Consider the following 72089-nt stretch of genomic DNA (forward strand, 5'->3'; position numbering starts at 1 on the left):
AATGGAGGAGAGAGAGGTGAGCTTTGGTCTGTTCAGTTTTGAACTGAACCATTGAAGAAGATGGCTCTCTATTGTGGGCCAGCCCAAATAGTATTTATAGCTCTTAGGTCCCAACGGTCGTTTATGGGCAGCACTGCCGCCCTCATAGGGCGGCACTGCTGCCCTAGCCAAAACAGGTAGAATCTGGAGATTTTTTTGCTAGCTACTTTGGCTGGGTAAGAGGATATAGATCTGTAGTTTTGAGCATCTGGTTGCACAGTTGACCAACTGTACTAGAATCCCTCTTTATAGTACGGCTTTTCCTAAACTCAAATTCAAAGCATAAAATAATATAAATGCCTTTGAGCTAGTTGCCACTTCATTTGGCAATTGAAAACTTCTATTATTGAATATGTTTTCCTCATTCTCATTATACCTTGATTATGTGACTTGAACCATTTCCATACATATGAGTTCGCCTTCATGGCTTCAAGTCACTTCCACTAATGATTTGATCCTCAACACAATATGACTCCTTATAGCTTGATTAGTACCTTGACTCAATGCAAGTACTCTCTTCTTCACCTTAGCCATGGTACCTCGATCGCCAAGCTGTCGCTTGCCCTTCACCTTTGCTTAGTACCTCGAAGCCCTTTCCTTGCTATCTTCACCCTATCAAGCCATACTTAAGTCACATTATATTAAGCATCCATTGAAAAACATTTCTTCAATATTTTGATCCTTGCTTGAATATTTTCTAGATATGAATGTTGAGATCAATCAAGCTTCAGTTTGTCTCACATAGAGACATACATGGATCAACATCAATATGGTCAAGCTAATTCACGACTCCTTATCCCCTTCTCATTTTGGCTTGACATTCCAATTGATCTTTCATATATTCATCCATGTAAGCAAACCAATGTAGAGACCGACTTATATCCACTATACATTGTCATTTACCAAGTATGTTTGCTTTCATATGATGCTATGATATCCCACAACATAGAAGCCATTTCATTGATTCCATTTGCATTATTGTCTTTTGCTTGAACTAGACTGCTTCCATAAACTTCCAATACAACAATACATAGTTTGACATTCACTTTAACATAATGTGGCATATCATTAAGTTTGCCTACTAGTTGAACCTTGTATATACTTGTTAATACACAACCCACAAGTATATGCAATAGACTCAATTTCCTATTCAACACTTGGCAAACTTATTAGACCTTTAATTGTGTTGTCATTCAATTTACCAAAATCCACTAAAGGGCTAGATGCACTTATAAGATGTCGGTGCCTATCATACTGTTTGTGTCATGGTGGCTGCATAGTACTGTTTCGTGCAGGGTATGGTCCCTAGTACAGTAGTTTTGACTTGTGAGCCTTGCCTTGCCTTTCTCCACACGTCTTCTGGTTCCTACCGAATAGGGCACCCCCAGTCGGATGGCTCCAGTCAGCTCTGAGTGCGCCAGCCAGAGAAGAGCGGTGAGCAGGGTTCCCATGAGCCCCGGTCGTGGGGTTAGAGTCGGAAGTCAGGCTAGGGGCAGGCCTTCCGATCGGAGGCCGGCTGGAGCCCAAATCGAGCGATCCGGTCGGATAGATGGGCCAAAGTAGCCGACGAGTGGGCGTTGCTCTTCTTGGGCCTGGCCTTCCGATTGGTTGCTAGACCGCCCCCTTGCCCTGTTGTTTTTAGACTTTTGGGTCGAGCCTTGGCGCAGAAGCCCGGTGACCCTCGGCATGTGCTCCGTCTGCTACAAGAAGCATTGTTGCACCATGATGGATGGTCCAAGCGCCTCCTTCAGTGCCGCCATGGCGTTCAATCCAGTCATGCGATCCACCGCTACCATGGTGACCCCCGGGCCCGGCACCGCCGCCGGTTGTTCTGCCGTGGTGGCGGTGGCGCCCACGCCCACCACCAGCGTCTATTTGTTGGCTCCTGCTGCTAAGGGCACCATAGCAGAAGCCACCGTCATGTCGCCGCCCCCTGCGCCCGAGGCGATGGTGAAGAAGAAGGCGCCATTGGGCCGGTGCACGACGTGCTGCAAGAAGGTGGGGCTCATGGCGTTCATGTGCTGATGCAGGAACATGCTCTGTGGCAGCCACCGATATGCGGAGGAGCACTGCTGCAGCTTCGACTTCAAGGGCACCAACCGTGATGCCATCATGCGCGCCAACCTGGTCATCAAGGCGGAGAAGCTGGCTAGCAAGATCTGATCGGCGGCTCAGCGCCCACGTACGCATCTTCCTTCACAGAGTTCGTCGTCATAGGTTTTGTAGCTAGGTCGTCATGGCTTCTGCATCTCTCTATCTCTGTGTAGGCTAGCCTCATGCATGCATGTTTACTCAACTCAAGGCTTGGTTCCCTTTCAAACCTTTATGGTAGGCACTGTTCAGATGTCATCCATGTAACCTATTCGATCGTCGTCATCGAGAACATGAGTATGCATATGAATTTATTTTGGCATCCAGCACCTCTATTCCCTAAGGTACTATTCGGTTGTATTGTAATAATTCCTAGCCGCACGTATCTTTCATAAATTTGTACTAGCGTGGAAGATTTCCGGCCTAGAACAGCCAGTTCTGAGAGAACCGAACGGGGCCTAAGGCTATCTTCAACAACAACACCCAAAATACAAGACACATTCGTCCTTTGAGTAGCGCTACAGGCAAAAGGTTTAATACCTATTTGGCATCTTCTCTAAGACCCAAAAGAGAATCCTTTCTGTAAATGGGTTTTCAAGAGAGATGGTGCCCATACTTAGGTTGTGCCTTTCAGGCAATTCAAAATGGGTCTCCTGTATAGGTACTCTATTGGAGGCTGATTTTAGGTTCTTTGTTGGAGATGGTATAAGGCATCTTGTCATGGAGACCATTTGTGGTGGTGTGACCATTCAGGGAGTGGAGGAAGCTATCAAGAGTGCAGCTGATCTCCTTCCAAACCGCCCCACAGTTGAAGTTTGAATGAGGTAAAACTATACTGCTAAACACATGCTTCACTAGTATTTTATTGGACTGCAGCGAGACAAAAAGCGGTGAAGTTGCACCTGGCACTGGCAGTGCCCAGTTGTGTTCTTGTAGACTGTCAGGTCTTCAATAGCAGTAGCTTTCGCATCCTGCTAGCTCTCTGTTTGTTCTCTATTTTTGTGCTCTGGTTTGCTGGTTGAACTGTGCTCTACGGAGTAGTTTGTGATAGAAGCCAGTGTACCTCTTAAACGGAGATCAGGGGTTAAACATCTCACTTAGATATAGAAACTAGTTCCTCTACATCATATTGGCGCAGTTGCACCGTAGCCACGTGGACGCCGGTGTCGTGGGAGCTTGGCGCGGTGGAGTCCAGCGTGGTGGTGGTGATGCAGAGGCGATGGTGACGCGTGGTGCCGTTGTTCGGTGGTGACGGTGAAGTCAGTGGGTCTTTCCATCACTGGCAGCACTCTCTTTAGATCAGGTTAGGTTTAGCTATTGGTAGGTCATGGCGGCTCTGGTCAACCTCGCAGTTAGAGCCCTGATCCACACCTCTCTTTATAGTGATGTGCGACAGGGGCCCACCAACCATATTAGGGTTGGGCACCCCCGATCAGGGCATAGATCTAAGGGCCCAATAGGCCGTTAGGCCTATTGATGGAGATCAACTAACATTCTCCCCCTTATCTCACTACCATCTTTCAATTTCATATTATTTACTTTTGTTCATTCCATTACAGATTAGCGTATAGAGCATGTTTCATCGTCACGGTCAATTGCCGATAGATTTAACAGCTACAACACACTACTCTGTTCTGAAATAGATACTTAACTTTGGGCCTTCTTTTGTTCAGAAATTATAGGCTTTCACTTAAACCCATGCCAGCTATATGTTCTATGAACACGTTGGGTGGTAAGCCTTTTGTAAACGAATCCGCGAGCATCTTTTTGGTACTTATATGCTCAAGACTTATGATATGATCCCAGACTTTATCTTTCACAATATAATACTTTATGTCAATGTATTTGGCAGCACCACTTGACTTATTATTATGAGCATACTGTACTGCCAGATTATTATCGCAGTATAACTTAAGTGGTCTATAGATGTTGTCAACCACCTTCAAACTGGGTATGAACTTTTTTAGCTAGTTCACCTGCCCCGTTGCCTCATAACACGCTACAACTCGGCAAACATTGTGGACAATGTAGTGACAGTTTGCTTTGAGCTTTTCCATGAAATAGCTCCTCTTATGAGAGTAAATACATATCTAGACGTGGATTTTCTATCATCTCCCGTATAATCAGAATCTGAATATCCCACTATATAGAGTGAATCTGATCTTCTATACGTCATCATGAGGCTTTTTCATTTCTTGCACATAACACAAGATTTTTTTTACTAATTTCCAGTGTTCTGTTCCAGGATTGCTCTGGAATCTACCAAGTAACCCAGTAACAAATGCCAAGTCAGGGCACATACATACTTGAGCATATTGCAAGCATCCGACAGCTGAAGCATATGGAACCATTTTTATTTGATCGATCTCATACTGATTCCTAGGGCATTGAAAATCCCCATATCTGTCGCCCTTGACTATAGGAGCAGGTGAGGGACTACATTTGTGCATATTGAATTTTTTTAAGATCTTTTCTATGTATGCCTTTTGTGACAGTCCTAATACCCCTTTACTTCTATCTCGGTGAATCTCGATCCCTAGAACGAACGAAGCTTCACCAAGATGTTTCATATCAAATTTTAAGGATAAAAACTTTTTTGTCTCCAGTAGTAGACTGACATCACAACTAGCAAATAAGATATCTTCCACATACAGGACAAGGAAGATAAACTTCCCATTCTTAAACTTTGCATAGACACAATTGTTCACTACATTCTCTTTAAACCCAAAATTCCTTATTGTCTGATCAAACTTCAAGTACCACTGTCTTGAAGCTTGTTTTAATCTATAAATGTATTTCTTTAAGCGGCATCCCATTCGTTCTTTTCATTCCATGACAAAACCTTTCGGTTGTGCTATGTAAACATTTTCCTCCAAGTCCCCGTTGAGAAATACCGTCTTTACATCCATCTGATGTAATTCTAAATCATAATGTGTCACTAATGCCATTATGATTTTGAAGGAATCCTTACATGAGGCTGGAGAAAAGGTCTCATTGTAATCAATCACTTCTCTTTGCGTAAAGCCTTTTGCCATAAGTCGTACTTTATATCTCTCTATATTCCCTTGAGAGTCAAGTTTTGTTTTGTAGACCCATTTACAACCAACTGTTTTGGCTCATTTAGGAATTATTTTCAAGTCTCAAACTTTATTAGCATTCATAGATTTCATTTCATCTTCCATGGCCTCAAGCCACTTTGATGAATGATCACTTCTCATGGCTTCTTCAAATGAGGTGGGATCATCCTCTATTTGAAATTCCTCAGTGTTGTTGTAGGGTCGAGATGGCGGACTAGAGGGGGGTGAATAGTCCTTTCTAAAATTAATCGTATCGGCTAACCGAAACAAGTGCGGAATTAAAACTATCGGTCTAGCCAAAACTACACCCCTCTATCTATGTTCTCTAGCACCTTCCAAAGATACTAATTAAGCAACAAAGGTGCTGGGCTAGCTAGAGCTTACCTAACCAATTCTAGAAGCAAGGTTACATAAACCTATGCCGCTAGTACTTTAAGCAACAAGGGAGCTTCTACAAATGCTAGTAAGCAAAAGCACAAAGCCAACTAAGCTCACTAGCAATGCTCAATAACAAGGCAACCAATGCCAAATTAGAGAGCGCAATTACTTAGCTACACAAACTAAGCAAAGTGACTAACAAGGTTATATAAACCTAATTAGCCAAGCAAGGGAGCTACTTCTATGCTACACAAGCAAGAAGGTAACTAGTAAGCTACACAAGCTAACTAATTACAAGAGCAACTACACAAGCACAATGTAAATAAAAATAATTACAAGCTTGTGTAACGAGGATGTAAACCAACGGGAAGAACAAGGTTGACATGGTGATTTTTCTCCTGAGGTTCATGTGTTTGCCAACACGCTAGTTCCTGTTGTGTTGACCGCTCACTTGGTGGTTCGGTGGCTAATTGGCATCACCCGCCAAGCCCGCACATTGGGCACCGCAAGAACCTACCCTGAAAGTAAGGGTAGCTCAATGACACGCTCAACTAGAGTTGCTCTTCGTGGCTCCCACGGGGCAAGCACAATGTCCCTCATAAAGCTCTTCTCTGGAGCACCGCACAAGCTTCTTGCGAGCTTCGATGGAGACCACCACCAAGCCATCTAGGAGGTGGCAACCTACAAGATAACAAGCACCACTGGCTTGCAACTCAATCACCTAGTGCCACTCGATGCAACCTCACGATACAATCGCACTAGAATTGCTCTCCCACACAATCGGATGATCACTATCAAGCATATGTGAGATGGAGGGCTCTCAAGCACTACTACACAAGCCACCAAGGCTCTAGTGTGCTCAGCTACCAGCCCAAGGCCGACCATGGCTTCTATTTATAACCCTACGAACAAATAGAGTCGTTACCCCTTCACTGGGCAAAAGTCAGGACGACCGGACGCTCCAGTCCGATCGACCGGACACTAGACCTCAGCGTCTGGTCATGCGATGCACGCCACGTGTCCCCTTCTTCAAACATTGTTCGCCCGATCTAACGGTCATCGGTCGACCGGACGCGGTAGCTTGAACTAACTGGACTCAGCAACCCCAGCGTCCGGTCATTTCTAGTAAGGTACCAAACATGACCAGACGTGTCCGGTCGGTCATGATCAGACGCATCACCAGTGTCCGGTCACCTCCAGCAACACTGCTCTGCATACGTCACCACACATCACCTTGATTGGATGCATACGACTAGTGTTCGGTCACTTCCAGCGCCATCGTCCGATCAAAGACCGACGCCAGCCCGCTGACAGACACTACTGACCGGACGCTGGAACCCAGCGTCCAATCACTGCGTGACTAGAGTCCGGTCCACTCTATGGGACCTTTCTCACCTCCGTTTCATCGCCGAGTTGATCCACATCAACTCCAACTCCATCTCTTTTGTAAATGTGACAACACCATCAAGTGTACACCACCATGTGTATGTGTGTTAGCATTTTCACAATCATTTTTCAAAGGATTAGCCACTCAACTTGCCACGCCACTCAATCCTAGCAATGATGCAAAGTTAGATCACTTGAGTGGCACTTAGATGATCGATATGCAAATAAGTTTGCCCCTCTTGATAGTACGGCCATCTATCCTAAATCTGGTCATCAACTTCTCTACACATCTATGACTGATGAAATAAAATGCCCTAGGTTATACCTTTGCCTTGCGCATTCCATTTCATCTCCTCCAATGTTGATGCAACACATTGAAGGGTCGAGATGGCGACTAGAGGGGGGGTGAATAGTCTTTTCTAAAACTTAATCGTGTCGGCTAACCGATACAAATGCGGAATTTAAACTAACGGTCTAGCCAAGACTACACCCCACTATATATGTTCACTAGCACCTTGCAAAGATAACAATTAAGCAACAAAGGTGTCGGGCTAGCTAGAGCTCTCCTAAACAATTCTAGGAGCAAGGTTACACAAACCTATGCCACTAGTACTTTAAGCGACAAGGGAGCTCCTACACATGCTAGTAAGCAAAAGCACAAAGCTAACTAAGCTCACTAGCAATGCTCAATAACAAGGTAACCAATGCCTAATTAGAGAGCGCAAATACTTAGCTACACAAACTAAGCAATGTGACTAACAAGGTTACTAAAACCAAATTAGCCATGCAAGGGAGCTACTTCTATGCTACACAAGCAAGAAGGTAATTAGCAAGCTACGCAAGCTATCTAATTACAAGAGCAACAACACAAGCTTAATGTATATGAAAGTAAACGCAAGCTTGTGTAACGGGGATGCAAACCAACGGGAAGAACAAGGTTGACACGATGATTTTTCTCCCGAGGTTCACGTGTTTGCCAACACGCTAGTCCCCGTTGTGTCGACCGCTCACTTGGTGGTTCGGCGGCTAATTAGCATCACTCGCTAAGCCCGCACGTCGGGCGCCGCAAGAACCTACCCCTTGAGTGAGGGTAGCTCAATGACATGCTTTACTAGAGTTGCTCTTCGCGGCTCCCACGGGGCGAGCACAATGCCCCTCACAAGCACTTCTCCGGAGCGCCGCACAAGCTTCTTGCGCGCTTCGACGGAGACCACCACCAAGCCGTCTAGGAGGTGGCAACCTCCAAGAGTAACAAGCACCACCGGCTTGCAACTCGATCACCTAGTGCCACTCGATGCAACCTCACGATACAATCGCACTAGAATCGCTCACTCACACAATCGAATGATCACTATCAAGTATATGTGTGATGGAGGGCTCCCAAGCACTCACAAGCATGGACACTAAGTCCCTTGAGGTGCTCCACACCAGCCATGGCCGAGGGCCACTTCTATTTATAGCCCCAAGGGCTAAACTAGCTGTTACCCCTTCACTGGGCAATGGTCGGGCCGACTGGACGCTCCGGTCGTGTTGACCGGACGCTGGACCTCAGCGTCCGGTCGCTCACAGACGACCACGTGTCCCGGTTCCAACGGTCACTTGACCTGACCGGACGCTCCAGCTTCAACTGACCAGACGCTGGACCCTCAGCATCCGGTCGTTTCCAGTAAGCTCCCGAGCATGACCGGACGCGTCCAGTCGAACGCGATCGGACGCAGCCAGCGTCCGGTCACTCTCCAGCTACTGCGTCATCGTACGTCAGCCTGATCGGACACAGCCTTCCAGCATCCGGTGCATTCAGATCCAGCGTCCGGTCAGTTGACCGATGCTAGCATCTTCTCCATTCTCTTCACCCTTGCTCAAGTGTGCTAACCACAAGAATTTGCATCCAGCGCAATAGAAAATAGGCATTCCATTTTCCCGAAAGCGCCAAATCCCGCCTCACAAGCTCGGCGGGAGGGAGAGAGGGACCCAAACCCATCTCACCCCTGCAAACACCATCTCCTTTGTAAATGTGCCAACACCACCAAGTGTACACCAATATGTGTATGTGTGTTAGCAATTTCACAATCATTTCCCAAAGGATGTTAGCCACTCAACTTGCCACGCCACTCGATCCTAGCGACAATGCAAAGTTAGATCACTCGAGTGGCACTAGATGACCGATATGCAAACAAGTTTGCCCCTCTTGATAGTACGGCCATCTATCCTAAACCCGGTCATAAACTTCTCTACACACCTATGACCGGTGAAATGAAATGCCCTAGGTTATACCTTTGCCTTGCGCATTCCATTCCATCTCCTTTAATGTCAATGCAACACATGCACCAACACGATCAACAATGATATGATCCACTTCATATCATCACATGATCATATTGGTTCATCGATCTTGACTTTACTTGCTCTTCACCGTTGCCATCGTCCATCGGCGCCAAGTCTTGCTCAAGCTTCACCGCCACGTGGTCCATCACTCCAAAGCCTTCGACTTGCCCTTCACGCTTGCAACCGGTCCATCAAGCCAAGTCTTGTCTTGATCTTCTCCACCTTGATCACATGACTCAATGTCATGTCTCATGTGCATTTAAGCTCCTTCATCATCACATGTGTGAGCTTTGCAACATCTCCAAGCCATTTTCACCTCCATGGCATATGTTGCTCACACACATGTACCTGTGGACTAATCACATGTGTATCTCACATAAACACAATTAGTCCACCTAAGTTGTTACTCAATTACCAAAACCAAACAAGGACCTTTTACACATGCACCAACATGATCAACAATGATATGATCCACTTCATACCATCATGTGATCATATTAGTTCATCGATCTTGACTTCACTTGCTTTTCACCGTTGCCTTCGTCCATCAGCACCAAGTCTTGCTCAAGCTTCACCGTCACGCGGTCCATCGCTCCAAAGCCTCCGACTTGCCCTTCACGCTTGCAACCGGTCCATCAAGCCAAGTCATGTCTTGATCTTCTCCACCTTGATCACATGACTCAATGTCATGTCTCATATGTAATGAGCTCTTTTATCATCACATGTGTGAGCTTTGCAACATCTCCAAGCCATTTTCATCTTCATGGCATATGTTGCTCACACACATGTACCTGTGGACTAATCACCTGTGTATCTCTCATAAACACAATTAATCCACCTAGGTTGTCACTCAATTACCAAAACTACACAAGGACCTTTCAATCTCCCCCTTTTTGGTAATTGATGACAACTCTACAAAGATATAGAAATTAAGCTCTTTTAGATTCATGTTGCTTGCCCAAGCAATTTTACCATGTGAAAATGATTTTAGACAAGTACTACAAACCTGAGATGGTAGTATTAGCTCCCCCTACATATGTGCTAGAGTGTTTGGTTTGAAGTTCGCACATATGCATAGATTGGAAATGTGGGAGAGTAATTACTACTAAATGATGCTAAGGTGTATAGAATAAACCTTTGAAGCGTGTACCAATCGGAGTTGCATCTTTAAGTTAATCCTTAGCACCATGGTTAGCTAGATATCACTTGGAAATAAAAAGCACGAGATACCTTGTGAGATCAACATTAAAAGTAAGGTACTAGCATTACTTGAAAATCATACCAAGTGTCTAGCTATCATCCTATGCATGCTAGTTATCAAATCATCATTCAAGTTCTACTACTAGCATACACCACACAAGCATGCATATTGAATTTGAAAGATTATGCAATGCAAGCAAGCACATGAATATGCACATATAAAATGCAATCAATCAAAGTTCATGAGCTTGCTCCCCCTACTTGTGTGCTTCTCTTGTCCAAGAATTTTGATCCATCTCTTTTCTTCAATGTTGCTCCCTCTTTGTCCATATCCATGTCCAACCTCGACTTCTTTGAGCTTTTATGTCCTATCTCTCCCCCTTGTATAATCTCAATCTTAAAGCTTTCATATCTTTATACAATCTCTCCCCCTTTGTCATCAATTTCCCTAAAATGTGAGTTTCTCATTAATGCAAAGGTATATGATTGGGGTAGATAGTTGAGGCTTGAATCTTGCATTTTTTATGGACATTATTTGATTGGTGGAATAACACCACTTGAAGATACCACTTGTATCTTGTGTAGGGCTTCTTGAGATACCACACATAGGATCTTTGATCTTGATATCAATTTGTGGTACACCTCCCCCTATGTGATAGCATGGGTCATCCATTTGATACACTTGAGCTCTTGTAGGTGAGGGATGCATTCTTCATTTGATGATCACTTAAAGTTGAGGATCACTTGTGGAACTATCGTCTTGCATGATTGATACCATGTGTAGATGTGATATCACTTGAAAGAATCTTCTAGTATGGAACCACTTGTTGGATTTATCAATAAAAACCATTTCTTGTACATTTGCTATCTTTATGAGTATCACTTATAGGATATCACTTGTGAGTTGATCTAGACATCATTTGTAGATTCTTGATGAAATACTTGAGTCTAGATACCACTTGAAATAAACAAACTAGATATCCATATTCATTGTTGTCTTGTGCTTGTACTCTTATCACTATCATGAGCTTCTATGGTTGACTTGAACTAAATTGATTTGCATAAGCTTTCAAGTCCGGTTTGAACCAATGACAAGCTTCTTCACACCTCTTGTAAGGGTTATCTTGCTAATGTTGTACTTGTCACTTATTAGTGATCCAAATTAGATCAAGTACTTGGGATCACTAGCTCATGAATAAATTCATATACTAACCACTAGATCAAATAATAATTCAAGCAATAGTGGTAGGTTATGAATTTAAACATTTTATTTGTTATGCATGATCTTATGAAGTATGTACTATATGCACTAATCGCATACTAGTAAGAGATGAAATGATCATTCACATTACAATGGTACCTTTGCTATGTTGGAGTAGAGGATAGTCATATAGATTCCAATTCATTACTCCAATAGCAATGTGAAGTCTAATTATAAGCTTGGTGAAGACCAATGGATACCATTTTGAATTCTATTCTTCACCCATATGAAATGAATACCACTTATGATCAAGTGCACTTTCTTGTTGTGGTTGGCTTGCTTTATCTTTTGATCTTTGCTTGCACGAGAGCATCAATTTAAGAATACTACTTGAAATATCATGACTAGCTCTCTTTTTTAGTGTTGCTTGCTTTTCTTAATCAACCCTTTTGATTGCTTCAACTAAGCATCTCAAATGTTCCTTGGATCACCACTTCCATGTTAGCCTTTACCACACTTGGTTTACCTACACATAGGCGGTAAGCCCCTACACTAGGGAGAAGTGACCTCTCTGTAAGAACCATTCTTGACACTCACTTGAAATAACTTGATTTATTAATCCAAGTGATGGACTTAACTTGATGAGTAACCTTGATTCCTTCTTTAAGTCCTTTTTTTCTACTTGTTTAAGTCCTTTTATTTCTACCAAATGATCTCCAACCATCACTTGAACTTAAACTTCATCTTCAACTCGAGTTTGATCTTAATTTTCATCTTGAGTACCAAAGGTGTGCAAAGTACACTCCGCAATCAAATAGCCTTGTACTCATATCTTGTCATGCTTTTAGATCATCTCAAAACCAAACTTAGGTGCCTCAATCATTTGTAAACATATTTCCAACTTGAGGACCTTTCAATCAAAGTGACTCTAGATCAATCCAATATTTATCACTTTTCTGATAGATTCTGTACCCTTCAAAGGAATGAGCATATCTTAAAAAGTACAAATCTAAATACCACTAAATTTGGTGGAGGTGTGCAATACTAAATTATCTAGCAGCTGTAAAAAATTGAGCTTCATTTGACTTCTAGATTGCTATCAGATTTCAATTCTTCCACCACTGCTATATGCTGAAAACAACTGCACTATAGCTGACAAGATCCACTCCAAAACCGAAGTATTTCTTATCCAATTCTCATAAAAATTGTACAGAATCTTATAAAATAAGTCTAGAGCATGTACACCAATTTTTATACCAATTTAATAAGTATTGATTACTCAAACATGGCTAAGATCACAGCTAGCTTAGATTCTCAATTATAGGACAAATTTCAATAATTGAGCTATACTTCATTAAGTATGAATCAAACTTGAAACCAACTTGTTTGAATATTTTCACAAGACATAAATCCATTCAAACCACTTACTAAATATTATTTCATGAATTTATCCAACACAAATCAATCCAAATTTGACTACTAATCAATTATCCATTCAATCATCTTATAGCAAGCAACATTGCATATTTATCCAATTCAATCAACTCATATGCTCCCAAATGAAATGATCAACAAGAGATATACCTTGGTTAGCTCATGATCATCCAACTAGCAAGCTTCAACTCAAATATTTGCAAGCCACCAAATAATCCAATAAATCATCAACAACTTGAATTGTAGCACTTGTATGATGTAGCACATTTGGACTTCACTCAATTTTCACTTGGCATTGGGTTTGGATGTGCACTAGGTTTCATATCTTGACTCAACATATGATGATCAATATGAAATCAATTGAATCAAGTCTCCAATGCCAATGGTACCTACAATCAATCATCCACTTTTTGATGGTACCCAAATAAGTTTGGGTCCTCTCAAGTTATGAGCAACATACTTAGGCATAGCTTTAGTATGAGTAGCGGGATGTTTTGTAATTGCAACCAATGAGGTACCATTGCCATCCTTCCTAAGCATAGAATCATCATCAATTGAAATAGGCTTAGGAGTGTTACCTAGGGGACATGAATGTGCCATGTGTCCCCTTTCCCGGCATGAGTAGAACTTTCTCTTTGATTGAGCCTTCTCTTCCTTGCTCATATGGTGCTTTTCATTGCCTTGCCTCTCATGGATTGCTTGAGCCTTCTTCTCAAGCTTGGTAGGACACTTAGAGGCAAAGTGTCCCGTATTTCCACATTTGAAGCACTTGATGTGAGCATAATCTTTCTTCTCATCTTCATTCTTGCTCTTCATCTTAGCATCTTTGAGTTTGCATTGGATGCCTTGCCTTTCCACCCCTTCTTGTTTTCTTCTTCTTTATCATCAAATCACCACCATCTTCATGATTGATCTTGATTTGCTCTTGGGGTGTCTTCTCTTTCTCAACTTGTGGCTTTGGTTGAGGCTTTACTTGTTGCTTCACCAATTGCTTGGTTGGGCACATTGAGGTAAGATGACCCCAAGTGTGGCACTTGAAGCACTTCATATGCCTTAGCCTCTCTTCTTCTATCTTCAACTTGAGCTTTTCTTCATTGGGGCAACCATTTGCAAGATGTCCCACTTCATGGCACTTGAAGCACATGAAATAAGAGAGCTTCTCTTATTCTTGCTTCTTCATTTCTCTTTCATATCTTCTCTTGCCCCATCTTTTCCTTTGATCTTGCTCTTGTTGAAGCCAATGCCACTCATGTCATTATGGATTTCTTGATGATTGACTTTGCTAGTCTTGAAGCCGACGCCACTCTTGTCACCAAAGTTTCTTTGAGTCTTCAACATATGCTCAAAGGTGACTTGAGAGTTGTAGCACCACTCTAACTTGTTGCTCAATTTCTTTACTTGTTCATTGAGCTCATTGTTCTCCTTCAAAAGATTAGTCTCACAAGACATAGAAGTAGAACAAGCATCTATATGTAAAGAGCATAGCATGTCTAATAAATCATCACAAGAGGTGGATACATGCTTTTTGCCTACATCACAATGGTTAGCAACATTTTGTAATTTATCATTTGATTCATGTGATGAGCTCTTATTATTTTTAAGTTTCTTTGTAAACATTTTAATGAGAGAAGCATGTTGTTCTAATAATTCATCATGAGATGCAAGTAGTGTCTCATGATTCAAGTTTAGCTCATCAAGTGAAGATTTATAAGCATCAAGTAATTTCTTATGTTCTTCACAAGAGTTCTTTAGAAATGAGTTTTCATTTTCTAATTTCATTATTTTAGCTTTCTCATTTTCTAAAGACATGGTCATGCTAGCAAGTCTACTAACAAGCTCATCATATGAATCAACATGATTAACCACATTATCATTTGATACCTTGGTGTCACCTTGTGACATGAAGCAATGTGGTGATATAGGAGAGCTTGTAGTAGCAATGTCATCTGGGCATGATCCATCATCATAACCATCAAGTGTGCATAGGGTAGCATCATCATTTGCAACACTTGTGGCATCATCAATCTTGTTAAGTGAACTTATAGTAGATCAATCATCATCATCACTTGACCATGAGGTGGAGCAATCTTCCACAATCACCAAGTTGTGGTCATGCTCAACATCCTCATGTGCCACCTTCTTGGGCTCATCCTCCTTGAACTTGCCATCATCTCATGTGGAGGAATCACCGAAGGTGCGCTTGATGGACTCCCATATCTCATGAGCGGTTCCCGTGTAGTTTACTTGCTTCATTAAATCAAAACTCAATGCATCTATTAGAAAACAACAAGCATGTGCATCAAGTTCATAGAAAATTCTTTGAGCTTTGGTGAGATTTCTATGGTCCAAGACATGGGTGAGACCACTAGTGACAATCCACCAAAACTTAGGTCTCTTTACACGAAAATGATCAAACATGTGATTTTTCCAAAGTGCAAAGTTTGTGCTATAAAAAATGTGTCTCATAAACATCTAGCCCACTAGACGCCGTCCTCTTAGGTCAGTGAAGACCACAAATTAGAAACCTAGCTCTGATACCACTTGTAGGGTCAAGATGGCGGACTAGAGGGGGGTAAATAGTCCTTTCTAAAATTAATCACGTTTTCTAACTAAAACAAGTGTAGAATTAAAACTATCGGTCTAGCTAAAACTACACCCCTCTATTTATGTTCTCTAGCACCTTCCAAATATGCTAATTAAGCAATAAAGGTGTCGGGCTAGCTAGAGCTCACCTAACCAATTCTAGAAGTAAGGTCACACAAACATATGCCACTAGTACTTTAAGCAACAAGGAAGCTCCTACAAATGCTAGTAAGCAAAAGCACAAAGCCAACTAAGCTCACTAGCAATGCTCAATAACAAGGCAACCAATGCCAAATTAGAGAGCACAATCACTTAGCTATACAAACTAAGCAAAGTGACTAATAAGGTTACACAAATCTAATTAGCCAAGCAAGGGAGCTACTTCTATGCTACACAAGCAAGAAGGTAACTAGTAAGCTACATAAGTTAACTAATTACAAGAGCAACTACACAAGCACAATGTAAATAAAAATAATTACAAGCTTGTGTAACGAGGATGCAAACTAATGGGAAGAACAAGGTTGATACGGTGATTTTTCTCCCGAGGTTCACATGTTTGCCAACACGCTAGTCCCCATTGTGTCGACCGCTCACTTGGTGGTTCAGCGGCTAATTGGCATCACCCGCCAAGCCCGTACGTTAGGCATCGCAAGAACCTACCCCGAAAGTGAGGGTAGCTCAATGACACGCTCAACTAGAGTTGCTCTTCGCGGCTCCCGCGGGGCGAGCACAATGCCTCTCACAAAGCTCTTCTCCGGAGCACCGCACAAGCTTCTTATGGGCTTCGACGGAGACCACCACCAAGCCATCTAGGAGGTAGCAACCTCCAAGAGTAACAAGCACCCCCGGCTTGCAACTCGATCACCTAGTGCCACTCGATGCAACCTCACGATGCAATCGCACTAGAATTACTCTCCCACACAATCGGATAATCACTATCAAGCATATGTGAGATGGAGGGCTCCCAAGCACTACTACACAAAGCCACCAAGGCTCTAGTGTGCTCAGCTACCGGCCCAAGGCCGACCATGGCTTCTATTTATAACCCTATGAACAAATAGAGCCGTTACCCCTTCGCTGGGCAAAAGTCGGGACGACCGGACGCACCGATCCGATCGACCAGATGCTGGACCTCAGCGTCCGGTCGTGCGATGCATGCCACGTGTCCCCTTCTTCAAACGCTATTTGCCCGATCTCAATGGTCATCTATCGACCGGACGTAGCAGCTTGAACTGACTAGACTCAGCAACCCCAGCGTCCGGTCATTTCTAGTAAGGTACCAGACATGACCAGACGCGTCTGGTCGATCGCGATTGGACGCATCACCAGCATTTGGTCACCTCCAGCAACACTGCTCTGCCTACATCACCACACGTCACCTTGACCGGACGCATACGGCCAACGTCCGATCACTTCCTGCGCCAGTGTCCGGTCGAAGACCGACGCCAGCTCGCTGATAGCCACTACTATTCGGATGGTGGAACCCAGCGTCCGGTCACTGCGTGACCAGAGTTCGGTCCACTCTGTGGGACCTTTCTCACCTCCGTTTCATCGCTGAGTTGATCCACATCAACTCCAACTCTATCTCTTTTGTAAATGTGCCAACACCACCAAGTGTACACCACCATGTGTATGTGTGTTAGCATTTTCACAATCATTTTTCAAATGATTAGCCACTCAACTTGCCACGCCACTCAATCCTAGCAACGATGCAAAGTTAGATCACTCGAGTGGCACTTAGATGACCGATATGCAAACAAGTTTGCCCCTCTTGATAGTACGGCCATCTATCCTAAATCTGGTCATCAACTTCTCTACACATCTATGACCGGTGAAATAAAATACCCTAGGTTATACCTTTGCCTTGCGCATTCCATTTCATCTCCTCCAATGTCGATGCAACACATGCACCAACATGATCAACAATGATATGATCCACTTCATATCATCATGTGATCATATTGGTTCATCGATCTTGACTTCACTTGCTTTTCACCGTTGCCTTCATCCATCGGCGCCAAGTCTTGCTTAAGCTTCACCGCCACGCGGTTCATCGCTCCAAAGCCTCCGACTTGTCCTTTACGCTTGCAACCAGTCCATCAAGCCAAGTCATATCTTGATCTTCTCCACCTTGATCACATAACTCAATGTCATGTCTCATGTGCAATGAGCTCCTTCATCATCATATGTGTGAGCTTTGCAACATCTCTAAGCCATTTTCTCCTTTATGGCATATGTTGCTCACACACATGTACCTGTGGACTAATCACCTATGTATCTCTCATAAACATAATTAATCCACCTAGGTTGTCACTCAATTACCAAAACCACACAAGGACCTTTCAGTTGTATACTTCATAGTCAGCAGAAATAACTGATTTTCTAACTCTTTGAGACCTTCTAGGGACCTCTATATTTGGCACATCTTCTATTTGAGACTGTTATTGCTCCCCCTTATTGTGGCAATAGGTTCTACAGGATCCTGAAGAACATGTTCCTCATTGTCATTTATTGTTGCCACAGGCGGAATAACAAAAGATGCTGGTACCACAGTATCTTGCACTATCGGTGCAGCGACAACAGGTAGTGAGAAAAATGGCTCATGAATCATCGGAGTGGGCGTATATATCCGCTTCTCTTCAAGGTCAATTTCTCGAGCTACCATGCTCCCCCTCATCATTTCATCCTCTAGGAAGACAGCGTGTCTCATTTCCACAAACTTTGTATGCCTGTCTGGACAGTAGAAATAAAAACCTTTTGACTTTTCTGGGTAGCCAATGAAATGACAACTTACTATTTTGTGATCTAGCTTTCTAATATTTGGGTTAAATACTTTAGCCTCAGTAGGACTCTCCTACACACGTAAGTGGTTTCGTGAGGGTACTCTTCCTATCCACAACTCATACGGTATTTTGGGCACCAACTTACTTAGTACTCTATTAAAAATATGAATGGTGGTTTTTAACGTCTTCATCCACAGGCTCAATGGTAAGGTGGAGTAACTTATCATACTACGCACCATATCTATCAGGGTATGATTGCGTCTTTTAGCTACTCCATTCTGCTGAGGTTCGCCCGGTGTAGAATACTAGGCTACTATGTCATTCTCCTGTAAGAACCTTGCAAAAGGTCCAGGAACTTAGCCATATGAGTATACCGACCATAGTACTCCCCCCACGGTCGGACATGACTATCTTAATCTTTAAATTGTCTTGATTTTTAACTTCTGCCTTAAATATCTTAAATTTATCCAATGCTTCTATTATTTCTTTGATTGGATAAATGTAGCCATAACGGGAGTAATCATCTATGAATGCTATGAACGAATCATGACTATCCACACCCTTTATAGGAAACGGACCACAAATGTCTGTGTGAATAATCTATACAATTCATGCGCTTTGTTTGACATCTTTCTTAATTTTTTTTACATACTTTTCTTTTATGCATTCTCTACGTTGTTCTAAATCTGAGAACTCTAATGGAGGAAAAAATATCATTCTTAACTAGTCTTTCTATTCCCTCCCTCGAAATATGGCATAAACGACAGTGCTATAATTTCGACGACGTATCGTGAGCTCTCTTTTATTTTCTGTTTGCATCCGTAGACGAGGATACATTCTCGTTGCCGCACGCAACGTTCCCATCATCACATACAATATTCACATTATCACGTAGTGATAACAAATAGCATGTGCTCTCTTATGCCACCATTGGTAGCATATGTCTTTGAAGACCAGTGAAGTGACTCTTTATTCTATCGAGACACTCGATGACCGTGTCACACTCTGGGATTAAGCTCATAATTGCAGGCTCAATCGTGTTCTTTATCACAGTCAAATATTTCTGGTTGGCAGTGACCCACTTCCTATGCTCAAGGTCATAGGACATCTTTTAGGATTCAAAATCCCTCTCTTTAGTAGCCCAAGCGACATCAGCCTCGTTTGTCTTCCTCACCGGTGCCACCCAAAACCACCCAAAACCCCATTTTAAAATGATCGTTGGGGGTATTTTACTTGATTTTGAAAATTAATATGTGTCTGTTATCTGGTATTAGAGTTCGAGGACAGAGAGATAAATCAAACTTTACTCAGCGTGTTCGGCTCGGCTCGGCTTAGCTTGTTCTCTCTCACATAACACTATTGAATCAGCCAAAACCAGACGAATACCCTTCACAGACTGGATCAGCCGAACGAGCCCACTCTTGTTTTATTGTTTATTAGTCTCTCGGTCTCTCTGATTTGAAATATATGTGCTTTCGATCGAATTGTTTCATTTCCAACTTTCATTATTTCCGTTTTCGTTTCACCGATCGGATTCCCCGATTCCGAGGCGATTACCATAGCGTTGTGGACACGGCGTGCAATCGTCATGACACGCACCAAACCATGGCGGTTCCTTTGGTTGCAGGCTTCCAGCTCGCGAGCTTCTTTGCACGCGTTCGCGATCCAAAACCCCGGCCGGCTCCGATCGGAGCAGCGGCATCCTGGAAACCGCGTCGGAGACGCTCTCGCCGGCCGGTCTCGGTGCTGCCCGGGTGATAAATACGGCGTCCATCTCGCCGATCCAGCCATCGATCCATCCATCCGCCCACCACCTGTCTCTCTTCCTTTCCCTGCTTTCGATCGCCATGTGCACCATCGCTCCTCGCGCCGCCGCTCCAGGCTTCGGCGCCACCGCGTTCCTCGACCGGCAGCGGGGCGTCGTCGCCGCGGTGGCTCCGACCGCGACTTCGGGCCACAACGCTGGGGAGCCGACACGCCTTATTGCCCGCGCCTCCGAGGTGTCTACCGCAACCGCTCGGAAGCGTGGCCGCCACGACGGCTTCGAGCACGTCGTCGTCGACCCTGCAGCCTCGTCAGCGCTGCGGATCCGGATGGACGCGGAGCTCGTCGCCCTCCAAGGTCTGCTCAAGAGAGCCAAGCTCTTGCCTCGCTCTGCTCCCCCCGCCGAGAACAAGTGCGCACCGCCGCCACGACTATCGGAGGCGCCTGTGGTGTCGTCGGAAGCAAAGAGGACGACGTCGTCGCAACCCAAGGCAGCAACGGAGGCGGCGTATCATCAGACTCAGATCACGGCACCAGCAGCGAATTCAAAGCAGCAACAGCACCCAGCGGCCAAGAACCCGATCGTTCTGGAAGTTCCCAGCAAGCAGCAGCGACCAGCAGAGACACCAGCAGCAGCGAAGCAGCAGCAGCACCCGGTCCAGCGTGCAGCGGCGGCCAAGACCGAAGTTCCGAAGAAGCGGCGACCGGAGGAGGAGAAGGAGCTTGCGCGCGCAGCCGCAAGGGAGCAGTTCCGGCAGATGCTGCTGGAGATGGAGAAGTCGGTGCTGCCCGATGAGACGATATACCCGGAGGACCTACAGGAGCTCGGCATACCATTCGAGTTTGTCGTGACTCGGACGTGGAAGCAGGCGCTGGAAGATCACGCCAAGAAAGTGGAGTTCGTAGGCGTCTAGATCCCACGGATGCATATGCATCATAGCATAATCTTATGCGTAGCTTAATCTTGCATGTACCCTAATTCTTCCGTGGTTAACTAATTGACTGTTTGTATGCTGTCTTCAAGTAACTACTGATCCTGTAAAATTCAGATTGTGAATTTATTCTATAGATGTGTTTGCATGTTCAGGCTTTCAGTACTCCTCTTATGACGCAGAACTTTCAGGATATCATTCTCTGTACGTTCAACAAACAAGCATCTTTTCATGTAAACTCGTTCAGGCTGTGTATAACTGAAGAAGCACATCAGGTAATTGAAGAACAGAACAGAAACAAAGTTTCCTCACCTTCTGCGTGAAGGGTTGTCGCACAGTATGTTTTGAGGGTTTTAGCCTTCTGTATGTAAGCAAATCTCTGCATCTCTCCAATAGGAAAGACTTCTCACTTTGTGGCGGAGCTCGCAGTCAATCCAAGGAGGGGCCAATGGCTACAGTATACAGGCAGTTAGGCTTTATCATGTCGTGGCATCACTGGTGATCGACGGAGCATAAGGGCCAGTGACCTGTTGCCATAAGATCAAGAGTTCAAGACCGTGCAAGCTTTTGTTTTTTTTTTTGACGGTCAAGGGGGGAGGCGTTCCCCACCTAATTTATTTGATTATAATGGCTCCCAACGGCCTCATAATGTACAGATATTGCTTATAGAAACACCGAGGTGGTTACAATTTTCCTAAGCGATTAAAGCAGCCTATGGTCCAATGTTTCAGCCTGGCCTGTTCTAGCCATTTCTAAGATATGGCACCATACGTCGGCGACTTGCTTTTTCTTTCTTGGAAGTCTGAACCTCCATTGTTCTGCAGCAATCTTGCAGTTTATTAGCACCTGATCAACAGAAGTGGATTCTTGTCTGAAGATTTTTCCATTCCTGGCCTTCCACAGGTGCCAACAACCTAGCGCTATGAAGGCAAAGAACTCATCATTGGGTATGCCTCCAGTCGTTGAGATGGTATGTAAGGATTCAGTTGTGAGTTGCATCATTTCTGGTAGATGAAGCCTCTGCCAGAACAGAGTCGCAATGGGGCAGCCGTTGATTATGTGCGCCGGTGTTTCGTCGGCCTCGTTACATACCTCACAGGTTTTATCATCCAGTATTCTCATGGTGTGTAGCACCGATCGTGCATGGATTTTTCCTTGAACTAGAAGCCACATGAAAAGCTGCACTCTAGGCGGTGCATGGTTGTCCCAGACGAACTTAGCCCTGGGGTCATCCGGTTGGCCCTTGGCTTTTAGTAGTTTATAAATAGCACCACTGTCCATCCCTGAATCTCCCTTGCTGAATAAAGATGTCCGTTGGTTCGGTGTTTGCGACAGTGTGGTTGCATGGACGATCTGTAGTAGGTGATGCAGGTCCAAGCATGCCCTTTGAGACAGGCGCGGTACCAGAGTCAGTTGCAGGCCGGTGTGTAACATCTGGGATACCGTAGCCTCCTTGAATGTACAATGGCTGAAGAGTGCCGGGTAGGTGTCAGCAAGGGCCTCATCTCCAGTCCAAACATCAGACCAAAAGGATGCAAGCTTGAGTTTGATTCTAGTTCTAGACTTCTAAATGGATCACTAATACTGAAATTGCTGCATGTTCGAACATCTGAATCAGTCAGAGTGAGGTGAACTTCTCATAATTTTTTGTTGGGCAAGGGGAGGGGGGGTGCCCAGGTTGGCCGATGGGTAGCTCCACCAGTGCTCTGTGTTCTTTTTATTATTATTTTCATTGCCAAATTTTAATCTTGAACGATTAGTTCTTTTTTTTTTCTTTGCGAATATGAATGATTAGTTCTCGATTGCCTGTGAGCATGCCTTGCGAGTGCTTAATACGGACCTTTAAAAAAGTGCTTAATACTTGAGGAGGGCTTGTGTAACATGGCCCTCTGAGGTGTAGCAGCGCCCGGCTGTGAGCAAGAGCAATGCAAGCCGCCCGGGCTGCCCGGCCGGTCGAGTAGGCCGAGCAAAGTCAATAAGTCATCATCAATCAGGTGAGTATAATCAAGTGTCCCCTCAATGGTTGCAACGTCAAACGCACGCACACAGACACAGCTGTAGGCGTCTCACATTTTTTTCCATCTGTTACAAGTACTCCCACTCCACACTTCACACACTAATGAAACGATTCTGATGGCTGAAAAAGGTTACAATTCTTGTTTTTATTCTGTACTACTAGTAGTTTCCTATCAAACAGGTGCGGCAATGTCCCTACTAGTCTCCTACAGTATCAAATAGGTGCGGCAATGTTTTCACTTGGTCTCGTTTCTTGAGTCTGTGGCAGCTCGACGTTTCCTCCCCACACCCGTATTCTCTCTTCTGCTAGCATAGCCTGCACAAAATGTTCCAGAACATGGGAACAAGAGCAGAAAAAATTGTTTCAGAATACAGGAACAAGAGCAGAAAAAAGAAGAAGATGATGAAGAGGTAGGTTCTAGACAGTACTGTACCTCTTTCTGCCATTTGGTTCTGCTGAGGATTACAAACAGAATCACAGTCTGTAATACCGTTCCGATCAACACGCCGACCCAAATCCCCTGCAGCACATACAGAATCAACAGATTGCCTTTGAGGAAGGAAGGCCAACAAATACGCAGCAACGTCACATCTTCCAGGCATGTCATGTCTTACTGTTGCATTGAGCTTCAGCTTGAACCCAAACACAGCTGCGAGGGGCAGTCCGACGAGGTAGTAGCTGCCGATGTTGACGAACGCGACTAAGGACTGCCACCCGGCACCGATCGCCACGCCTGCAGCAAACATGCATCAACGGATTTGAGCATGATCATGCATGAAACAATCGTCCCCGTCCGTGCTTTCTCTGAAAAATCAAGAGCGGTGGATGCAGATTCTAGTACCTGACAGCACCGGCTGGATGCTGTTGAGGAATATGGTGGCGGCCAGGAGGTACCCCAGCTTGGCAGTCGCCCTGACGACCACGTCGTCGCCCGTGAAAAGCCGAGGCATCTGCTTCCTCGCCGCCAGAGCAACGGCCGTGAAGATCACCCCGATGGCGGCCGATGTGGCGGTGGCAACGACGACGGAGAATTTGGCCGCCTTTGGATGGTTGGCGCCAAGCTCGTTCGACACGCGAACACTGACGTACGGGGAACGAAACGGAAAGGAAGAGCTACGTATGTCAGTGGCTAGTACTGCCAACAATTGAGAGCTCAAAGATCCCTTTTTTTCAGAAATATATATATACATGAAAGGTGCCGAAAAGCAAAACAGTATTGGACGTTACCTTACTGCAGCATTGAATCCAACAGCAACCATCAGTGTCCAAAGCTGATAGTTCATGCTGTTACAGCAACAAAAAAAATATTATTGATTCATCACGATTTCAGGGACCACACAGGCCTGCCAACGTGTTCTCTGTGAAATGCAGAGGCAGATGCTGTTAGAAAGATAATCGAACTGAAACAAATGGCACTTACCATATGGAGATCGCATCAACTTGAATCTCTGGGTTCTTCAGGCATCCCACCAGAATAAGCACTGCCGTATAATACCACATCTCTAGGCTGTGCCATATTATATATGTCAATCAATAATATATATTCCCTGATGCAGTGATTAGTGAACTCAATCAAGAAGGAAAAAGAAGACGGCGTGTATACGAACCACAGCATGACAGCCGAGGCGATGGAGAGCCTGACGAAGCCGCCGAGGCTGGCGAACGCCTTGCGCGAGAACCCTGTCCATGCCCCCGGGAAGGAGCCGCCGACGAGGTACACGAACTGCGCCACGTTGACGAGCCACCAGGAGACGTCGCCCACGACGGCGGCGCCGACCAGCCCGCGGCCGAGCCTGGACACGACGAGCCAGTTGAGCAGCGCGTGCACGGCCAGCACGGCGCCCGAGATGGCCGTCATGACCCACACCCTGCTCTGCGCCTGGTAGAACTTCTGCATGGGGAAGTTGACGGCGTACGCGAACAGCTGCGGCACGCACCAGCGCGCGTACCGCCCCGACACCGCCGAGATGTCCGCGGACTGCCGGAGCAGGCGGAGGATCGGGGACGTGAAGATGTAGAGCGGGAGCAGGACGAGGGAGGTGGCGAGGCAGATGATCCAGGACCGCTGCAAGTAGACGCCCAGCATCTGGAGCTGCCCGGCGCCCACCGCCTGCCCGCACAGCGTCTCCAGGGCGCTCCCCATGCCAAGCTGCATGCGATCGATGGGCACGTTGCACGTAGAGAGAAAGCAAAAGATCAGTCAGATAGGGGGCGATACGCTACGCCGTAAGACTTCAGACGACGACGAGATTATATTAGTGGTGGTTGAATTGATTACCAGGAGGCCGAAGGCGAGGCCCTCGACGACGCCGTTGACGATGGAGACAGCGGCGAGCTCGACCTTGCCGATGTGGCCGACGAAGGCCGTGGTGACGAAGCCGAGCAGGAACTGGAAGATCCCGGTGAGGATCACCGGCCCCGCGACGCGCCACAGGTTCCTGCACTCGTCCGTCCAGTTCTTGCGCCTGCTGCCGGCCACCGCCCCCGAAAACGGCGCCATCTGCTCGGACGGCACTTCGATGTGTTCGTACACGCCGCGAGTCGCTGGACTCCCTGCACAAGACGAGCTGCCATAGCGCCACCTTTTGTAGGTACAGGTCAAGGTTGGAGTCCAAGTTCGCAGCTGAGTTGACCGAAGGTGTTGCGGACGCCATCAAGCAGAGCTGAGCTAGAGCTGCTAGCTTGCTGCGACAAACTAGACGGAAGGGGTTGGTGGGCGCAGCCATTGTGGATAGAGGCCGCGAGGCTCCAAACTCGAGCCAGATGCCAGAGCCAGCTCTTATCCGATGAGGTGTCAGGTGATGACATGCACATCCGGTGAAGAGGGAAGCGGCGGCTGCGGTAGGCCGCTGTGAAGTCTGAAGAGTATAGCGGTCCGGCGGTTGTTGCTGTGGCCCGGGTGCGACTCAGGTGTACGGTCTGTGAGCGTGACGGTGCGAGTCAAAATGCGTCGGCGGAAGCAGAAAGTCTGCCCAGAAACTCCCCTCTGCTTGAAGAGGTTTGGTTTCACTTTGGTTGCAGACTTTGAGACTTTGGAGTCCATTCAGCCAGTGGGACCGGCGCCAACCAAACATAGGTGCTTTTGAGTGTCCAACACCTGGGTAGATTAAACCCACTTATTAGCGTCATAACAGCCATATTAACCAATAACAAGAGGATCGGAGACTATACCTATCTTGCGTGCTCACACCCTCAGAGCACATTAGCGATGGCTTGGTGGGGCCAGAAGGCCCACTCTAGGAAAAGGGCTTGGTGCTTGGAGAAAGAAGCAAGAAGCTAAGCCCTGTTTGGGTCGCCTACGCCCGAGGCCTCTGCCAGGCTAAAGAAGCTCCCAACCTCGGGGATGGCTACCGAGCAAGTGCCACCATGCTCGCCCAACCTTGGCTCGAGCCATACTCCAACCCCGACCAACACCAGAAATATGCCCTAGAATCTATCAGGTATCCAACCTAACAGGTGGCCAAAGCTTAGCCAACCCGTCCCAACAATGCGAAAGACAACGGTGAGGATGAAGAGGCAAAGGAGGCCACAGTGCCCCCTCAATGTTAAGAGGGGGAGAGAAGGGTGGAGCCAGAATGAGAAAGATGATCGCACGAGTAATATGGTATATTCACGGGTCTTTCTATCCCCATGGAAGTATATATTTTAACGATAATGATCTAACACTTGCGTCCGTCCGTGACTTATCTGGATGCGGCTCCACAGGACAGGAGCGGGCTCCATCTCTCTTATAGAACCAAAAAAACAAATCCCCACTCCCTCATATGGTTCCGCCTCGCCCCGAAGCAGCGTGGCCGCTCATCCGTCCGATCCCTTCCCCCACTACGCGCCCTCGCTCCCTGTGCCGCTCACCTGCGTCCCAGTCACCTACGTCGCTCGCTTCCTCACCGTCCGACCGTCGCCAGTCGCCGTCAGGCGCGCCGTTAACCCCGCCCTGGCCACTGGGGCGTATGTGACGTGGCGCCTTAGGTCTTCCCCGACCGAGCCAAGGGCACCCTCGAGCGTGGCCGGTGCTGGTGGTGCTCGCGCGCTGCCGCTCGCCGCCAGATCCCACTCCCTACAACGAGAATCGACCGGCCCCGGCCTTCGCCTCCCCTATGTTGCAAATGTATGTTTGAAGTGTCTCAGATGTTTCGGAGATATATTGTAATTGTTACATATAAATGTTACAAAAATAGATCGGGTGTTGCACATGTTGCATATTTTTGCAAGTGTTTTTAGTGGTATGTTGCAAGCGTTTTGAAAAATATTTCATTAATTTCAGATGTATGTTGCAGCAAGTGTTTTATCTGGATGTTGCATACGTTTGATATATGTTGCAAGTATTTTATCTAGATGTTGCATATGTTCAATACACATGTTACAAGTGTTTTATTTGGATGTTGCATATGTTTCGCACATATGTTGCAACAATATGTTTTAAATGTTTCATCTGTGACCGTCGTATGTTGCACCCTAGTGTTTCATGTTGCAGGTGTTTTCACGGGGGGCATGGTGAGTGATGGGCTCACAGCCCGGGTGCGTGGGGGATGAGGCACGACAGAGCTGGGGACCAGCGCACCGGGGCGCAGCAAGCTAGGGGTCGGCTATCAGGTCCCGCCCACGCGGAGAAAGAGGAAAGGGTAGGGGGAGGAGCGGGGCGCAGCAAGGGGCAGGGTTGCGTGTGCAAGGCAAGGGCGGGCTTCGTCCATCCTCCAAACACGAGGAGCGACAGGCGCAGCGTCGAGGCGGGGTGCATGTGTGGTCGAAATGAGGCAAACGGAGGCGAGCTGCCCGGGCATTCGGACGCGAGCGTCTTTCCGGACGTCCAGGCGCTAGCCAGACCGATATTTTAATACATGCAGTTTCTAGTGGCGAAGAAACATAATTTTCTAATGGTACTAAGCAAATTTCTAGGTTACCGGTGTGCATCAGCAAATACCACGTATGAACGGTGTCCTTCAGCAAAATTTGACAGCCCTAAACCTTATTAATTTGCACCCGCTGCAAGTGTCTACTTTCACAAGTTCAACTGTAAGTGAAAATTCTATACGCGCTTTCAGGATTGGTGATGGCAATTACGACCCTCAACAATGTAATATGTACAATCAAAGCTACACATTTCATATGCCTCGGCACATTTTGGGTTGGGTTTTCACTTCACCAGAACACAAAAATGACTTATATTGTACAGATGCTAAATAAAAATAAAATAAAATAAAATAAGAGGACAATTCAGAGAAGCTATAAGCCTACTGAAGTGCCACTGTGCCAGCCTCATGCCGTGGCTGCAGAAAATCTTTAAAGGGTTGTTTCATAAACCCAATCCCCGTGTTGATTTGAATGGATTAGGAGTGATTGGAAAAAAATTAGCTCATTTATCTATCCAAATCCACATGTATTGGAAGGGAAAGGGTTTATGTAGACAAGCCTGGATTGTGAAGCTCCATGCCTCAATGCTACGGACATGATTGCTTTATGGCTCATGATTCTACTCCAGTGTGACTAACATGCAACATGCAGACAGAAATCGCCATATCTCAAACCATCCAAAGGTCCCTACAGAATTTTGTTTCACAATTACCCGTTCCTTCCCGATGTCCACTACCAATGCCGAGATCTGGAGGTGGAGGGGAGGCCGTGAGAGGGACGGATGGCGTGGAGGAATAAACAGATCTGACTCACTATCCAAGTCGATCGCAGATTACCAGATGTAGAAGTTTATAATTTGTAGCACCTGCAATCCTGCATCAACAAATGCAGTACTAGATGAGATGTTATTGCAAAATGGCATTGAATAAAAAAAGTAATAGAATACCTTGGGCACAATGGCATTGAATGGATGAATAAAAAGAAGTAATAAAATACCTTGGAAATGCAGGATGCTACAAATCATCCATCAGCATGTGGTGAAAAGATTCGAAGATTCTGTGTGCATGGCATACACTCTACTTGTATCTTTAAGTCGCTCATTGCAATCACGGAAACGTGGAAACGTTCGGTTATACTTTGCAGATGATGTAGACAAAGGTCAACTAGTTACATATTCTGAAAAACACAGAGCAATACAGTATGGTTCTTCATCCTGTAATCACTAGACTTTAGCATTAACATCAAGGCAAGTTCACAACATAGATCAAACATCAAATACCATACATGTCCATCATACACACTACTAGAAAATTTAACATAGAATGAAGTAATCATTAGGAATCCATTCATCATTTATTTTTTAGCATTGGAAGCTCACAAAGTAAACTATGTATGCCAATCACTCCATTAGATAATGCTAAAGCTATTAGAGCAAATGTTAGGGAACCATTCTTTGATTATTCAAAGTTCAGGCAATAGAAATTTATGCCTATTCATCAGTTGAACCAGTAATAGTATTACACATCCAGGACACATTACAGCTGGCCTAAGTGGAGTATATGATTATATAAATCTGAAGTCCTATAACAGATCTCTGAAATCTGAAATAAGTCAAAGCAAATAAAATGTTAGGACCTATTAGGTTCCCCAGATTCAATACTACTATGAACCAGGCAGGAGGTTCATGTTTTCATATTGGACTTCATATGCACTATTTATAGGAAAAAAAAGAAGCTAATATAAAAAAGGGCGTACCCAGTGCAGAGAGCTCCCGCTCTGTGCGGGGTCTGGGGAAGGGTGTCAGTGGCAAGCCTTACCCTCGCCTGTGCAATGCGAGGAGACCGCGACTCGAACCCGGGACCTTCCGGTCACAGGCGGTAAGACTCTACCGCTTGCACCAGGCCCGCCCTTCGAAAAAAGAAGCTAATATGGATGAAGTAAAAATAGTATGATTCAGAATTGTGGACAAATTCAAAGGCATAGAGAATAAGCTCAGCAGTTATGTTTTTTGTCAGTGCCATCTTTTAATTCAGTAACAGGTTGAACTGCAAACTGAACACTTAAAGATGTACTTCTCCATGAATAAGGATTTATATATGACCTAGACGATTGCAGAAAAAAATTAAGTCTCGCAATGGCCAGACAGCATAGTCTGGCAATGCATTACCCAAGCAGTAAATAGCAATGAAAAACAGAACATTGCAGGCAAATTTTATTGAAGAAATATGAACATGGCCAAATTTCAAGGCAAGAACACAACAAATGCACCTATAATTTTCGATAGCAAGCTCCAATGAACACCAGCTGCCACCAATTATCACAAGTACTACTACCAGCCGAGGCACCACTCTACTTCTCTCCACACTGACATCAAACTTTGGGAGCTATCTAAGATGCAACGATGCTAGAACTATGGTACACACCAACAAGGATGAGCAATATCTCCAGCCATACATAATCTAAAATGCGATCAGGCTGGCAATTACAAGCACACCAACTAACAGCAGCAACACCTTCAAGTACACATCAACCTGCTGGGCTTGCGGCACCCGGCGTGGGGCCGGGATGCCATGCCCATAACCATGGAAAGAATGGCCATATCCATAAGGAAACCCTGCAGCAGGCCCATAGGCAGTCGCCTGGGGGAATCCATGCACCTGAAAGCTCAGCAACGGGAACAGCCCTCCAATGGCGGCCGAGAAAGTGTAGTTCCCCCACCGACCACCAGCCACAGGGGGAGCACCAGCACCCATGAACCAGGGGTTCTGGTGCGGGTAATGGTTGTTGTGGTCAGGCTGCGGGGCGGTGGAGGGCCGCTGACCGGTCGGCCTGCTCGGGATTTCCACACCGGCCACCGACCTTGCACGGGGTGCGGTGGAGTTGCCGCCACGGCCGTAGAGGGGGACGAGCTTCCCCTCCTCAACGAGGGCCTTGCAGACGGGGCACTCCTGGGAGTGCGCATGGACGTGGAGCCACTCGTAGAGGCAGGGCCAGCAGAAGAGGTGGCCGCAGAGAGTGACCACGGGATCCTGAGCCAGGTCCAGGCAGATGTTGCACTCGAAGCTGCCCGAGTCCTTGCTGCCGCCGCCGCCACCGCCGCCGCTGTTGGTCCTCGCCACAGGCTCGCCGCCGCGGCCCGCCATGCCGCTGGACTCCGCCGATCTGCGGGAGACCAATCAGGCCAAGCCACGATCCGACACGAGCGAAAAAAAATATAGGGCAAGCAGGAGTCGTCGCTACCACAACCTAAATCAGGAATCCTAAGGAAAAGTGAGAAACCGACACCGATCCAGCATTTCAATTGTACTGCCCTTTTTTGGGAAAAAAAGAAAAAACTTAATCCCAAAACGACACTAAATAAAAATAAAAATCCTCCAAAGTTATCTAATCTAGGATATTTCTAGATGCAATTCGTTCAACACCTGATGCGTGGATCAAAGAGACGAACCGGATCTGAACAGGCAATGGAACAACCATCGCACAAACAACTGCTTGAGAAAACGTACCCAAGTCCGTGCGAAGGGAGTGGCGACCACGCGTTACCGCCAGACATCACAAGGGGGTGGCAGAGGGGAATGCGGCGGCGCCCGGCGGCGAGGTTGGGGCGAGCAAGGAACGGTACGAAGGGGATGCGACTGCCGGGAAGGGATTGGCCCCGACCCCTGAGCCGCCAACTTGGTGCGGGAGGTCAGTACGCCTCTCCGTCTGCGAGACAACACTGCAGCGAGTTGGAAACGCCGTGCGCCGTCGTTTTAGCCTAGGCTGTGTGTGTGTGGTGGTGGGGTGGGGGGGGGGGGGGGGGGGGGGGGGGGGGGGGGGAGCAAGGGTTGCAGGTTTGTCCGATCGAGAACGGACGGACGGATGAGCGTGAGGGGTTGCCGCTTAGGGCGGTGGATCGCATGTAGCGTGTCTGTGTTTGCTTCACCAGTCTCCAAAGCGTGGAATTCAATTTTGTGACAGCAGACAGCACCGCTGGGCTTGTTCCAGGCCAATGCACAGTTAGTTCATCGAAACGTCGCGTTCCTTTATCTCGGTTGACACATACTCCCTCCGTCCCTTATTATTTATCGTTTAGGGTTTCGTGTCACAACTTTAATTAATAAAAAATACGTGTAATATTTATATCTATAAAAAATTTATTAAAAAAACTAGATTCAAAGATTTATCTAATAATATCAATTATGCATTCTAAATATTAATATTTATATATATATATATATAATTAATCAAAGTTATTTATTGAAAAACGAGAAAGACAAATTTCTAGGGATAGAGCAAGTATGCTTCCCTTGAGAGAGAAAGGGAGTTGGGTGAGATTTCATAGGTACTGTAACAAGTTGATAAAATAGTAATGGCGTTGCATCATGCCTGTCACAATAAATGCCAAGAAATATTGCTACTACAGGCTTGGTTAGCATGCTGCCGGGTCACCCAAACAGGGTTTGCATGTTCTCAGACCCAAGTCCTAACGACTAGACATGAGAAGGGAAGAAAATCGTTTTTACTTTCTTTGCTCGACTCTCTTTCCTCTAATCCGAAAACTAAGGGCTTGTTTGGCAGGGCTCTGACTTCTTTGAAAATAGCTCCGGCTCTGGCTTTTTTGGAGAAGCTGAAGCCGTTCTAGAAAACGTTTGACAAAATGGCTCCTTCGCACTAGACGACGTGAACCCACAGCAAGGAGCCGCGCGAAGCTCGTTTTTTTATGCTTCTCCTACGCAGAAAAAATGGCTCTGGCTCTTAACCGGCTCCCCATGCGGAGCCTTTTCTAAAACAGACGTTTAGCACAGCTCCTGCAGGAGCCGAAGCTGAAGCCCCCTGCAGAAGCCCTACGAAAGAGACTCTAAATTGTTTTACATCTTCAACTTTGAAAGTGCCAAAATTCTTTTTTTTAAACGGAATCGATGGTGATTATATTTAGGCTCCGTTTGATAGAGTTTCACCTCACTAGCGAAGCCGTTCTTTTTTTTCTTCAGCTCTACGATCAACTTTACCAGTAGAGCTAAAGCTGTTTTATTAGACCGTTTGGCATCACATGATAGGGGAAAAAATAAAAGGACTTTATTACACTTTTTCTCCTATTATTTTTTTCCACCTCGCGCAGTCTTCTTCCCCCATCCGTTGTGCTCTGTCTTCGGTGGCCTACGCGCCCTCCATCGGCGGCCCGCAACCTCTACAGGCAGCCCACGCCCTCCCTAGCGGCCTGTCAGGGACCTAATACTGGGGTACCCAATGAGGTGGAACTAATAACCATCGAACGTTGACGCTTCCGGTCAGACAAGAATGTTACTACGCTTCTTGCCCGAACGACGGAAGATTGGTTCCGCCTCGCCCGACCCCCGAGGGCTAGACTCCGCCTCGCTCGATGGCTGAGGGCTGGCTCCGCCTCGCCCGACGTCTGAGGGCTAGCTTCGCCTCGCCCGACGACTGCACCCCGCTCCTTCATGATGACGAGCAAAAGGTAAGATAGGACACTCAGGTCAACCGCAGTACCGAGGACCATGCCCTGCGCACCTGTGAGAAGGTACCATCAGGATACGACGGGACGGGCGCTTTAAGCCCTCCCAGGCATGGCAGAGCCCGAATAGTGTTGTAGACACCGACTTTTGTCCTACAGTGTTGTAGGCGCCGCCATCAGCCCTCGAGCGTGAATCTTGACACAAGCATACGGCAACCACTACAATCCAAGGAAGAACTCACATCTTCTACAGTAAAAGCGTATAGCCATTTCCCCGCCTACTCCCCGTAGAGTCATGGCTCGGCGCCCTGACACACCGCACCATCCACCGGGGGAGAATGGGACATGACCACTCGCTGAAATGAAGCCAGAGCCCGGTCCTATCAGGATCGGCATAATATGCTATCCCTGGCGTGGTCTGCCATGACAGTAGGGCAAGCTCAAGGAAAAGGAAGACCCGGCACCCTCGAAGGACCTTCTCTACCTTTGATTTTTTCCTCTTTCTCCCATCTGTAACATCTTCTCCCTCCTTGGTCTACAAAAGGGAGGGCAGGACACCCCACGAAGGAGACGAATCAATTCCACAGACAACATACAGCCAAGCAGCAACCGAGCTCTTGGCATCCTTTTGACCTTTTCATCAGAGACTTGGGACATGTCCCTCTCTCGATCGTTTGTACCACCTACTATGAACCTTTTTCGGTACTAATACACGAGCAGTAGCAAACTGGATGTAGGGACATTTTGCCCAAACCAGTATAAACCTTATGTCCTTTAGTACACCATCCAAGCCTAACGCGTAATAAATATAAATTTACTAGTTGGTGTTTGTTCAAAACACCGACAGTTGGCGCGCCAGGTAGGGGCCTTTACGGTTCCAAATCAGGCCTCGAATGGCTAGCCACGCAATCAGCTAGGTGTCGGGCACACACGTGCATTTCGGTGACCTAGACTTCATCGTCACAGTGGGAGGAGAGTTGGCGTTGGCCCACGCTGCCATCCAATCTCTCCCCTCCATTGGCTTCAACTACGGGAGGCTTAGCGCCAGCTCGACGTCTCCCTTGGACCCTAGCTATCCAAGGAGGACCCGCACTGCCTCACCCTCTCTCTGGAACACTCCACACGGAGCGCCCCGATGGTGCTTCCGTTCGGTCTCCACAACGTCGCGGCGACCGTTAGCCATCTTATGGCACATCGCACGATCATGTCCCCCCACAAACAACGAGTTCATGGGGATGATTGAAAGCATCACAGAATCTCTCCATGGCCTCCTCGCAAAGGGGCCAGGGTTAGACTCTGGCTTTAACTCTAGCAAGGGGAGCCACCACCCCTCCCGAGAATGTTTCATGGCGGGTACCCCCGAGGGACACATCGAAAGCGTCTCCACGGAGGAGTCTACCTCAGTAGGCAACCTTAGTGGTGAAACCAAAGGGGAGATAGTGGCCCCACCTCACGTAAGGGTGGAGCAGCTAAGAGCCCAAAACCAGGAGATCGATGAAGCCAGACAACAGCTTGTGCGGAAATACACGGAGGTCGATCGCGAGATCGAACGCCATAGAGACGGTGGGCGCGCACACATCGTGGCCCATGACGTAAATCGAAGGATAATCATCGATGATGAAACCCTTCCTCACTTTGTTCGGGCAAGCCAGAACATCACCGTCGTAATGACCTTGCTCCGTGGCCTTCTAGAGGTCATAATACCGGAGGATCATCGGGCCCACCGCGAAATTCACACGCTGCTCGAGCGTGCGGCGGTGTAGCAAACATAAAGCTCGTTGTCTCGGTGACACGAGCTTGACACTAGCCAACGTATGCCCTTGGTGCGCCCCGCTAGGGACGCATCAGTTCACCAAGCACCACAAGGCGGTAGGTAGCGTGCTGTGGCCCAGATACATCAGCGTCTCGATCGTAACCACGACGCCTGCAGCACCCTCGACGCCCGTAAATGTACCTACAGTGACCCAAGAGAAGGAGCCTATTGTGGCTATCATCCTCATCGCGGCGGACGCTATGACAGTGGTGAGGACCGAAGCCTGAGCCCTGGCCTGCCAGGCCCTCAGGCCTTCGCCCGACACATCCTCAACGCTGCTTTCCCGCCAAGGTATCGACCACCTACCAATATCCCTAAATACTCTAGGGAGACAAACCCCAGACTTTGGCTTGAAGACTATCAGCTTGCCTATCAGGCCGATGGTGTGGATAATGATGACTTCATTATTCGCAACCTTCCACTATTCTTGGGAAATTTGGCATGAGCTTGGTTCGAACACCTGCCGTCCAACGCAATCCAAAGTTGGATGGATCTGAAGGAGATCTTTGTGGGAAACTTCTAGGGCACATACAAGCGCCCTAGGAACCCATGGGACCTAAAGAACTACCATCAGAACACCGATGAGACCCTCCATGGGTACATCCATAGCTTCTCCTGATAGTGCAACGAGCTCTCTAACATCGCCGATGCCGACGTGATAGGAGCCTTCCTGTCTAGGACGACCTGTGAGTCCTTGGTTCATAAGCTAGGACGCAAGGGCCCATGGACCACCAAGGAACTCCTGGACATCGCCACCAGCCATGCCTTAGGAGAAGAGGCGATCGGAGCGATCTTCAATCACCTCGAGGGCAAGGCAAGGTAAGACGAGGGTGCTGGTGAAGGCACCTCCAATCGTTCCGCCAAAAGGAAGAATACGAAGCAATGGCGCGAGGACTCGCTTGTGGCCGCTGTTGACCGCAAGGGTGGTCGGAAGCCTATGGAGGGCACTCCAAACCATGTCGAAAAATTACTTGAGGGGTCATGCCCAAACCACGCCTTTTCTATTAAGCATTTGCTCAAGGACTATGGCCTCATATGATAGTTCTTATCTGGAGGCTCCAATAAAGAGGAGCAGGGGGAAAGACTGTCCCCCATGATGGACGATGCCAAGGAGAAGGATGACGGCTTTCCAATGCCGGACAGCTGCCTTATGATCTTCGTAGGATCAATGGCCTATGACTCCAAACACCGTCAGAAGGTCACGCGCCATGAAGTCTACATGGCCCAACCAGCCACACCTCCCTTCCTCCGTTGGTCGGAGTCTGCCATAACCTTCGATCGGACCAACCATCCGAATATCATCTCGCACCCGGGGAGATATCTACTTATGGTCAACCCAATCATCGGCCCAAAGTGACTCACCAAAGTACTGATGGATGGAGGCAGCGGCCTCAACATCATGTACGTCAAGACGCTCGACGAGATGGGCATCGACCGGACGCACGTCCACCCAACTCGAGTGCCTTTCCACGACATCGTGCCCAGGAAGCAGGCCATGCCACTGGGGTAGATCGATCTACCCATCACCTTCGGGTATCAGTTCAATTATAGGACTGAGACCCTCACCTTTGAGGTGGTTGGGTTCTCCAGAACCTTCCACGCCATACTTGGACGTCCATGCTACATGAAGTTCATGGCCGTCTGTCGACAGTCCTTCGAGGAGTATCCTACGAAGGTAGATTGATCGGCAGAGGAGCGTGAGATCAAGAACAAGAAGGCAACAAAGACACATGAGTTAGACATGTTTAGGCTGTCAGTATGACGTAATACCCTACTCCTATGGTCTGTTGGTTTTTATTAGCTATCATATGATATTGCGTGAGTTTGGAGGGGGTCCCTACCTGCCTTATATAGTCCGAGGAGCAAGGTTATAAGTCGGTTAGATCTGAGAGATAACTAGAAAGTAATAACTGATTATAGGAATCTTATAATCATATATATCCTAACAGATCTCATAGTATCTTTAGGATATCTTCCAGATGTCTTGCGAGAGGCACCGAGCAGAGTCGTGCCCTGCAAGGCTTTGTCTTGTGGGCTGGGCTGCCCCTGGGGGCGCAACCCATGTGGTATTCCATGGGTATCCGAGGTCATGCCCCCCATAGCTAGTCCCTGAGCACCTTGTACCCATTGTGCAACACCGTCTTGAGCTTGTTCGAGTAGGTGCGAATGAAGCCAAGCAGTCAAACTCATGGTCCAAACACCATGATGAGTTGCCAAGCAGTTGTCGAGCAGCATGTACTATCACCGAGCAGCGTGAACTGTAGCCGAGCAGCATAACCCAAGCACGACTTGCCATAAGGGTGTAAGGAGCTGAAGTTCATAATTGAAAATTTCTTCGTAGTAGACCAAGTGTGCCCACTTAGAGTCCGACCATGAGAAAAGGAGATAGTCTTCTTCAGTTTCAAGAGGCACGGAGTCTTCTAGAATAAAGCAAGCACAATCATCGTGAGGTGAAGTGTGCCCACTTAGTCCCTGAGCCTAACAATAGATGACGCAGTCATGTGGTGCCAGGGTCCAAAGTAGAAGAATAGTGAAAGACTAGCCGAGCAGGCAACTAGTCCCTAGGCGTAGCCCCAAAATGAGAAAGAGCACATTCACTGCAAGGTGAAGTGTGCCCACTTAGTCCCCGAGCCTGCTGGAAGATGAAGAATGAATCTTGTAGCAGGGTCAAAGACAAAAAAATAGTAAAAAGACCAGCCAAGTAGACAGCCAGTCCCCGAGCTGTTTACGAAGATATCTAAAAAAACCCAACCGTGGAGAAAAAAACCAGAGTAATGGTTGTACAGTAACTGTAACTGAGCCTTAATAAATGGCGGAGAAGTCGGTGATTATTCGGCGAGTGATAACCAACGGCGGCGATAAATGAGCGACGTGGGCTGTGGTTATACGTGAAAACCCAGGTTACGGCCCATTAAGCCGCGTCGAAGAATTCGGATGGGCACAAATCACAGGAACGGTTTCCCAAAAACCTTCGAATGCGAAAGGGTGGGGAAAGTGCTTTATAACTGCGCCGCCGCATCCCGCGCTCATACCTTTGCCACTTTACCATTCTGTCTTCATCCTCAGTGCTTGAAAGGTCCTAATATGGCTAGAGGGGGTGAATAGCCTATTTAAAATTCTACAAATCAACAAGAGCAATTTGATTAGTAAGACAAATAGCGAAATGCAAACTTGCTCTAGCTCTACGAGGGTTGCAAGCCACCTATCCAACAATTCTAGTTGCAATGATTACTAGACACACAACTTGCTATGATACTACTCACTAAGAGCTCTCAAACTTGCTACACTAAAGAGCTCCACTAGATGAACTTAAATAACAAATCAAGCTCTCAATTCTAATTACACTAAAGAGCTTGCCACTACTAGTTTGCAAGAATATAAAAGAGTGAGTAGAGTGATTATACCACCGTGTAGAGGGATGAACCAATCACAAGATGAGGATGAAATCAATCACCGGGAGAATACCAAGGGGCAAGAGACAACCGATTTTCTCCTGAGGTTCACGTGCTTGCCAACACGCTATGTCCCTGTTGTGTCGACCAACACTTGGTGGTTTGGCGGCTAAGAGGTGTTGCACAAACCTCATCCACACAATTGGACACCACAAGAACCTACTCACAAGTGAGGTAACTCAATGACACGAGCAATCCACTAGAGTTACCTTTCGGCGCTCCACCGGGCAAGGTACAAATCCCCTCACAATCACCAGAGATGGCCATGAACAATCACCAACTCGTGCCAATCCTCCACCGCTACACCAAGCCATCTAGGTGGTGGCAACCACCAAAAGCAACAAGCAAAATCCATAGCAAAACATGAATACCAAGTGCCTCTAGATGCAATCACTCAAGCAATGCACTTGGATCCTCTCCCAATCTCATAAAGATGATGAATCAATGATGAAGATGTGTGGGAGGGCTTTGGCTAAGCTCACAAGGTTGCTATGTCAATGCAAATGGCCAAGAGAGTGAGCTTGAGCTGGCCATGGGGCTTAAATAGAAGCCCCCACGAAATAGAGCCGTTGGGCTCCTCACTGCACTAAACATGGGCCGACCGGACGCTCCGGTCAGATTGATCGGACACTGGACCTTAGCGTCCGGTCGTGCGATGTGTGCCACGTGTCCTCGGGTTCAAATGCCGATCGCTCAATTACAACGGTCAATTGGTGACCGAACGCGTCAGTTAGAAAGTGACCGGATGCTGGACCTCAGCGTCCGGTCGTTTCTAGTAAGGTTCCAAACGTGAATTTTCACGACCGGACACGTCCGATCATGCCCGACTGGACTCACCCAACGTCCGGTCACTCAATGTCTCTTCTGTGCGCCCCACGTCAGTGTACGTTAGCACTGACCAGACGCACCCTGCCAGCGTCCAGTCACTTTTAGCGCCAGTGTCCGGTCGAAGATCGAAATGCGCGCTCACTGCTGCTACTGACCGGACGCGCCGATCCAACAGAGACCAGCGTTCGGTCACTTACAGTGACCTCCGTCTTTTCTGTCTAGGGCGTTGGTGGCACCATCGGACTGTCCGCACTCTACGGGCGAACACTCCACCGGTGAAGTTTCTATCCCTTGCTCAAATGTGCCAACCACCAAGTGTATCACCTTGTGCATATGTGTTAGCATATTTTCACAAACATTTTCAAGGGTGTTAGCACTCCACTAGATCCTAAATGCATATGCAATGAGTTAGAGCATTTAGTGGCACTTTGATAACCGCATTTCAATATGAGTTTTATCCCTCTTAATAGTATGGCTATCTAACCTAAATGTGATCACACTTGCTAAGTGTCTTCGTCACTAAAATAAAATGGCTTCTACTATTTATACCTTTGCCTTGAGCCTTTTGTTTTTCTCTTTCTTCTTTTCCAAGTTCAAGCATTTGATCATCACCATACCATCACCATCATCATGATCTTCGCCATTGCTTCATCACTTGGAGTAGTGCTACCTATCTCATAATTACTTTGATAAACTAGGTTAGCACTTAGGGTTTCATCAATTAACCAAAACCAAACTAGAGCTTTCAATCTTCCCCTTTTTGGTAATTGATGACAACTCTTTCACAAAGATATGAATTGAGATTCAATTGAATTTAGGTTGCTTGCCCAAGCATATTTACCATGTGTAAAAGAATATGGACAAGTTTCATGAACTCTAAATGGTTGTAATTGCTCCCCCTACATATGTGCTAAGAGTTTGGATTGTAGCTTGCACATATGCTTAGATAGGAAATATAGGAGTCAATTTCTACCAAATGATGCTAAGGTATAAGAGATGGGCCTTTGAAGCGTGATACCAATCGGAGTGCACCAATATACCATCCTTAGCACCATTAGTAACTAGACATACACAAAAACTAGAATACCCCATGAGATCAAAATTACAAATAAGGGTCTAGTTTCCATAGAATGAACATAGGTCTAGTTACTTTAGCCTATGCATGCTAGTTTTTCATTTCAACATTCAAACCTACAACTAGCATACACCACACAAGCATGGATATTGAAATTAAGAACTTGTACCATGCAAGCAAATATATGAAATGCACATTCAAATGCATCATACAAGTTTATGAGCTTGCTCCCCCTACTTGTGTGCAATTTTGATTGATCCCCTTACAATGTCATTTCATTTGTTTGCTCCCCCTATCTATCTTACTATCTTTGTGCATTTCTCTCTCCCTTTGTCAACAATTAGCATAAAAAGAGGGCTCAAATTTTAGATAGGTTGGGGTGAAACCATGTGAAGTGAGGATCATTTTCCCAAATTGGTTCAATCTAGATTACTTGCAAAAGTTATTTAACTCGGTTTGATCCAAGGACAAGCTTCTTCACACCTCCAAATAAGGGTTATCTTGTACCATGTTGAGTTAAACACTTATAGCTCATTTTATAGATCAAACACTAGGTTTATAAGCCCACAAATATGTCATATGCTACCACTAGATCATTTCAAACATATAAGCAATAGTGGTACCATACAAGCATCAAATTCATTTGATTTTCATGAATGAGCCTAGGATATGATAGGAATGACTAGATGCACTAAACAAGTCCTTAGCAATGGATGGATGACATGTCAATCAATTTTACCTTGCTTTGCTCAAAGGAGAGGCATGCCATATAATGGGGGTGCATCAACACATATTTGAGAAGTCAAGTATGTTCAATTCATTCCTTAGCTTGCAAAACCTTATCTCATCAAGTGGCTTGGTGAATATGTCGGCAAGTTGATCTTCGGTGCCCACACTCTCTATGCAAATATCCCCTTTTTGTTGGTGATCTCTTATGAAGTGATGACGGACATCTATATGCTTTGTTCTTGAGTGTTGAACCGGGTTGTTGGTGAGCTTTACGACACTTTCATTGTCACATAGCATGATAGCAATGGCACTTGCTTGAACTTGATTCCAAAATCACTCAAAGTGACCTTCATCCAAAGTAATTGTGCACAACAACTATTAGCCAAAATATACTCCGCTTCGGCGGTTGAAAGTACTACACTATTTTACTTCTTTGATGACCAAGACATAAGTGATCTTCCCAATAGTTGACATGTGCCCAATGTGCTCTTTCTCTCAACTTTGCATCCCGCATAATCGGAGTCCGAATATCCAATCAACTCAAATCTTGCTCCTTTGGGATACCATAATCCAACATGTTGTGTATGCTTCAAGTACCTCAATATTCTCTTAGTTACCTTCAAATGACTTTCTCTTGGTGAGGCTTGAAATCTAGCACACATGCATACACTAAACATCACATCTAGCCTTGATGCGGTCACATAGAGTAGACTTCCAATCATGGACTGATACATCTTTTGATCCACCATGTTGCCACTAGCATCACTATCCAAGCTTCCACTTGTCCCCATTGGTGTACTAATAGCTTTAGCATCATCCATTCCAAACTTCCTGAGCATGTCCTTGATATACTTGCCTTGACTCACAAATGTGTCATTCTTCATTTGCTTGATTTGAAGACCAAGGAAGTAACTAAGCTCTCCAATCATGGATATCTCAAACTCACTTGCCATCATCTTGCCAAACTCCTCACAAAAATCTTGATTTGTTGACCCAAAAATGATATCATCAACATAGATTTGCATTACAAACAAGTCATTTCCAAGCTTCTTGGTGAAGAGAGTGGTGTCAACCTTTCCCATCTTGAATCCCTTAGAGAGTAGGAAATCCCTCAATCTCTCATACCATGCTCTAGGTGATTGTTTTAATCCATACAAAGCCTTTCTCAACTTGTAAATATGGTTGGGTTTCTTTTCATCTTCAAAACCGAGAGGTTGCTCAACATACACAAGCTGATTGATGTACCCATTGAGAAATGCACTTTTCACATCCAGTACAACTTGATGTTGTGGGCACAAGCATAAGCTAGCAAGATCCTAATTGCTTGCAATCTTGCAACTGGGGCATATGTTTCTCCAAAGTCAAGACGTTCAACTTGAGTGTAACCTTGAGCCACTAATCTTGCTTTGTTCCTTATTACTATCCCATCTTGATCTTGTTTGTTCCGAAAGACCCACTTGGTTCCAATCATATTATGATCCTTAGGCCTCTCAACTAAATCCCATACTTGGTTTCTTGTGAAGTTGTTTAGCTCTTCATGCATAGCATTGACCCAATCAACATCCCTCAAAGCTTCATTTATCTTCTTAGGTTCAATGGATGATACAAATAAGAAATGCTCACAAAATAAAGCTAATCTTGATCTTGTTTGCACACCTCTTGAAATATCACCAATGATAGTGTCTAATGGATGATCTCTTGCAACATTGGTTGGTTGAAGCACTTGCACTTGATTGCTAGCATTTGATTGATCACTTGGTTGAGATGATGAACTAGCCATTTGTTGATCTTGCACATTGCCATCACTAGTGCTTGCTTGGATTTGATCATGAGAACCACTAGCTTGCACATTTGAGTTAGAGAGTACTTGATTCTTGTCATCTTTAATATCAATCACCACTCTAGGCCTTAACTCACCAATGTCTATGTTTCTCATTGACTTGACCAATTGAGTGCCTTTCACATCATCTAGATTCTCATCTTCCTCTTGGAAACCATTTGTTTCATCAAACTCCACATCATGAACCTCTTCAAGAGTACCACTAGCCAAATTCCAAACTCTATAAGCCTTGCTAGTAGTAGAGTAACCAAGTAAGAAACCTTCATCACATTTCTTTTCAAACTTGCTCAATCTAGTGCCTTTCTTCAATATGTAGTATTTACAACCAAAAACCAAAAAGTATGCTATATTGGGCTTTCTTCCATTCAAAAGCTCATAAGGTGTCTTCTCCATCATGGGGTGACAATAGAGATGGTTGCTATAATAGCAAGCCGTGTTGATTGCTTTGGCCCAAAATGAATGACTCACATTATACTCACTCAACATTGATCTTGCCATGTCAATCAAAGTTCTATTCTTCCTTTCAACTAAGCTGTCTCACCCAATTTTGCAAAGCAAAACCAAGTACTCATATATGTGCGCCTAGGTCCAAACACACACATATATCACAAATTGCAATAGTATCAAAGTAAAGTACTTATTACATCGCATAACTCATCATAAAGTTAATACAAATTTTTCTCAAAGGCAATATTATTACAATCACAACGGAATAACTAGCCCAACTGCCATAGGGACTCCAACTGGTGAACGTCTCCCTAGTAGTCCTAGACATCCTCTGGAAACTCTTCATATCCATTATCTGTTACCCATCTGGGATTTTCATTGGATGTAAAGCAAGTGTAAGCTCACCATGCTTAGCAAGTATATCAAAGGGATCTATGAGGCTCAGAAAGGCTTGACACTGTTTGACCGCGGTTCGCAATTTTAGTTGATCAAATTTTAGCATCCTGAAACACTACTTTAATGAATAGTCCCAATTCCCAAGTGGTATTAAAGTATCATCAAGTTTTATCTCATATCCCAACCATCCATCATCCACAGTAACCACTAATCTCGAAGGATCCAGACCGCTCATATCCGTGAGCACGACTGTTATAATAGGTTAATTATTTCTACAGAAATTGTACATCTTTACCCACCAAGCCATGATTCCCAATGCTGGGGTTCGCGAGACCCACTACACCTCTTCCTAGGAAGTGTGGCAAAGTTTCACTATGAAACCCTTAGCTAGTTGCACTAACAGATCGTAGCTACAAAGGAATGGCACGTGTGGGCATCGCAACACGGTGCACACCCTAATAGAAAAAGGAAAGATACCCTCTTACCCCTTACTAGAGCTACAGATGAGCTAGTACAATCTAGTTAATAGGTTAAAGTCAGAGCCATGTGACACTCGGGGTTGTACGGCCTCTCCTGGGTTGCCGCTTCAGGATTAAGTCCTTATGGAGAGGCACTAGAGTACTCAACCCCGTACTCTAGCCCCCTATCTGTTGCTAAAAGCTTCACTTTATCATATTGCATATAGTCTTTAATCATGTTTAATAATTACTTCATGTTAAGCGCTGCAGCATCTATCCAAAATGCCTACCCAATAAACCCAGGTATCAAGGATATGTGGTACAAGAATCATCTAGGTAAAGTCCTTAAAGGCAATTCAAATTAAACGCATGCATGAATGTAAGTGGTAGTAGTTCATAGGTAACAAGGGGCCTTTGGTACACTTGCCTTCCTCAAAGTCGTCCTAAGAGTACTGCTGATCCTACTAGGGGTCCTCAGTCACCTCAAATGGCTCACCCTCTAATCGTGATCCAATCATCAATCAAGCATCATTCCAATCATTACATGCATACAAGATAGACTTCCATTAGAACAATACACCAAATAGTGAAAACATAAGTTGAAAAGCTTACAAAACTATCCTACGCATTGCTACGAACACGTGAGCGAAAGAATCACTCAAATCGGACTTAAAACATGAAAGTTATGCACGAAATAAGATGTAATGGCAATTCTATAAATAAACTAAACCTATTTTTGAATTAAAACATTAGAAATGTAAATTATCATGGTTACAGGACTGCGGGCATTAAATCTGGAATATACAGGGGCCTAACCAAAAAACAGGGCTTAAAAGAAATTATTTTGAACTAAATCGGACTGTGGGTTGATTACATGGAAATCCAGGGGCTAAACTGTAAAATGGCATGGCTTTGACTAGATGTTGACCTGGCTGCTGACTAGGCAGCCACGTGGTAGCATGTTGTTGGTGCGGTGTGCCACGCGTGCGGTGGACACTGCTGACTTGGCGGGGTGGACCGAGTCCATGAGTCCCGGTGGACCGGTTACACACAGCGAATAGGTATACTCTAATCGTGACCGTTCGTGTGAGATCTGACGGTGAGAGGTGCACGGAAGAAACTCCGGTAGTGGCATGGCACCACCGGTAAGGGCGCCATGGCTGACGGTGGCTATAGTTCGACGATACGGCATCCCAGTGCGTGAATCAACGAATGGAGAGCATGGGTAGGTGGAGGAGCTCACCACGATGTGTATGGAGGTGGTTGCAGCGTATGGGGAGGCTTCGAAGGCACTGGTCGATGGCGGTGGTGATGGGGGCGCGGAGGACAATGGTGGAGCTCCAAGAGACGTCAGAGACGAGGTTCAAGGCGTGGGAGGGGTGGATTGATGGCCGGCGGTGGCTAGCTCGAGCGATGAATGGAGAAGGGCAAAGGGGAGGGCTCGGCCTTTATAGGCGGGCGGGGCTACGGCGTGGAAGGAAGGGGAGCGGGGCGGATTGGCGCTTTCCTTGCGTGGGTGCCGGTGGCCTTCCATACGGGCGCGGGCGGCTTGCCGTTCGGGGCTGCGCCATCGACGGACAGAGAAAGGAAAGGGGCATCGGGGAAGAAGGAAAGTGGAGGGAGGTGGTTCTGACGGGCGGGACCAGCTACGCAGCGAGAGAGAGAGAAGGGAGAGAGCGGTGGGCGTGGGCGTTGCGGGCTGTGGTCCCGATGCGGCCGCACTGGTGGGCTGTGCCGTGGAGCAGGCCGCCGAGTGGGCTAGAGCAACAGGCCAGTGCGGAAGGAAAGAGGAAGGAGGGAGGATGGGCGCGGCTGGGCCACCAGTAGGCCACGCAGGAAGGTAAGAAAAAAAGAAAAGCTAGGCCTGTGCTGGGCTGAATAAGGAAGAAAGTAAATTTTCAAAACCAAATTCTTTTCCAAATATATTTTTCAACTCTAAGCCAAATTCAAATGGAATTTGAATTCAACTTCAAATCAACTAGCCCTACACTCAACCAAAAAAATAATATGCTCCGACATGAATGCAACAAACAAGTTTCTAATCTTATAGTTTATTTTATTTATACAATATTTATTATTTGCCTAAGTTAGAAATACCTAGAAAATGTATTAAAAGGGCAAGAATTCAATTGCTAATTTGTAGTAGAATTTTGGGTGTTACAAACCTACCCCCTTAAGATGAATCTCGTCCTCGAGATTATGATGGTTCAAAGAGATTGAGATAGTCAGTTCTCAGATCTTCCTCTCTCTCCCAAGTTGCCTCATCCACTGAGTGTCTGTTCCACTGGACCTTGCACAATCTTATTATTTTGCTCCTTGTGATTCTCTCTGCTGTTTCCAGGATTCTTACTGGATATTCTTTGTATGACAGATCCCCTCGGATATCCAGTTCTTCCAAAGGTAGTTGTTCCTCAGGTACTCTCAAACATTTCTTAAGTTGTGACACAAGGAAAACATCATGAACACTTGAGAGCTGCTCTAGTAACTCTAGTTGGTAAGCAACTTCTCCTCTCCTGTTGATGATCTTGAATGGTCCCACATACCTGGGTGACAACTTTCCCTTAGTATGAAATCTCTTTACCCCTTTCATAGGTGAAACTTTGAGATAGACAAAGTCACCGATTTCAAACGACAAATCTCTTCTTCTCGTGTCCGCATAGCTTTTCTGTCGGGACTGTGCAACCTTCAAGTTTTGCCTTATTGTTTGCACTTGTTTTTTTGCTAGTTGCAAAACATCTGGTCCAAAGACTTGACTTTCTCCCATTTGATTCCAAAACAATGGTGTTCTACACTTCCTGCCATACAATGCCTCAAACGGTGCCATCTTAAGACTCTTTTGGTAGCTATTATTATAGGAGAATTCGGCATAAGGTAAACTCTTATCCCAACTTGTCCCATACTACAGAGCACAAGCTCTTAGCATATCCTCTAAGATCTGCTTTATTCTCTCAGTCTATCCATCTGTTTGAGGATGGTAAGCTGTGCTAAAGTTCAACTTCGTATCCATTGACTCATGCAATTTTTGCCAAAAATGTGATGTGAACTGTGTACCCCTATCCGAAACAATCTTCTTTGGTACACCATGTAAACATACAATCCTTTCCATATATCACTCTGCTAACTTTGCACTTGAATAAGTTACCTTGTCCAGGATGAAATGTGCCACTTTTGTCAGACGGTCAACAATCACCCAGATAGAGTCAAATCCTCTCTGTGTACGGGGTAATCCAACTATAAAGTCCATTCCAACTTCTTCCCATTTCCACTCAGGTATCTTCATAGGCTATAGCAAACCTGCTGGCCTCTGATGTTCTGCCTTTACTCTTTGGCATGTGTCACATATAGCCACATGTTCAGCTACATCCCTCTTTAGTCCATACCACCAGTATCTCTCTTTAAGATCAAGATACATTTTAGTACTTCTTGGGTGTATGGAATAGGCTGAGTCATGAGCTTCCCTCAAGATAGACTCCCTAATAGATTTTACTTCTAGCACACAAATCCTTTTACCAAACCATACCGTCCCTTGATCATCTATGCGGAATCCTGGGGCTTTACCAATCACTATATGCTCTGCAATATCCTTGATCCTTTCATCATTCAACTGTCCCTTATGAATCTCTTGTTCTAGAGTGGATTCTACCTCTAACTCCATGGTGTTGGCCACAATACCCAAATTCAGGTATTTGAACTTCTCACACAACTCTTCAGGTAGTTGAGTTGTATAGGCCATGTTCACATAACTCCTTCTACTCAAGGCATCTGCTACAACATTAGCCTTTCCCGGGTGATAGTGGATATCTAAATCATAATCTTTGATTAACTCTAGCCATCTACGCTACCTCAGATTCAGATCTGACTACGTAAATATGTACTTCAAACTCTTGTGGTCCGTATAAATCTTACACTTATGACCAATCAAGTAGTGCCTCCAAATCTTAAGAGCATGCACCACAGCTACCAATTCCAGATCATGAGTCGGATAATTTAACTCATGTTTTCTTAGTTGTCTGGATGCGTAGACAACAACTCTGCCTTCTTGCATAAGAACACCTCCTAGACCTTGCCGTGAGGCATCACAATAGATAGAGAAACTTTTGGTGAGATCAGGTAAGATGAGCACTGGAGCAGAAGTCAGTCTCTTCTTTAACTCCTCAAAACTGTCCTGGCATTGCTTAGTCCATACAAATTTGGCATTCTTCTCTAACAAAGCAGTCATGGGCTTGGCTAACTTAGAGAATCCCTCGATGAATCTCCTATAATACCCAGCCATACCTAGAAAACTCCAAATCTCACTAACATCCTTAGGTGGCTTCCAACTCAACACATCTCTAACCTTCTTGGGATCTACTGCTACTCCCCCATTAGAGATTATGTGACCAAGGAAAGATACTTCTTTTAGCCAGAACTCACATTTGCTGAACTTGGCATAAAGCTGGTGTTCTCTAAGCTTCTGCAACACCAATCTCAAATGTTCTTCATGCTCTTCTTCATTCTTAGAGTATACTAGTATGTCATCAATGAACATGATGACAAACTTGTCAAGGTACTCCATGAACACCTTATTCATCAGATACATGAAGTAAGCAGGTGCATTTGTTAGACCAAAAGACATGATTGTGAACTCATACAGTCCATAACGGGTCACAAAGGTGGTCTTGGGGATGTTAGTACGCCATATCCTCAACTGATGGTATCCAGATCGAAGGTCAATCTTGGAAAACACACAAGCCCCTTTCAATTGGTCAAATAGGTCATCAATTCTAGGTAATGGGTACTTGTTCTTAATTGTGACCTCATTAAGTGACCTATAGTCTATGCACATCCTTTGTGTACCATCTTTCTTTTCTACAAACAGTACTGGTGCACCCCATGGTGATGAACTAGGTTGAACATAACCCTTATCTAACAATTCCCTTAGTTGTTTCTTAAGTTCTGCTAATTCATTCACTCCCATTCTATAGGGTCTCTTAGCTATGGGTGCAGTTCCAGGTAAAAGTTCAATTATAAACTCGATGTCTCGGTCAGGTGGCATACCTAGCAATTCCTCAGGGAAGACATCTAGGTACTCATTTGCTATCCTTATATCTTCTAAGGTTGTGCCCTCCAACTGATTAACCTGGTAGATTTCTACAGCTGACTGAGTTGCCACATACACCACTTCTCCAGTTGAAGTGATAAGATTCATAGAACTATTACCACAATTAATAACTGCTTTCTGCAACCTTAGCCAATCCCTACCCAAGATGACATCGATACCGGTGGAATTTATGACTACAAGATTTGCTTGAAATTCTACCCCCCTTATGCCAAGACTAGCAGCTAAGCATATCCACTCTGCTTTCATTACCCCACTAGGTGAGCTTACTAACATGTGTTTCTTCATAACACTTACTGGAATACCATGCTTCTTTATGAATGTATATGTTATGAAGGAATGCGAAGCACCAGAATCAAAAAGTACTATAGCTGAGTTTGAGTTGACCGGAAACGTACCGATCACCACATCCGGTGCCTCCTAAGCTGTTTCAGCAGTAACATGGTTCACCTTTCCCAGAACATAGTTCTACTGTGAGTTAGCCGTCTTCTTAGGACATCTATTGGAGTAATGTCCTGGCTCTCCACAATTGAAGCATTGTTATCATCAACTACATTTGGCGCTTTTGGTGCGCCATTCCTCTGCGGAGCATTGGGGGCATTATTCCTCACCGGTACATTGTTGGGTCTGCTGGCGCTTCTCATTCTTCACTCTTGTGAACCCTTGGTTTCATCAAATCAACATCATGTACCTCCTCAAGAGTACCACTTACCAAATTCCAAACTCTATATGCTTTGCTAGTGGTTAAGTATCCAATCAAGAATCCTTCATCACACTTCTTCTCAAACTTGCCCAATCTAGTGCCTTTTTCAAGATATAGCATTTGCAAGCAAAGACCTAAAAATATGCAATGTTGGGGTTTTCTACCATTCAAGAGCTTATAGGGTGTCTTCTCTTTCAATGGGTGACAATATAAGTGGTTGCTACAATAGCAAGCCATGTTGATAGCTTTGGCCCAAAAGGATTGACTCACATTGTACTCACTAAGCAATAGACCTTGCCATATCAATGAGTGTTCTATTCTTTTGTCGTCTCACCAAATTTTGCAAAGCAAAATCAAGTACTCATATATGTGCGCCATGATGTCCAAATACACACATATATCACAAATTGCAATAGTATCAAAGTAAAGTACTTATTACATCGCATATCTCATCATAAAGTTAATACAAAGTTTGTCTCGAAGGCAATATTATTACAATCACAAGCGGAATAACTAGCCCAACTGCCACTAGGGACTCCAACTGGTGAACGTCTCCCTAGTAGTCCTGGACATCCTCCTGGAAACTCTTCATATCCATTATCTGTTACCCATCTGAGATTTTCATTGGATGTAAAGCAAGTGTAAGCTCACCATGCTTAGCAAGTATATCAAAGGTATCTATGAGGCTCAAAAAAGGCTTGACACTGTTTGACCTGCGGTTCGCAATTTTAGTTGATCAAATTTTAGCATCCTGAATACTACTTTAATGAATAGTCCCAATTCCCAAGTGATATTAAAGTATCATCAAGTTTTATCTCATATCCCAACCATCCATCATCCACAGTAACCACTAATCTCGAAGGATCCAGACCGCTCATATCCGTGAGCACGACTGTTATAATAGGTTAATTATTTCTACAGAAATTGTACATCTTTACCCACCAAGCCATGATTCCCAATGCTGGGGTTCGCGAGACCCACTACACCTCTTCCTAGGAAGTGTGGCAAAGTTTCACTATGAAACCCTTAGCTAGTTGCACTAACAGATCGTAGCTACAAAGGAATGGCACGTGTGGGCATCGCAACACGGTGCACACCCTAATAGAAAAAGGAAAGATACCCTCTTACCCCTTACTAGAGCTACAGATGAGCTAGTACAATCTAGTTAATAGGTTAAAGTCAGAGCCATGTGACACTCGGGGTTGTACGGCCTCTCCTGGGTTGCCGCTTCAGGATTAAGTCCTTATGGAGAGGCACTAGAGTACTCAACCCCGTACTCTAGCCCCCTATCTGTTGCTAAAAGCTTCACTTTATCATATTGCATATAGTCTTTAATCATGTTTAACAATTACTTCATGTTAAGCGCTGCAGCATCTATCCAAAATGCCTACCCAATAATCCCTAGGTATCAAGGATATGTGGTACAAGGAATCATCTAGGTAAAGTCCTTAAAGGCATTTCAAATTAAACACATGCATGACTGTAAGTGGTAGTAGTTCATAGGTAACAAGGGGCCTTTGGTACACTTGCCTTCTCAAAGTCAGTCCTAAGAGTACTACTGATCCTGCTAGGGGGTCCTCAGTCACCTCAAATGGCTCACCCTCTAATCGTGATCCAATCATCAATCAAGCATCATTCCAATCATTACATGCATACAAGATAGACTTCTATTAGAACAGTACACCAAATAGTGAAAACATAAGTTGAAAAGCTTACAAAACTATCCTACGCATTGCTACGAACACGTGAGTGAAAGAATCACTCAAATCAGGACTTAAAACAGTGAAAGTTATGCACTGAAATAAGATGTAATGGCAATTCTATAAATAAACTAAACCTATTTTTGAATTAAAACAATTAGAAATGTAAATTATCATGGTTACAGGACTGCGGGCATTAAATCTGGAATATACAGGGGCCTAACCAAAAAACAGGGCTTAAAAGAAATTATTTTGAACTAAATCGGACTGTGGGTTGATTACATGGAAATCCAGGGGCTAAACTGTAAAATGGCATGGCTTTGACTAGATGTTGACCTGGCTGCTGACTAGGCAGCCACGTGGTAGCATGTTGTTGGTGCGGTGTGCCACGCGTGCGGTGGACACTGCTGACTTGGCGGGGTGGACCGAGTCCATGAGTCCCGGTGGACCGGTTACACAGCGAATAGGTATACTCTAATCGTGACCGTTCGTGTGAGATCTGACGGTGAGAGGTGCACGGAAGAAACTCCGGTAGTGGCATGGCACCACCGGTAAGGCGCCATGGCTGACGGTGGCTATAGTTCGACGATACGGCATCCCAGTGCGTGAATCAACGAATGGAGAGCATGGGTAGGTGGAGGAGCTCACCACGATGTGTATGGAGGTGGTTGCAGCGTATGGGGAGGCTTCGAAGGCACTGGTCGATGGCGGTGGTGATGGGGGCGCGGAGGACAATGGTGGAGCTCCAAGAGACGTCAGAGACGAGGTTCAAGGCGTGGGAGGGGTGGATTGATGGCCGGCGGTGGCTAGCTCGAGCGATGAATGGAGAAGGGCAAAGGGGAGGGCTCGGCCTTTATAGGCGGGCGGGGCTACGGCGTGGAAGGAAGGGGAGCGGGGCGGATTGGCGCTTTCCTTGCGTGGGTGCCGGTGGCCTTCCATACGGGCGCGGGCGGCTTGCCGTTCGGGCTGCGCCATCGACGGACAGAGAAAGGAAAGGGGCATCGGGGAAGAAGGAAAGTGGAGGGAGGTGGTTCTGACGGGCGGGACCAGCTACGCAGCGAGAGAGAGAAGGGAGAGAGCGGTGGGCGTGGGCGTTGCGGGCTGTGGTCCCGATGCGGCCGCACTGGTGGGCTGTGCCGTGGAGCAGGCCGCCGAGTGGGCTAGAGCAACAGGCCAGTGCGGAAGGAAAGAGGAAGGAGGGAGGATGGGCGCGGCTGGGCCACCAGTAGGCCACGCAGGAAGGTAAGAAAAAAAAGAAAAGCTAGGCCTGTGCTGGGCTGAATAAGGAAGAAAGTAAATTTTCAAAACCAAATTCTTTTCCAAATATATTTTTCAACTCTAAGCCAAATTCAAATGGAATTTGAATTCAACTTCAAATCAACTAGCCCTACACTCAACCAAAAAAATAATATGCTCCGACATGAATGCAACAAACAAGTTTCTAATCTTATAGTTTATTTTATTTATACAATATTTATTATTTGCCTAAGTTAGAAATACCTAGAAAATGTATTAAAAGGGCAAGAATTCAATTGCTAATTTGTAGTAGAATTTTGGGTGTTACAAACCTACCCCCTTAAGATGAATCTCGTCCTCGAGATTATGATGGTTCAAAGAGATTGAGATAGTCAGTTCTCAGATCTTCCTCTCTCTCCCAAGTTGCCTCATCCACTGAGTGTCTGTTCCACTGGAACCTTGCACAATCTTATTATTTTGCTCCTTGTGATTCTCTCTGCTGTTTCTAGGATTCTTACTGGATATTCTTTGTATGACAGATCCCCTCGGATATCCAGTTCTTCCAAAGGTAGTTGTTCCTCAGGTACTCTCAAACATTTCTTAAGTTGTGACACATGGAAAACATCATGAACACCTGAGAGCTGCTCTAGTAACTCTAGTTGGTAAGCAACTTCTCCTCTCCTGTTGATGATCTTGAATGGTCCCACATACCTGGGTGACAACTTTCCCTTAGTATGAAATCTCTTTACCCCTTTCATAGGTGAAACTTTGAGATAGACAAAGTCACCGATTTCAAACGACAAATCTCTTCTTCTCGTGTCCGCATAGCTTTTCTGTCGGGACTGTGCAACCTTCAAGTTTTGCCTTATTGTTTGCACTTGTTTTTTTGCTAGTTGCAAAACATCTGGTCCAAAGACTTGACTTTCTCCCATTTGATTCCAAAACAATGGTGTTCTACACTTCCTGCCATACAATGCCTCAAACGGTGCCATCTTAAGACTCTTTTGGTAGCTATTATTATAGGAGAATTCGGCATAAGGTAAACTCTTATCCCAACTTGTCCCATACTACAGAGCACAAGCTCTTAGCATATCCTCTAAGATCTGCTTTATTCTCTCAGTCTATCCATCTGTTTGAGGATGGTAAGCTGTAGCTAAAGTTCAACTTCGTATCCATTGACTCATGCAATTTTTGCCAAAAATGTGATGTGAACTGTGTACCCCTATCCGAAACAATCTTCTTTGGTACACCATGTAAACATACAATCCTTTCCATATATCACTCTGCTAACTTTGCACTTGAATAAGTTACCTTGTCCAGGAATGAAATGTGCCACTTTTGTCAGACGGTCAACAATCACCCAGATAGAGTCAAATCCTCTCTGTGTACGGGGTAATCCAACTATAAAGTCCATTCCAACTTCTTCCCATTTCCACTCAGGGTATCTTCATAGGCTATAGCAAACCTGCTGGCCTCTGATGTTCTGCCTTTACTCTTTGGCATGTGTCACATATAGCCACATGTTCAGCTACATCCCTCTTTAGTCCATACCACCAGTATCTCTCTTTAAGATCAAGATACATTTTAGTACTTCCTGGGTGTATGGAATAGGCTGAGTCATGAGCTTCCCTCAAGATAGACTCCCTAATAGATTTTACTTCTAGCACACAAATCCTTTTACCAAACCATACCGTCCCTTGATCATCTATGCGGAATCCTGGGGCTTTACCAATCACTATATGCTCTGCAATATCCTTGATCCTTTCATCATTCAACTGTCCCTTATGAATCTCTTGTTCTAGAGTGGATTCTACCTCTAACTCCATGGTGTTGGCCACAATACCCAAATTCAGGTATTTGAACTCCTCACACAACTCTTCAGGTAGTTGAGTTGTATAGGCCATGTTCACATAACTCCTTCTACTCAAGGCATCTGCTACAACATTAGCCTTTCCCGGGTGATAGTGGATATCTAAATCATAATCTTTGATTAACTCTAGCCATCTACGCTACCTCAGATTCAGATCTGACTACGTAAATATGTACTTCAAACTCTTGTGGTCCGTATAAATCTTACACTTATGACCAATCAAGTAGTGCCTCCAAATCTTAAGAGCATGCACCACAGCTACCAATTCCAGATCATGAGTCGGATAATTTAACTCATGTTTTCTTAGTTGTCTGGATGCGTAGACAACAACTCTGCCTTCTTGCATAAGAACACCTCCTAGACCTTGCCGTGAGGCATCACAATAGATAGAGAAACTTTTGGTGAGATCAGGTAAGATGAGCACTGGAGCAGAAGTCAGTCTCTTCTTTAACTCCTCAAAACTGTCCTGGCATTGCTTAGTCCATACAAATTTGGCATTCTTCTCTAACAAAGCAGTCATGGGCTTGGCTAACTTAGAGAATCCCTCGATGAATCTCCTATAATACCCAGCCATACCTAGAAAACTCCAAATCTCACTAACATCCTTAGGTGGCTTCCAACTCAACACATCTCTAACCTTCTTGGGATCTACTGCTACTCCCCCATTAGAGATTATGTGACCAAGGAAAGATACTTCTTTTAGCCAGAACTCACATTTGCTGAACTTGGCATAAAGCTGATGTTCTCTAAGCTTCTGCAACACCAATCTCAAATGTTCTTCATGCTCTTCTTCATTCTTAGAGTATACTAGTATGTCATCAATGAACATGATGACAAACTTGTCAAGGTACTCCATGAACACCTTATTCATCAGATACATGAAGTAAGCAGGTGCATTTGTTAGACCAAAAGACATGATTGTGAACTCATACAGTCCATAACGGGTCACAAAGGTGGTCTTGGGGATGTTAGTACGCCATATCCTCAACTGATGGTATCCAGATCGAAGGTCAATCTTGGAAAACACACAAGCCCCTTTCAATTGGTCAAATAGGTCATCAATTCTAGGTAATGGGTACTTGTTCTTAATTGTGACCTCATTAAGTGACCTATAGTCTATGCACATCCTTTGTGTACCATCCTTTCTTTTCTACAAACAGTACTGGTGCACCCCATGGTGATGAACTAGGTTGAACATAACCCTTATCTAACAATTCCCTTAGTTGTTTCTTAAGTTCTGCTAATTCATTCACTCCCATTCTATAGGGTCTCTTAGCTATGGGTGCAGTTCCAGGTAAAAGTTCAATTATAAACTCGATGTCTCGGTCAGGTGGCATACCTAGCAATTCCTCAGGGAAGACATCTAGGTACTCATTTGCTATCCTTATATCTTCTAAGGTTGTGCCCTCCAACTGATTAACCTGGTAGATTTCTACAGCTGACTGAGTTGCCACATACACCACTTCTCTCCAGTTGAAGTGATAAGATTCATAGAACTATTACCACAATTAATAACTGCTTTCTGCAACCTTAGCCAATCCCTACCCAAGATGACATCGATACCGGTGGAATTTATGACTACAAGATTTGCTTGAAATTCTACCCCCCTTATGCTGAGACTAGCAGCTAAGCATATCCACTCTGCTTTCATTACCCCACTAGGTGAGCTTACTAACATGTGTTTCTTCATAACACTTACTAGAATACCATGCTTCTTTATGAATATATATGTCATGAAGGAATGCGAAGCACCAGAATCAAAAAGTACTGTAGCTGAGTTTGAGTTGACCGGAAACGTACCTGATCACCACATCCGGTGCCTCCTAAGCTATTTCAGCAGTAACATGGTTCACCTTTCCCAGAACATAGTTCTACTGTGAGTTAGCCGTCTTCTTGGGACATCTATTGGAGTAATGTCCTGGCTCTCCACAATTGAAGCATTTGTTGTCATTAACTGCATTTGGCGCTTTTGGTGCACCATTCCTCTACGGAGCATTGGGGGCATTATTCCTCACCGGTACATTGTTGGGCTACTGCTGGCGCTGAGCTGGTGCCTTATACTGCTGCTGCTGCTATGCACACTGCTGCTGGTGGTTGCGGTTGGGACCTGTCTGACCTTGATAGCGCTGCTGAGGTTGAGCTTGTTAAGGGTTGGTATGGAAGCAAGAGTTGCTCCTGGATTGCTGTCCTTGAAATTTCCTCTTTTTATCCTCCATCTGGCGGCGCTTGTTCTCAATCACTAAAGCTTTGTCCACCAGCTGCTGGAAGTTAGCAAAGGTATGAGACAACAGCTGGTACTGGAGACCATCATTCAAGCCCTCCATAAACAGTTCCTACCTCTTTCCATCCTCATCTACCTCAGTAGGTGCATACCGTGACAATTGTATGAACTTATCATGATATTCAGCAACGGTTATGCTCCCCTGCTTGAGAGCCAAGAACTCCTTCTTCTTCAGCTTCACCAGTCCTGCAGGCACGTGGTGAGTGCGAAAGGCACTGCAGAACTCAACCCAAGTGATGGGATTAGCTTCGGTGCGACCGAAGTGGAATGAGTCCCACCAATCCTATGTAGCTCCCTACAACTGTCTAGAAGCATATAAAACCTTCTCCCTATCATCACATTGGGTAATCTCCAGTTGCCTCTCAATGGCACAGTAGCCAACCATCAGCTTGGAGTGGGTCGGCAGAGTGCTTGAATACAGGTGGGTGTCCTTTTAGGAACTCTCCCCTCTTATCTCTGACATGAGGGGGTGCATTCCCATTCCCTTGCCCCATGTTCTGCATGTTCTAGGGCCATCTGCTGAAGCAACTAGGGTCTGCATCATCATCAGCTGCTCCATGGTGACTGGGGGTGGTGGTGGCGGTTCCTTGCCTCCCTGGTTATTCCTCCTGGTGTTCACCATCTGTAGATGCATCATATAAGTCTCACATGTCCAAGAATATAACTCTTACAAGATACTGGTGTAACAAGAGTAAGGTGTAGACAAGAGATATATGTAGGGTATGCAAGAAGATATTTGTTCTGAACTTTTCCAGCAAGTTGGACAACAACAGTAGTCTATAAAATGAGCATATCTCACACTCTGTTTATCATATGATTGCGTATTTTACCTTTCTGGAAATCTTATGAAATTCTCTACAACTTTCGTTTAGAACACTTTTTCAGATTCTAACGTTTACTTAGTCAAATACAGACGATAAGCAGTACTGTTCTGGAATTCTGACAGCACAAAAACCTCAACTTACAACAGCTGTATCTCACAATTTATAATAGCTATTGAGGTGATTCCAGATCTAAAAGAAAGATGTTGAAGCCTACTTATCTCCATAAAAATTTCATGATCATTGGACATCTAGACTATGAAATATGAACTGATAAAGACAGACTGCTCCAAATGATACAGAATGGACAACATGATAAAACGAAACCCAACTATTTATTCATAATATCCTTAAACCTTAACCTTAACTAAATGACCGTGGACATGCCCACAAGTCATCACAATCATATCAAATATCCAAATCAAACTTTATTCATAATAATAAACATCCAACCATGCAACTAACACTTGTCCAACCATTAAAAGAAAGAAACTAAATACTCTCTCGCGTAGCTATGCATGCTTATTACATATTTTTAAGACTCTCCTATGGGTACGGGTCGATGTTGGTGCTGGTGCTGGGGTCTCCAGACTCTCCTCTGGTCCTCGGGGGTGACTGAGCGGGTACTCCTGAATCTTCCACATCTGGACCTCCTAGCTGCTGCTTCAGTGTAGCGTTCTCACAGGCCAGCTGCATGTTGGCCCTCCCCATGACATCGAGCTCGTCCAGGGCCTGATCCAAGTCAGTGTGGGTCTTAGCCAAGCACAACAGGGTAGGCCTCAGCCTTAGGTTCGCCTCTCCAAGTGGTGCAGCGATGTTGCATGTAGATTGTCCGCTCCGACGGTGGGGAAGATAGCGGTCATCCTCCCAGGCGATGTCATCGAAGTGACGGTCATGGTTGACCATCAACGCCTATCGAGCTGCATCCCTGATGACAGCCGCACATGTGAGCCGTGCAGTGGTGGCGCGGTGGATGTAGCGCACTCGAGTCCCCTCTCAGATGTACACTTCCATCTCCCAGAAGCCGGTGTAGTCGGGGTGGGTCCAATGCTCCGTCCTATACTGAACAGTGCCTCTGGGGTGGTAGCGATGCACAAGTGCGAGAAGCCTAGGGTGGTAGTAGCCATCACCCTCTAAGTCATAGTGGATCTCCGCAGTCCATCCCTGAGCCAACAGTGCATTGTGATCATCATCACTGTCATCACCCCCATCGTCTCCACCATCTCCACCATCATCACCTCCATCAGCATCAGAATCATCAGAACCATCTCCATCATCGAGGTCACTAGCTCCCTCCTGGCCACCTTGTTCCTGCTCCTCCTCAGGATCCTCCTCAGACTCCTCTATCTCAATGGGTTCCTCGAACATGGGTCCCTCTTCTGTTTCTTCATCCATTGGATCCTCCAGCAAGTCCTCCAAAGGTTCCCCCATGGGCACCTCCACAGGTGGTTCCTCCTCTTGGTTCCTCAGAGCCTCCACCAGATGTGCCAGGACACGCTTGCCTAGAGTGAACCTAGTCCTCCTAGTGGGCATTAGGATAGTCCTCTTGCGCGGGGTCTGCTTGGTATAGGCCATCTACAAGAATGAAAAGGTTGAGTATTAGAACAAAATAATTTTTGGCAACAGATAAAGAACATAATATAAGCAAAAAAAATTTATAGCAAAGTAAAAGTAGTAAAATAAAGATAATGAAATCCTAGAAGCGTCCATTTCTAACTAGGTTGTTCGTCCTACAGTCAGTTATAGCTCTGATACCAATTTGTCGCACCCAATTTTGCAAAGCAAAACCAAGTACTCATATATGTGCGCCTAGAATGTCCAAACACACACATATATCACAAATTGCAATAGTATCAAAGTAAAGTACTTATTACATCGCATAACTCATCATAAAGTTAATACAAAGTTTGCTCGAAGGCAATATTATTACAATCACAGTGGAATAACTAGCCCAACTACCATAGGGACTCCAACTGGTGAACGTCTCCCTAGTAGTTCTGGACATCCTCTAGAAACTCTTCATATCCATTATCTGTTACCCATCTGGGATTTTCATTGGATGTAAAGCAAGTGTAAGCTCACCATGCTTAGCAAGTATATCAAAGGGATCTATGAGGCTCAAAAAGGCTTGACACTGTTTGACCGCGGTTCGCAATTTTAGTTGATCAGATTTTAGCATCCTGAAACACTACTTTAATGAACAGTCCCAATTCCCAAGTGGTATTAAAGTATCATCAAGTTTTATCTCATATCCCAACCATCCATCATCCACAGTAACCACTAATCTCGAAGGATTCAGACCACTCATATCCGTGAGCATGGCTGTTATAACAGGTTAATTATTTCTACAGAAATTGTACATCTTTACCCATCGAGTCATGATTCCCAATGCTGGGGTTCACGAGACCCACTACACCTCTTCCTAGGAAGTGTGGTAGAGTTTCACTATGAAACCCTTAGCTAGTTGCACTAACAAATCTTAGCTACAAAGGAATGGCATGCGTGGGCATCATAGCACGGTGCACACCCTAACAGAAAAAGGAAAGATACCCTCTTACCCCTTACTGGAGCTACAGACGAGCTAGTATAATCTAGTTAATAGGTTAAAGTCAAAGCCATGTGACACTCAAGGTTGTACGGTCCCTCCTAGGTTGCCGCTTTAGGATTAAGTCCTTATGGAGAGGCATTAGAGTACTCAACCCCGTACTCCAGCCCCCTATCTATTGCTAAAAGCTTCACTTTATCACATTGCATATAGTCTTTAATCATGTTTAACAATTACTTCATGTTAAGCGCTACAGCATCTATCCAAAATGCCTACCCAATAAACCTAGGTATTAAGGATATGTGGTACAAGAATCATCTAGGTAAAGTCCTTAAAGGCAATTCAAATTAAACACATGCATGAATGTAAGTGGTAGTAGTTCATAGGTAACATGGGGCCTTTGGTACACTTGCCTTCCTCAAAGTCATCCTGAGAGTACTACTGATCCTGCTAGGGGTCCTCAGTCACCTCAAATGGCTCACCCTCTAATCATGATCCAATCATCAATCAAGCATCATTCCAATCATTACATGCATACAAGATAGACTTCCATTAGAACAGTACACCAAACAGTGAAAACATAAGTTGAAAAGCTTACAAAACTATCCTACACATTGCTAAGAACACGTGAGCGAAAGAATCACTCAAATCGGACTTAAAACGTGAAAGTTATGCACGAAATAAGATGTAATGGCAATTCTGTAAATAAAGTAAACCTATTTTTGAATTAAAACAATTAAAAATATAAATTATCATGGTTACAGGACTGTAGGCATTAAATCTAGAATATATAGGGGCCTAATCGAATAAAAATAGGGCTTAAAAGAAATTATTTTGAACTAAATCAGACTGCGGGTTGATTACATGGAAATCCGGGGGCTAAACTATAAAACGGCGTGGCTTTGACTGGATGTTGACCCGGCTGCTGACCAGGCAGCCACGTGGTAGCACACTGTTGGCGCGGTGTGCCATGCGTGCGGTGGACGCTGCTTACTTGGCGGGGTGGACCGAGTCCACGAATCCCAGTGGACCGGTTACACAACGAACAGGTATACTCTAATCATGACCATTCGTGTGAGATCTGACGGTGAGAGGCGCACGAAAGAAACTCCGGTGGCAGCACGGCATCACCGGCGAGGGTGCCATGGCCGGCGGTGGCTGTAGTTCGATGATACGGCATTCTAGTGCGTGAATCGACGTATGGAGAGCATGGGTAGGTGGAGGAGTTCACCATGATGCGTATGGTGGTGGTTGCAGCGTACGGGGAGGCTTTGAAGGCACTAGTCAATGGCGGCGGTGACGGGGGCGCTGAGGACAACGGTGGAGCTCTAGGAGACGTCGGAGACAAGGTTCAAGGCACGGGAGGGGTGGATTGATGGGCGGCGGTGGCTAGCTCTAGCGGTGAATGGAGAAGGGCAGAGGGGAGGGCTCGGCCTTTATAGGCGGGCGGGGCTACGGCGTGGAAGGAAGGGTAGCGGGGTGAATTGGTGCTTTCCTTGCGTGGGCACTGGTGGCCTTCCATACAGGCACGGGCGGCTTGCCATTCGGGGCTGCGCCATCGACGGGCAGAGAAAGGAAAGGGGCATCGGGGAAGAAGGAAAGTGGAGGGAGGCGGTTCTGACGGGTGGGACCAGCTGCGTAGCGAGAGAGAGAAGGGAGAGAGCAGTGGGCATGGGCATTGCAGGCCGTGGTGCCGATGCGGCCACACTGGTGGGCTGTGCCATGGAGCAGGCCGCCGAGTGGGCTGGAGCAACAGGCCGACGCGGAAGGAAAGAGGAAGGAGGGAGGATGGGCGCGGCTGGGCCGCCAGTAGGCCACGCTAGAAGGTAAGAAAAAAAAGAAAAGCTAGGCCTGTGCTGGGCTGAATAAGGAAGAAAGTAAATTTTCAAAACCAAATTCTTTTCCAAATATATTTTTCAACTCTAAGCCAAATTCAAATGGAATTTGAATTCAACTTCAAATCAACTAGCCCTACACTCAACCAAAAAATAATATGCTCCGGCATGAATGCAACAAACAAGTTTCTAATCTTATAGTTTATTTTATTTATACAATATTTATTATTTGGCCTAAGTTAGAAATACCTAGAAAATGTATTAAAAGGGCAAGAATTCAATTGCTAATTTGTAGTAGAATTTTGGGTGTTACATAAGCCATTTGATTGAGGAGTGTACTTGGCCGAGAATTGATGTCTAATTCTAAATTCATCACATAACTCATCAATTCTAGTGTTCTTGAACTCACTTCCATTGCCGCTTCTAACTTTCTTGATTGTTGTTTCAAACTCATTGTGAATACCCTTGACAAATGATTTGAATGTTGTAAACACATCACTTTTGTCACCAAGAAAGAAGACCCATATATATCTAGTGAAATCATCCACAATCACAAATCCATATTTGTTTCCTCCAATGCTAGTGTATGTGGTTGGTCCAAACAAGTCCATATGCATTAGCTCAAATGCCTTAGATGTGCTCATCATACTCTTCTTAGGATGTGTGTTATCAACTTGCTTTCTGGCTTGACATGCACTACATAGCTTATCTTTCTCAAAAGTGACATCTTTCAAGCCTCTAACTAAGTCATGCTTGATTAACTTGTTTAATTGTTTCATTTCAACATGACCAAGCCTTCTATGCTATAACCAACCCATGCTAGACTTAGTGATCAAATATGTTGACAATTAAGCTTCTCTAGCATTGAAATCAACCAAGTATAGATTCTCATATCTAAATCCTTTGAATATCAAGTTAGAGCCATCTACACTTATAATCTCTACATCATCCACACCAAATATGCACTTGAAACCAAGATCACATAATTGAGCTACCGATAATAGGTTGAAGCCACCCTGGGCAAAATACCCGATACCCATTACCCGTATCCGAATTACCCGAACCCGGACCCGAATTACCCGAACCCGAGGTACCCGATCCCAAATTCGGATAGCGATTTTAATTACCCAAAATTAGTTTGGGTAATTCGGGTAATATCCCCCGATACCCAAACTACCCAAACTACCCAAAGATTTATTTTGTCTTTGTATTCATCATGTGTTGTTAGCTGAACCATTTAACTTATCACTTTATTAGAATATAATTCTCTCTATTTGAATGAGTGACTGTAATATATTATTCTCTACAAATTGCTATTGAAATTCTATACAAATTGCTGCGGAAATTATGTATAGATCGCTACTGAAATTTAGTGTAGTTTGTTGTTTTCTGTAAATTTGGGTATATCGGGTAATACCCAAACCCGAACCCGAATTATCGGGTACCCGAATTTGCGGGTAGTGTTTTTTCGGGGGTAATATCGGGTAGCAATTTTTATTACCCGAATTTTGAATTACCCGAATTACCCGACCCGAAAAAATCGGGTAACCCAAACGCCCAGGCTTAGGTTGAAGTTCAAGCTCTCTACTAGTAGCACATTGGAAATGCTCAAGTCATTGGATATTACAATCTTACCAAGCCCTTTGACCTTGCCTTTGCCATTGTCACCAAATGTGATACTATCAATCCCATAGCTCTTGTTTTCATTGATTGAATTGAACATTCTTGGATCACTGATCATGTGTTGTGTGCACCTACTATCAAGCACCCAATGCCTTCCTCCGGCTTTATAATTGACCTACAAAAGAAGATCAATTCTTTTTAGGTACCCAAACTTGATTAGGTCCTTGAAGGTTAGTTACCAAGGTCTTTGGTACCCAAATGGCCTTCTTCTTTGGGCCCACAATTGGTGTACCAATGAATTTAGCCTTCACACCGTTGGCACCCTTAACAAGCATATAACAAGAATCAAATTTAATTGAGGATACATTAGGTAGCTTGTTCTTGTTAGTCTTGCAATTTTGCTCTATATGCCTAACTTGCTTGCATCTATTGCAAAACCGACCATTGCCCTTCACAAAGCTAGCTTTGGGAGTGACAAAGGCTGCCTTGCCTTTCTTGGGGGTATAGCCTAATCCATCTTTGTTGAGGAGAACCTTTGGCTACCCAAGCACTTTAGCAAGCGGGCATCACCACCATAGGCATTGCCTAAGGCATGAGTGAGCTCACTCACCTCCTTCTTGAGGGTCTCATTTTCCACTTTTAGTGAGTTTTCACAAGTGAGACCATCACTCAAGGGTAAAGTGGAAGTGGTAGTGCTACAAGAAGGGTTAGTGGAAGCAATAAAAATAGATTCATCAATAAGATCACATGTAAGTCCCATATCACATGATATGATCACTTTCTCCTTCTTGGCTTCCTCCACTTTGACCTGCTCAATGAGAGAGGAGTGAGCCTTTTTAAGCTTAGAGTGAGCTTTGCTAAGCTTCTCATGGGCTTCCATTAGCCTCTCATGAGTAGCATTGAGCTCATCAAAGGATTGCTCAAGAAATTTTACTTCTTGCGCAATTCTTTGCACTCCTTTCTCTTCATCTCATTGCAAGCATGCACTTGCTCACACATGTACAAGAGCTCCTCCTTGGTGTACTCCTCCTCATCATCATCATCATCATTATCATTTCTACAAGAGTCACTTTCATATTCATCATCATCACTCTCATCATATTTTACCTTGGTAGGCTTTGCCATGAGACATGTCGATGGAGTGTCAAAGATGGAGAGCTTCTTGTTGATGGCGATGCTTGCTAGTGCTCTCTTGATAGATTTCTTGTCATCATCACTAGAGCTATCACCATCCAAGGAACCATCACTATCCCAAGTGACTACATAGCCTCTACCCTTCTTCTTCTTTTGGAAGGTCATTCTCTTCTCCTTCTTTTCATTCTGATCTTTCTTGTGCTTCTTCTTCTTATCTTCATCATTATCACTATTGTAGGGATAATTTGCTACAACATGATCGGGGCTCTTGCAATTGTAGCATCTTCTCACATACTCTTTGCTCTTGGTGTGATCTCTTCTCTTTCTTGCACCATAGCCCTTCTTCTTCATGAATTTTCCCATCTTACGGACAAAGAGAGCCATAGCTTCATCATCAATATCACTAAGATCATCATCATCGCTTGATTCTTTCTTAGACTTGCCCTTGTTTTTGGATGATGATGAGCTAGCCTTGAATGCTATACTCTTCTTCTTCTTGTCTTCTTCTTCCTTCTTGTCATCCCCCTCCCTTTCCACACGGTATGTCTCTTAGGTCATGACATCACCTAGTACTTAGTTGGGGGTAATCTCCTTCAATCCTCCTCTTATGATGAGCAATCTCAACATCTCAAATCTTGGAGATAGGCACATCAAGAACTGATGAGAGACATCATCATCCTTGATCTTCTCTCCCAATGCCTTCAAATCATTGACAATCACTTGCAAATGATGGAACATCTCCGGAATGCTCTCATCTTCCTTCATCTTGAAGCTTGTCAATTTATCCTTGAGGATATACAATTTGGCACTCTTCACCGCCGGTGTGCCCTCATATGTTTCCTCCAATCTCTTCCACACCTCATTTGCTCTTTCACAATCCTTGATTTGCTCAAACACCTTGGAATCAATGGAATTGTATATGGTGTTAAGAGCCATTGTATTGCATTGCTTGTTGATCTTATCTTAGTTGGTGGGATCATCGGGATCAATGATAGCATAGTCATTCTCGGTCACTTCCCATACTTGATCATTGATTGAACCAAGATACATCCTCATCTTTCTCTTCCAATAATCATAGCATGTGCCATCAAAGAACAGTGGTTTGCCCCCTACATGGTTGAACACAACTTGAGCCATAATTTAACACCGAGGTTGTTAAGCCTTCAATCAAACAGTGACCACGGCTCTGATACCACTTGAAAGGTCCTAATATGGCTAGAGGGGGGTGAATAGCCTATTTAAAATTCTACAAATCAACAAGAGCAATTTGATTAGTAAGATAAATAACGAAATGCAAACTTGCTCTAGCTCTACGAGGGTTGCAAGCCACCTATCCAACAATTCTAGTTGCAATGATTACTAGACACACAACTTGCTATGATACTACTCACTAAGAGCTCTCAAACTTGCTACACTAAAGAGCTCCACTAGATGAACTTAAATAACAAATCAAGCTCTCAATTCTAATTACACTAAAGAGCTTGCCACTACTAGTTTGCAAGAATATAAAAGAGTGAGTAGAGTGATTATACCGCCGTGTAGAGGGATGAACCAATCACAAGATGAGGATGAAATCAATCACCAGGAGAATACCAAGGGGCAAGAGACAACCGATTTTCTCCCGAGGTTCACGTGCTTGCCAACACGCTACGTCCCCGTTGTGTCGACCAACACTTGGTGGTTCGGCGGCTAAGAGGTGTTGCACAAACCTCATCCACACAATTGGACACCGCAAGAACCTACTCACAAGTGAGGTAACTTAATGACACGAGCAATCCACTAGAGTTACCTTTTGGCGCTCCATCAGGCAAGGTACAAATCCCCTCACAATCACCGGAGATGGCCATGAACAATCACCAACTCGTGCCAATCCTCCACCGCTGCACCAAGCTGTCTAGGTGGTGGCAACCACCAAGAGCAACAAGCGAAATCCATAGCAAAACACGAATACCAAGTGCCTCTAGATGCAATCACTCAAGCAATGCACTTGGATCCTCTCCCAATCCCACAAAGATGATGAATCAATGATGAAGATGTGTGGGAGGGCTTTGGCTAAGCTCACAAGGTTGCTATGTCAATGCAAATGTGATCACACTCGCTAAGTGTCTTGATCACCGAAACAAAATGACTTCTACTATTTATACCTTTGCCTTGAGCCTTTTATTTTTCTCTTTCTTCTTTTCCAAGTTCAAGCATTTGATCATCATCATGCCATCACCATTGTCATGATCTTCGCCATTGCTTCATCACTTGGAGTAGTGCTACCTATCTCATAATCACTTTGATAAACTAGGTTAGCACTTAGGGTTTCATCAATTAACCAAAACCAAACTAGAGCTTTTAGTGCTCACATTTCTAGATTCGCATCCACACACGCTCCCGACACCAATCCCCATCCAGATCTAAGAGATGGCACCAAAGAGGAGAGCTATGAACCCAAAGAATGTGAGCCCAAAGAAGGCAGGTGCCGGAGCCAGTCGTGACGAAGAGTGGGTGCCGTCACGCACAAGGGAAGTGGAGCTCAAGAGATTGGTGGAGGCGGGCATGCTTCCTGACCGCGTCACCGCTGGATGGTGGCCAGCCAATGGTAAACCCTTCCCGATGCCTAACACTGATGAAGCTTAGTCTTTGAGGATTATTTCTGGCGTGGGTTGGGGTTCCCTGTTCATCCTTTCATGCAGGATCTGCTAGAGTTCTGGGCGATTAGTCTGTGCAATCTCCACCCTAATACCATATTACACATCTCGATCTTTATTCATTTCTGTGAGACGTTTTTGGGGTTCTGCCGCACTTCAACCTCTTTAGACACCTATTCTGGTTGAAGAAGAAGGGCGGCAGTGGTTCCAAGGTGGTCGGTAGCGTATATCTATAGCTCCGGGATGGGATGGCCAGCGAGTACATTAACATACTACTAAACACTTCTCTGAAAGGGTGGAACTCCAAGTGGTTCTACATCAAACAGAGTCACCCTACAATTTGCTGTGATGTCCACCATATCCCAGAGAACCAGAAAAGTTGGTCGGAGAAACCAAATAGTGCTGACATGGAACAAGTAAGGGAGCTCCTCGACCCGATTAAAGGCATGGAGCTTAGCGGCGAACTAGTGGCGGTGAGCTTCATAGTGCACCGCGTCTAGCCCTACAAGGAAAGGGCCCACCCGAGCTTTGACTGCAGAGGTGATGACGATGGGACCCAGGAGAGGACGGAGCGGCTAATGAAAAAATTGTCCTAGAGCGGGCCACAGAGCTACCAGCTAGCCAAGGCAAATGAGGGCCTTCAATTGTAGAAATCCGCCTCCTCAGGTAACCATCTCGATTGTTTTTTCCTGATACTCTTAATCCTAAAGCATTGCCGAGCAGTGAACTGATTCACTTATGCAAAGATCCATTCACAGGAAAGAGCGGTGTACTTCTCAGTGAACTGATTCACTTATGCAAAGATCCATTCATAGGAAAGAGTGGTGTACTTCTCTGGAGTGCTGAGAGGTGTAGACACCCGGCCACTGGCTCAGCCTGAGGAAGATGCGGCCAGAACTTTGTCAGAGTTCGAAGGCACCGACGCTGGTCGGACGGAGAGTTCGCCCCCGATATCGGAGAAAGTCTGGGGGAAGAGGGCAACGGTAGACGAGCTGGTCTAGAAGAAAAGGAAGATGGCAGCCACTGATCCCCTCAAACCAGGTGACATCTCACTTGGTGGTGACCAGACCACTCGAACACGAAGGACCACGGTGCTCAAGTGGTCGAATGACGACGAAACTTCGGTGGCTCCTCCACCGAACACTAAATCGCCTCTGTGCAGCACGTGCATGGAGGAACAAGCAAAGAAAGGTGAAAAAGTCCCTGAGCAGCAGGCTAGGGGAGTCCCTACACAGCAGGCGACGGAAGCCCCCAAGCAGTAGGCGATGGGAATCCTCGAGCTATAGACGGAGGAAGTCCCAGAGCGGCGGGCGAAGCAGAGGCCAACGGTGGAGGAGACGGCACCTCCACCCTAGAGCATGGAAGTCAACCCCATGGCCATGCCTAGGTGCTCGAGTAGGCGTCACCGGTTTAAGAAATTGTACCAACAGACCAAACTGTAAGTATCCTTGCCTTGGAGTTATTTTGTTGTCATTTCTTAGCTTTTTTGGTGCTTGACAAACTGATCTAATGTAGTGCAAACCATGCGGAGGGTCTGACCCCAACAGTCCAGACTACCAAACCGTCGAGGGCTAATCCCATGGTGGAGGCAACGCCAACAGCTCTTGTCCTAGAGTCCCCGAGAGCTCGGCAGCTAGAGGAGGAGTCAACCACCGCTGCCGGTGAACTTGGCGACGATGAACGAGCGGCATTGACAATAGACAGATCGGCAACAGTGCCCGAGGCAACGACAGGAACTGCCGGGTCTTTAGGAGCAGAGGCTAAAATTGCCGATGATGCGCCAGAGTCTAGGGTGGTGAAGTTGGTGGCGCCCGAAGGGTAGATGGCGCTACCTGAGGCGTCGCAGGGGATGGTCAAACCCGCTGTCTAGCCATGGAGCCCCCTTGGTGGTGCCTCGAGCTACGGTGGAAGAGGACGAGGTGGAAGAGATCGAGCACGCTAAACCTCAACCCCAATCTGTCTGAATCCTCCGCAAGCGTGGTGATGAGGTGGTGGTTATCGAGGAGGAAGACACCACCAGGGAGATGAGAAGATTGAAGACTGCCCTTGCCAGAGTGATGAAACAAGTCGACGTCAGTACTGCATCTGTAGTGCTCATCTTTGATGTTGGAGATCGGAGTTCATCATTATAATTATGGATTGGCAGGGAATAACTTGGACTGCTGAGTAGTGGCACCAACTGATAAAGAGGATGGAACCCCTTGCCGAAGAGAATGAAAAACTCAAAGTGGTGATGAACCTAATGGAGAGAAACATCCAGAGGGCCCGGCACGAGTGAGACCTTGCTGAGTCCAACGCGTGGGACCTGAAACACCAGAAGGGGGTCCTATCTAAGCAGTTGGCGGCTGCGTCCGAGCAACTTCGGTGCAAGACCAAAGAGCTAGCGAGTACCTCCATGCAACTAGAATAGAAATCCAAGCAGCTCCAAAGTGTATCCAAGCAGAAAGTAGGTACGGTATATCGGTGAATGTGCTTTGTATTGCTGAACAGCCATATTTTTTGCGATGACTGTCGTGCTTGTAGAGCAAAACACGGAGCTCGCCTAGCTACGCTAGGCCCTCAAACAACTCCAAGAGGAGAAGGCAAAGGAAACAGGGCAAGCAGACAAACTGGTCGAGGAGTTGAACAGTGAGTACTCACTAGTCAGAGTTAATGCTAAAGTAGTTTCCTTGCTTGATGGAACTTTGTAATGCTTATAGACTACCGTCGGAGGGTCAAGGCGTAATTCGATGTGCTGGAGTAGGACGCCCGAACCCAGAGGGACAAGTTTGACACCATAGTTGCTGGAGTCAAACCAGTGCTCGACTACATTGACCTGGAGGTAGCTCTTTAACCCGATGGCTGGCCACCGCACCTGGACATCATCATCAAAAGGTGCAAGACGGTGTGGGAGAGCTTCAACTGTGATGCCATTATTACTGGTATTACTCATGCCCTTGCGATGGTCCAGTCCCACTATCAATTCATTGACCTTCAGTCGATAGGGGCCGGATTCGCCAAGGGGCTAGCGAGGTGGAGACCCAGCAGCTAGAGGATCAGGTGGAGGATGTGGCTAAAAAGCTGGCCGGCGACATTGACCTATTTGGTGAAACAAGCGGCGATGGGGAAGCTCAGTGATCTACTCGGAGATTATCATCTGTAATATCTGGATGATGTAGTTAGAACGCGCGAAAGCGCAAAAAACACTTATGTATGTGATAAATGTTATAAGGGGCATGTGTATGCAGTTTGCTTGTATTTCAGCGAAAAAATCTTCATAGTTTTAACCATAACGCAATTATGTGTAGTATAAGTAGCATCCAAGCAGGTGGTTCGCTATTGACCCCCATGACCTCGGCTAGCCCATAGTCCATAACGTTGAGCGTGGAGCCCGTGCACATGTAGGAGGAAAAGGCGTGACCAAGGAACCGTAGTCGACCACCCATAACGCAGAGCGTGGAGCCTGTGGCAAGTGTAGGGAGAGATCGGAGACTAGGTCTTCTCCATAGAGAACAGAGCAGAACATGTTCTTCTCGGTGTTTGTCAAAATAACTTGGAGATATACGTAATATAAGTGGTGTCCGAGCAATTAGTTCTGTGCTGAGCTCTCGGCCTTGGCTAGCCCATAGTCCATAACATCGAGCGTAGAGCCTGTGGACGTGTAGGAAGAACTGGCGTGACCAAGGTACCACAGCTAACCACCTATAATGCAGAGCACGGAGCCCGTGGCACATGAAGGGAGGGATTAGGGACTGGGTCTTCTCTGAAGAGAACAGAAAAGAACGTATGCTCCTCGCTGATCGGTGGAATATCTTGGAGATTTGGAGCAAATTGTTCGGTGATTTGGAGAAACATGTTTGGCAAAATACGTTGGTGATTTTGAGAAAACACGTTCAGCAATATTATGGTAGTTTTGTATTAGAGACCTCAGACCATGGGCGATAGCTAGGGGTTGGCGATGGCGTCATCTATAGTGACGGTGAGCACCCGATGTGCGGCGAGCTTCCATTCTCTTCTACTCTCGGTAGAGGTGAGGCCCCCAAAGATGGTGGCGACCACCTTGTCATGTTCCTG

General features: G+C 45.4%; 2 protein-coding genes across 3 annotated transcripts; both read right to left on the reverse strand.

Moving 5' to 3' along the window:
* Positions 1 to 23283: 23283 nt before the first annotated feature.
* Positions 23284 to 25710, reverse strand: LOC136459088 (protein DETOXIFICATION 33-like). The gene is made up of 8 exons (XM_066458992.1): positions 25489 to 25710; positions 24818 to 25359; positions 24631 to 24717; positions 24438 to 24494; positions 24052 to 24290; positions 23825 to 23943; positions 23644 to 23730; positions 23284 to 23525 (listed from the first exon to the last, which is right to left on the reverse strand). Exons 1-8 carry the CDS (start codon positions 25708 to 25710, stop codon positions 23424 to 23426), a joined length of 1455 nt encoding a protein of 484 aa, XP_066315089.1. The 3' UTR covers positions 23284 to 23423.
* Positions 25711 to 29246: 3536 nt separating this feature from the next.
* Positions 29247 to 31813, reverse strand: LOC136459089 (uncharacterized). Of its 2 annotated transcripts, none has more exons than XM_066458994.1 (2): positions 31568 to 31813; positions 29247 to 31208 (listed from the first exon to the last, which is right to left on the reverse strand). In XM_066458994.1, the coding sequence occupies exons 1-2, from the start codon at positions 31612 to 31614 to the stop codon at positions 30521 to 30523; spliced, it is 735 nt and encodes a 244-aa protein (XP_066315091.1). In that variant the 5' UTR covers positions 31615 to 31813; the 3' UTR covers positions 29247 to 30520. The 2 variants fall into 2 exon arrangements, with proteins under 2 accessions (XP_066315091.1, XP_066315090.1); XM_066458993.1 differs by having other exon boundaries at positions 29250 to 31223; positions 31568 to 31810.
* Between the last annotated feature and the right edge of the window lie 40276 nt (positions 31814 to 72089).

Source organism: Miscanthus floridulus, chromosome 6 (assembly GCF_019320115.1).
Source record: "Miscanthus floridulus cultivar M001 chromosome 6, ASM1932011v1, whole genome shotgun sequence".
Lineage (NCBI taxonomy): Eukaryota > Viridiplantae > Streptophyta > Magnoliopsida > Poales > Poaceae > Miscanthus > Miscanthus floridulus.

Excerpts from the sequence above, each read along its gene's own strand:
- LOC136459088 (XM_066458992.1), bottom strand. The coding sequence starts at position 25,710 with ATGGCGCCGTTTTCGGGGGCGGTGGCCGGCAGCAGGCGCAAGAACTGG. Across the intron at positions 25,360-25,488 it reads GCCTCGCCTTCGGCCTCCTG|CTTGGCATGGGGAGCGCCCT; the intron begins GTAATCAATTCA and ends GATCGCATGCAG. Across the intron at positions 24,291-24,437 it reads GGATTCAATGCTGCAGTAAG|TGTTCGCGTGTCGAACGAGC; the intron begins GTAACGTCCAAT and ends CCCGTACGTCAG.
- LOC136459089 (XM_066458993.1), bottom strand. The coding sequence starts at position 31,614 with ATGTCTGGCGGTAACGCGTGGTCGCCACTCCCTTCGCACGGACTTGG. Across the intron at positions 31,224-31,567 it reads CTCCCTTCGCACGGACTTGG|ATCGGCGGAGTCCAGCGGCA; the intron begins GTACGTTTTCTC and ends GGTCTCCCGCAG.